The following is a 72,089-nucleotide window of genomic DNA, read 5'->3' on the forward strand; positions in this document are numbered from 1 at the left end:
ATAAATGTCACCACAGCCAGTTATTTATCAAAGCACAGTCCATTGCACACTGGAATGGTATGTTTTTACTGGGCATTTTGGCAGAATAGCCCCCCCCCCCCCCCCCCCAAAAAAAAAAAAAAAAATCAAGCAGTTTTAGAAATTATTTAAAGGAAATAACGGAGTGATCCTAAATATACCCTGCTTGAGTTATTAAATTATAATTGCAACATTAGTCCTTCACAGGCCATTATTTTATCATTAGCTTAATGTCATCAGTTAATGATGACTTTCAAGAAACACTCATGCAGTTATCATATATGATTTGTTACACTGTCACATACTCATAGACAGTGGATGCAATTAAAAAGCTGCCAAAGATATCAGCTTTGCAATAAAGTGTTATCAGTATCTACCAGTAATCCAACAGCATGTTTTCTTGATGGTGGAAAACAGTTTTAATTTTACCGACATGAGTGTTTGTTTCCTACTAACCCTAATTTTGCCCTTACAATCAAGCTAGGAAAACTTCTGTCATAAATGATTTATTGTGCTTGCAATCTTATCCCCACCTCGCCTCTCTGCATTAGGCAGATTTCAGTAGTACTAAAGATGCATATTTAGCATATGCCACTAAAAGGAGGAAATGAAATGGTTTGAAAGAGAGTAGGCACCTAAATGATGATACCCCTACAGCAAAATTACCATGCTGCATTTACTTTTCACTTTGACTTCTTGAGACTGAAATTTCTTTCAGCAGGAGCTGTATCAGATTTCAGAAAACACTACCCACCTCTGCAAAACAGTGATTTAGCATTTTTTATCAGTATTGTACAGTTTAACAAGTAATTAAGGCATTGTTTAATCTCACCACATTTTATTATAGGGAGTTTAAGACTCACTGTAGAAAAGATATTAACTAATTAAGCAGAGCAGTTGGTATGTGCTCTTTGGGACTGATTCAGTAAATGCAAGAGTTCATTTCACTGTTTAAAGAAAGGATAAATCCCAATGAACTGGTTACCATTTACTTCACTTGCTAGTAGTACATTGCAATTCTGGCACAGTGTACCTGGAAAATCTTATATAGTAGCTACCCTTCTTTTTTGTCTGCTAACATTCCATATATAACAAAATGATAGCTGTAGTAAATTCCTGCCTAGTGTTTTAGACTAAAAAGATCCTTATACATAAAAGAATTGCCAATTCGGACTGAATCTGAGTTGTTTTAGAACTTTAAATCTACTGTTTGCTTTTCATTATAGATTTCTTTTGAATATTCAACCCAGACTGAAATGACAGTGGGTACAAATTCATGACATCTGTACGTCACCCCTGAGTTTTAAACAACGCTTTGAATGTTACTTTCATCTGTTGTTCTCTTTCCTCATGCTGTCCTTCCTGCAAAAGAAATTCAATATTTTGCACTTGTGAAAGGATAGTATACTATAAATGGGTCATTCTGACTTTTAAATCATTTGCAAATGTTTCCAGAAGAACATTTACAACATGGTGGACATCCAAGGATGAAATTAGAGATTGTAACTTCATATTCTTGCGTTAGTCTGTCACTATCTTAACATGGAATCCTCAATGGCTAAAATTTACTAAAAGCAAATAATACAAGGCTGTTTTTCCAGGTTTGCCAGTGCTCCCAGCACAAAGCTGGGATGGGACAGAGCAGGGAAGCTCACAAGGTCGCAGGCCAAATTGTCAAAACAGCATTTGTCAGAAGGAATGGATTTCATTTATTTATTTATTTATTTATTTATTCCTCAAAACCTCAACCTAGAGACTTAATAAAGCACTCTGTGCTGCTTGGGGATGTACAGCTGTTGTTTTGCTGAAAGGTTATGAAGCATTTCGAGGGCACTTAGATTTATTTGCACGTTGTTGCTGATGCTTCATAAAACAAAATGCTGTTTTCAAAGGGGTGAGTTGAGAAAGCTCTTTGTTTTACTGTGCTAGAGTTTATGCAAGCCCTTTCCCATTAACCAGGGAGATGTTTCTGTTGTGAGAGCAGCCTGAGAGACATTCAGGGTAGGTAGTGAAGCACTGCACAGGCTGTCCAGAGAGATAGTGGTGCCCATCCCTGCAGATATCCAAGGTCAGGGGATGGGCTCTGAGCACATGATGGAGCTGCGTGTGTCCCTGTGTATTGCGGGGAGTTGGACCAGATGGCCTTTAAGGTGCCCTTCCAATTCAAACATCTGTATTATTCTGTACTGCTTTCTTCTTTCTTATATCCCTGTTAAGACACTGTCTTGAGTACCTCCTGACACCCTCCTTGCTACAGACACTCTCAAAAAAATATTTACAGGCTAGGCTGAGAAAGTAAAAAATTCTTTCATTCTACCCATTCTGCTGTGAGGTTGAGTGTTAAGAGTATAACCACACGTTTCAGCTTTCATGGCACCGCAGAGAAATTTGAAGAATTTAGATCGACCATCCTTAAAATTGGCAGCTCTAAGCAAAAGTGAGGCTTTCCTTCATAGTGCTCCTCACTTCCTTAATCGTCTCTTTCCATGCATGCAGAAGTCCCAAGCTATACAGCGTTATGAAGCTCTGAAAGAAGAAACTGGCTGAAAGGATAAGAAGCACTTCTGAATAAACTTTCTTCCTCAAAAACCTTAAATTCAGCAAATTACCTGGGCTAGGAGCTGGCATGCTGTTAGAAATTTATATCTGACTATGTGAAAACCACATCAAAAAAGCATTGCACAATAGCTGAATTTTTGTTTGCTACAGCGTATCTAGTCTGTTTTTAATATGCTATATATTTTGATTTAGATCAGCTTAGTTTCTTGAACAAAATTCTGTATTTTAGCAATAATATCACAGAGTGGATTTTTATGGGTGGACTGCAAGTGGAGGAACAGCTACTCATACAGAATAGTAATAAATGCAAATGCAGCACAAAACATCTCCATGAATCTTCCAGTGAGACAGTTTTCTGAGGTGGCAACGATCTGCAGTTGGAATCTTTCTATTTATTGTTCCAGAGGCTTTACAGATCTTCATCTTCAAGAGCAGGGGCTGGAAGGTGCTGGCTGCTGGCAGTTCTTAGTGCTTTCTCTAATTTATTCCTCAGTGTAATACAGCCAGGGCAATCAGAGAAGAGAACTGAGTTCCTGGATGCAAAAGGGGACATTTCAACCAGACAAATGGTTTTCAGCTCTGTGATGGAAGTTGAAATACTTAGGGCTGCATTAATAAAGTGGCAGTGCTTGCAATGGGAACATGCTTGTACATGTTCAGAGACACATTTAGGAAGGAAATTTTAATGAACTAATCTGTAATTTAGAATGAAGCTAAGGGGTTAAATGAGGTTTATTTGAAAATAAATCCAGTTTATGTCTGATCACAGGTGCGAAGAAATGACAAATACAAACATGAGTGTGCAGATTGTTTTCACAGGATATTTGTTTAAGCAAATAAGGCAGATTAAGAACAGTTGGAAAGGAAAAGGAAATTTTCCATTCCAGGCAATTGTAAAAGTTGTATTCGTATCTGACAGTAGTGGAAAATTCAGGAGTCTACCTAACAGGGGCCAGAGGGATGGATGAGGTCCTCATTAGCACAGAGAATTCTGCTGCAGGGGAGGAGAAGAAGCATGAGGAGGTGTCTTCCTGAGCAAATGTCTTCGAAGGAATTTGCTCTTTAGGAAAAACAATATATATATATGTATATATATATCTTTTTTAAAAGATATCCTGAGCTTCTAAAGCTTCTATTCCTGATAGTACTGCCCAGTGATCCCTAACCATGAATGCTATGAACATTCTTACTTAGGGACAGCCCCAACCTCAGAAGTGCCATTTGCCTGTCAGAACAAAGCACCTGCAACCACTTTTTGAAGTGACAGTGTAATGGGTGAGTTCTGGTGTAATGTACTGGAGTTGAGACTGGGGCAGCACCCTTTCCTTTCCAATCTGAGGCAATAATTTAATACATGTGGTGACTTAGTAAGTTCTTTACTTGTGCGAGACATTATCCATGTGCATGAGAAGCTGTGGTTAGTAAAAATTGCTTGTCACTTTTTATACATGCGGGAATATTAAACTTAGCACCTCTCAAATCTGAGTAATTTCTTTCCACCTGCCTGAAACTTTTTTCTTTCAAACTTTTCCTACTCGTGCAAGAATCAGCTAAATTTGAACTCAAACATGAGGCAGCCTAGCAGCTTCCATTTCAGTAGAAGAGCATCATTTTACACCACGTTCATCAAATTTTCTCAGCCAGAGATGATCAATTATAGATATTATTATCACAGAAGTTGTACCAACAAGCAAACTGCAGGGTACAATTACAGGGAGCTGCAAGTTGTTTTCTCTGTCTGACTGTTTCAGTGACATGACAGTCATTTCTTCTTACAGATTTGTTTCTCCTTTAGGGTCTGTAGAGTTAAGGCACTCGCCTTTACATCATGATTTTATATATCTTTCTTTATGTTATCATGTTTATCAATTCAGCAATTAGTAAAGTTCTCAGTAGCAGAGAAGAGGTGGAATTCAGAAATAATGCTTGGGATCAGTGAGTATTGTGTTCCAGAGCATAACTCTTTGTAGGAACAGAACAGCTTTCCAGGGAAGAAATTTCACAAAACAAATGCACTACAGAAATCCTCCACAGACCTATGAGGCTGAAATTCAGATAAAGGGCAGTGTGAGTGAAAATAAAGATGAAACAGAGCTGTTATGCTCCGCCATCGGTCTGGAGAAGAAGAGTGGACCATTTCCATTTCCACCACTGATTTAATAGCTGTAGGCTCAGTTTGATAAAGTTTCAGTTGGCTGCTTGAAACCTGTTAAAGGAAATAGGTTTGCCCTTTATCTTTCACTGAGTCCAGCACACTTGTAGATATAATCTGGAGCAGAAGACTGATTTCTAGCTCAGAATAAATGTCAGACTGGAAATGGTCTTTGTCATCCTATCCAAGTCATACAAATTCTTTGCATCATCCCTCCCAGTCCTGCTAAGCCTAGAGGAAAAAAAGCACTCTGGTATCTCTGATTTGAGGCTTGGGGACATCTGGATTCAGCTTTTGACTTTACTTGAAGCATCAGCAACAAGTCTGAGAGGCCGTTATAGTCAATAAGGTGGAGGTGGGTGGTCGTATCCTAACCTTATTCTTCAATGACTGTCATGCAGTCATCAAAGCAGTTGTAGCTAAACCAGTTATCTCAGTTCTGATCGTAAGCAGACCCCAGGTAAGTGTAGCATCCATGAGAAGTGTCATTGATGTACTAGGGCTCTCTGATGAGCAGATTACAGCTACAGTTACAGCAACCTGGTCTAGAGAGAAGTGTCACTGCCTACAGCAGGGGGTTGGAATTTAGAGGTCCTTCTAGCCCAAACCATTCTATGGTTCTAACTCATAAGAACAGGCTATAAAAAGACAGACTACAGCTTGCCATGCATTGTGGATTGGAGGGACAAAAGGGTTCTGGTTTGCTTTCTGTCAAAGGAGTAAGAAATAAGATGTTTTATTAATAGGCAAATGAAGTGTCCAGATGTTACGGAGTAAAGGCAGGAGGAATACTGCAAGCATCCCAGGCAGCTGGATGACAACTTGCATATATTGTATAGAAAAACAGGATAAGATCTGTTAGTGTCCCAGATTTGCATGAAATCCAGTTCAGCCTAAGTGGTACCACAGAAGTCATTTTGTGTTAAAAAATGATAGACCAGATTAGTCATCCTTATAGACATCTTGGGAAAATAGGTTTTGTTTTCTGAGAAGAGAGCTACGTGATGTAGGGGATTTTGCTTTCTTTCTTTTTGACACACCACCTAAATTATGAAGTAAATTATTCTCTTTACTGAGGATAGCTCAAGTGTAGAATTAAATATTTGTGTCATTTTCTCTTTATTTTTGCAAGTCAGCAGAACTGATGATACTCTTGCAATAGGAATCAAACTTCCTCAGCTCTTGTGGACAGAACAAGTAGATAATACTAGAACAAGGATTTAATGGAGACATCTTATTGTGCATATACATCTTGTTGCTGTGTAGTGTTTTGCTGCCACAGTCAGTGACAGCAACAACCTCTCTGTTTCGTGTTCAAGATGTAGCTGCCAGAGATGAGTTTATGCTTTCAGGGGCAAATTATGTGTTTAAGAGCTCAAGTTGGAGTGCCTTTAGAATTTAAGTTTTAACTTAAATTCAGTTTCTATCCATCCATTTAGAGTAATATCATCTAACTAAATTTTGCTTTCATTGTGAAAATCCCTGTAAAATGCAATAGAACTTTCAACTCATATTTTCAATCAGGACTCATTTTGCAATCATTGTGCATGGTACAGCACTGCCTAAAATGCACTGTTTTCAATTACATCTGCTGTCTAAAATGAAATGAACAAAACAAAAATGGCATTATGTAACAGTATTAGTGACTATCGTACCCAGTAACCATTGACTACAAAGTAACTATTAATGATCTATTTTGGTGTCATTTATCTTGCTTCTGTTGTATGTTCTGATAAGCAGAGCTGTCTTTTTGAGACGAAAGCCCTCTTTTCTCTTTTAAGTGCAAAGTGATGGTGATTGCTTTACAGAAGGTCTTGTGAACATCCTGAAGGCAGTGAAACGTGACATCCAACACAGCTTCATAAAACACAGCTCGGGAATTTCGCTTAAATACATTCCCTCATTGCCTGTTCAGTGTGAGCATGAAGGATTGTCATGCCCAACACAAGTACTTGGCAGTGACACTGCTTTAAATCGAAATGTGGACAAAAGCTGAAGTTACATTCTATTCATCTCAATATTTCTTTTTCAGTATGGCCAAAATAAAGCTGCTTTTAATAAAAATAATGCTTAGCTTGCAGAAGACAGTATCTGTTTTTACACGTAACACACAATTTCTTTGAATTCAAAAGCATTTAGAGCTTTGTTTTTATGTTTTTGTCTAAAACCTGAAACCTTGATCATTTTTATACATATTTTGGTCTATTTTTCATAATAGTGAGAGAACCAAACCTCTCAGAAAGCCCTGGAATGCACAGTACATTACTATACATCTTATCTGTGGTCTGAAAAATTCACCTGTGAAACCATGAGTTTTAATATAGATGCATGTGTCATCTCATTGATTAATCCCTTCTCACAAGCAGCCTGATGATTACAGAAATACTATCTTAGTTTTGTGCAATAGCAGTGTATATATGAATACCACTAAAAAGAAATGCACATTTGCTGCAATATGGACCTCCCTACCTCCCTCCCTCCCTCCCTAAAGTTCATAGAGAGAAACCTGACGGCTGCCTTACATCTACCATGAGGTCCTGATTGCACTGCATTAGAAATGAGCTGCTCTAATGCTTATCATCTTTTATGCAACTCAGTGCATGAAATCATGCTAAGCCAAAAGTCATGCTTCACCTTGATTGCATCCTTCTACAGGTAGCCTGTAATTTTCTGCTAAATACAGTGTTTCTGCAAATGTATCAGATAGAAACTTAATTGTCAGAAATTAGAAATGATTGGTATAATTTCTGACTTTTGGGAAACTGATTGGGATAATGAAAGGTGTCAATCTAAATGTTGTATTTTGAAGTTCGGTGATTAAAGGAGAAATTGGTTAAAATTAATCAAAGAGAAATGAATCCAGAAGAGAGCTTTTTCCACTAGTGCTTTGGGCAATGTTAGAATGAGACTTTCTAAAACAGTTCATGCCCTGAAGGATTTGTTGGATACATTTCAACCAGCTTTAGGAAGACTCTCTTCTGAGCTATGACAAAGATGAATGTTCAGTTTGTAAAGAAAGTCCATAGCTTGAAAATGAGACAAAGTAGATCTGCTCCAAACTCATGGACCTCAAAGCTTAGCTAAGAACAGTAGAAATGTGGGGAATCTACTACCTACTCCTTAAAAAGCAACTATTTTAAAGACTGAGTTAAAAGGAACTTTAATTAAAAAATTACATATGGAACATGGTCAATAAACTAAAAATCATGAATAACAACGGAATATTTTGCAGTATGTGTTAGAAAATATATAAACAGAATATGTATTTAAAGTTGACAAAGAAAAGATTGATGTCCAAATTTTTTAATGGTAAGATATTGAGAAATAGTAACAGATGGCCAGATCACAAAGCAGGACTTTTCCCCAAATGATTTACGCTGATTATACAGAAAAACAGTCAGCTTTGGCTGATTGTATGAGTAAAACAGAGCAGGGAGAGGACAATACAGACTTTTGCCCTAGCTTTCTAGAAGCCTTTGATTTGTCCTTACTGAACGTGACTGGAATCCTACTCTTCAGTCCTTTATCTGTTCTTTTTTGATTTCTGCTTTCTTTCCTATTTCTGGTCCTTTTTTCCCCTACTCTTTGACTATTAGAAAACACCTACCATGTAAAAGCATGCGGGCAATCATACTGAAAAGCAAATCTAGTTACCAAAGTGTTTCTTTTCTCAACCAAAAGCTTACGGGGATAGATTTTTAATACACTGAGTTATTTGTTAATTAGCAGATGGTACTGCCTTTGAGGACTCCAGGTGGTACAATCAAAACTCCCAAAGTCTTTGCAAACCTTTTGCACAGAGCTTTGAAAATATATTCCTACAGTGGCAAGTGGATCAAAATATGTAGAAACAGAAAAACTCCATTGTTTCATCAAAGAGATGGATGGGAGTTGTAAACGCATGAGCAATGGCCTTTGGAGAAGGCTACAGTAAATAGGGCAGAGGACTGCATGGAAATATGCTGGCAAAATTCACTTTCCTGCAAGTGAGGGGAAAATAAAATTCATCTTGTGAGTGCAGTCAGTTATATTCAAAAAAGCTGCAGGGCAGATTTTTTTATATTGTGCTTGTTTTCCAAAATTAAATCCACATTTTAAATCTTAACTCATGCCATCTTAGTAATTGGTTCCATTATCTATCTGTGCCCATCACTGCCACTGTAATATTGGTTCATTAGAACAGTTGTGGCAAGGGAAAATTAAAAATGTAAATGCCTCAAGTTTCACAGCAATTGCTGTTGTGGAAATTTGGGAACACTCTTGACAAGGCAAAAAGTTTTCACTGAAACAATTGATTTCCTTGCTGTCACGCTTCTTCTGTAGTGATGCTGTGGAGGTTACTTAATATGATAAATGCTTACAGGCAGGCTGGTGTTTCAGTACGTCAACAGCAGATGAATCAAACACTATTTCCAGGTATCATCCTTTTGTGCTGAGAGAGACTGGCCAAATGTGCACACAGGGCTGCTCAAAGCCCAGTCTGTGCCTTGCCTCCACTGCAATGGAAAGTGAAAAAAACAAGAGTTGGAAGAGCCTGCTGACTTCTTAGTGTCTCAGACAACTTTTGCACTTGCTTTCTTCATTGCCGCTATGAGAAAAGAAGGGATCGAATTCATCCTTGCAATAAATCCACTGATGTGAGCTCGCATTAGAAAACTTCATTCTTTTCAAAGGCAAAATTATCACAAGTGGTGAGAAGGGGTTTGTGTCACATTAAGGCTTTGTAAAAGAGCCAGAATTCTCATACTTTATTAATGAGGATTTTCTTTTGACAGATGTGCTTTGTATTCCAGTAGCTGCAAGTGGTTTTTGTGTTACAAGGACTTTTATGGGAGATAACTGGGTTACTCACAGCTAAACAGTAATTTTCAAGGAAGAGTTGATAAGATTGCCACAGTGCGTGAGTTAATGAGGAGTTTTTGTTGAGCAGCTGCCTGCTGGTTGTGAACCCTTTCAGGTGAGAGAACATGTTTTAGGGCAGCAGACTGGGATGTAAGAGCCTCACACTTTCTTCCTTGTGTCACCACTTTGTTGGCTGCTCTAGATGAGCTTATTATCTGCCTGTGATCATAGAATCATAGAATGGCCTGCATTGAGAAGGACCACAATGATCACCTGGTTTCAACCCTCCTGCTGTGTGCAGGGTCACCAACCAGCAGCCCAGGCTGCCCAGAGCCACATCCAGCCTGACACTGAATGCCTCCAGGGATGGGGCATCCACAGCCTCCTTGGGCAACCTGTTCCAGTGCCTCACCACCCTGTGTGAGGAAAAACTTCCTCCTAATATCTAACCTAAACCTCCCCTGTCACATTTTAAAACTATTCCCCCTTGATCTATCACTAGAAACCTTCATAAATAGTCAAGATCCTGCAAGCTTTAACTAGAGCGCAATCAGCACCTAGAAAATGTGTGATGAGGAATGCTAATATGCAGTACAGCACAGAAGTATTCTTTTTCATTGAAGTTATAAGATTAACTAATTCTGTGTTTGGTGGTTGTTTTTTTTTTAAAGCAAATAGTAACCACTGTTGATCCCTTCTACAGATTCTTATTTTCCTATCCTCATTTAAGCAGGACCAATTAAACACAATTAACCAAAGGCAAACTTTTTGTTGTCCAAGGTACCACTGGCTTTTGACTAGTGAGGACTCGCTTTTGTAATTTAAAAGCATAGCCAATGGGTAGCATTCACAGCTCCTAGCAAAGAAACTCCCCTTTCCCACTCACATGCCTATTGGTACTTTGTGATCTATATGCAACTTATTCAGTTGCACTGCCACAATATTCAATTGCCTATTACTGAGTCACATCATCACAGAGCTGTAAGGGTTAGAAGGGATCTTTGGAGACCACCTCGTCCAACCATCGTGCTAAAGCAGGTTTCTTAGGATAGGTATTGCTGAATCTTTTTGTATGCTGAGGATCCTGAGCCACTCACTCACCGAACAGATATTGAAAAAATTATAAATCAGATTGTTTTCCAGCTAATCAAAGCTGTAAGAACTCATTTTGCCTGGTAGCTCTTCTGAGGACTGATGAAATCAACATGAAAATTGGTAAAAAGTGTTGCTGACTAGCAATAACATACTTTTCATTGAGCTTCCTAATTGAATGAGGAATGTGCTTAATTATGTGATCCCAGTGGTAATATCTGATATAATCAGGTTTCTATTTGGTTCTCTCTTTATCCCTCCCTGCCACAACCTCGTGTAATTTCTAATCTTGCCACAATAATTGCTAAACTGCTCTCTGACATTTAATGCATAAGTAAGGATAGGAAGAAGGCTAGAACAATGTAAATATTTACAGTGCCACCATAATTAGTCTCATCCATTGAAAAAAAAAATTCATTTTGAGTCACATAATGAAGCCTTCCAAGTTCTGAAAACATGAAAAATAAAGAAAAGAAGTGAAGAAATGTGGTATCATGGCAGGGGAAGGAATCTCTGAAGGTTTTTTTTTTGTTTTTTTTTTTTTTGTTTTTTTTTTTTTTATGTTTGCTGTGTTTTGTTTTGTGTGTTTTTTTTTTTCTTCCTGTAAATGAGCAATTATCTCTCAGTAAATTGTAGCACAATGCTTGTCAGTACCATGTAAAAATTAAGCCCTTGAGATTACTTGTGTTTAAATTAATTTAGAAAGAATTACAAAACAGAAAATGATATTTCAGAGCTGGTTTAAAATTAGGAAAGAAATCGTGGCTGTTGGCCATGCAAATTATCTGCATGTATCCTATTCATTGGATTTTGTGTGCCAGTAAGCTGTTCTGCATCCTGGAAAATCAGAAGACCTATAATCTTCTGGAATTTAAGATTTCCTATTTCCACAATCTTGGTGAATAGGAAATGGATATACATCTGGGTATACTGGGTACAACTGCATGTAATTATCATATGTGTGAGAAGTCTTATTTTTGGCAGTAATATACAACTTTTCCTAACCCAGATAAATGATTGAGAAATCCTTTAAAAGGAACTAAGAGCAATCCTAAGCTTGTAAATGAAACAATCAATGTTTACTCTTTGATAAACAGAATTTCAGTGCTGACCCACCTAGAAAGCAACTGTTGTGGATATTAGGGACAGAGCTGCAGATGGAATATTTGCTATGTATAAACATTTTCTTGGAGGATAATGGACACTGATGATGACAGCAGACAATAGATAGAAGTAAAAAAAAGAAAACCACCATATAATTACAGTGTGCCCTTTACCTGTTCAAATGCAAGTCTGAAGCTTTGGGCATTAAAATCTCAGAAATGCATTAAGTAAAAATTTAGACAAATTATTTGTTTATAGGTCAGACATTTTTTCATTAAGAAAATCAAGAATGCTTTGTAAATATCACCACTCTGATTTCAAATCCCCTGTGGCTTTAATACTGTATAACTCTTGCTAAATATTTCATTTTTTGTATGTTTTTTTCTCTGAAGCACGCATGTGTGCGATGTGATTCAGACAGATGATTCCCTCTTCAAATCATGGATATTTTATTGAAATTTCTGTGAAGAATAGGGAGCTAGAGAACTGTTTGATCCTTGAAAATTGATCTCCAAGAATACATTATTTGAAAAACTTCTGTATTCTCCAGTATGTCAAAAAGTAGCCAAGGGGAAAGAAAGAATGAACATGAAAATACAAGGATGAAGATGGAACAGAATTGATAAGCAAGCAACATTTTTTTTAGCCTCACAGTTTTAGATCTATTGATCTTGTCAGTGCAAAAATGATTGTTTAATTTGTATTAAAACCGAGTATCAGGCCTTCTCATGGGAGAAATTCCATAATTGTCAAAAGAAATAGTTTGCAGAATAGGAAATAAAGTGAAGGAAATCTTTCAAGAAGAGGTGAAGACTTAATCTGTGAAAATAACATTTATGATAGACTTAAGCTTACTCTGGGTCGGTAACAGCTGAGATCTTAATTAGCCACGTTGATCAGTGCCGCCCAATTGTATTTTCAGGGTCCTTCTTCTTTTGAACTTCCCCACTGCCTCTCGTTTAATGCATCAGTTACTTCTTAGAAGCACTGTGGCTCTGATTGGCTTTGAAAAATTAAGGCACCCTACAAACCCCAGGAGAGCTGATGTGAGGAATAACCATCCTAGGACTGAAGAAAAGTGATCATCTTCCCACTGAATGTAGGAGGCACTGGCATTCTGAGATGTATGCCACTTATTTTAATAAACCAAATTCTGTTTTGATAATTTCTAGTAGATAATAATTTGTGAAAAAATATGAGTGTCTTTTCATTTGCACAGTCTGCAGACTGGTGCCTCTCAAATCCATCAAGCTTCCTTTCTTTCCCACTTCTGTACTTAATACCAAAGAGACATAATGGAACTAGTTTCTGATTCTTAAAAGTGTGTGAGAAACACTTCATTGTACTAAGCCTTGCACAGTCAGCATGCAGGAAAACATGATTCTGTCCATTGCTATTCCATCTCTCCACCCGAGGCTTACATCTGCTGTGCATTAAGGTTTTGAAGATGAGGATTTTGGTGACAACAGATACTGTGCTTTTAGTACACACATGTAAGCCTTGAAACTCGGTGGTTACATATAACAGTAGTTGGAAGCAAAAGTTTCTCATTCCTATGATTTCTCTCCCAGCATGAATGCCAACCATTAAATCTGTTACGCTAATATTTCCTGAGATAACTGGCTTCAAACCGAATATATTTCATCCTTCCTGATATCATAGGGAAAAAAAAAAAGGATTTCTCAAGTAGTTCATCTTTTCTGAGATTTTTTTCAATGTTTATTGATTGACTTCAGTTGACCTTAATGATGTGCAGAAGAACACCATGTGTCCTTGTAGAAGTCCTACATTTCAGAGATTTAAGTCCTGAATTTCATTGCAATTCCCACTTGAGCAGAGATCATACTTCTGAGGCTTGAGAGCTCTCCAGCTGATAGCACTCCTAGAAAGAACATCACGCCAACCTCTGGAGGCCCGGTTGGTTTCCTTTTTGTTTGTTTTAAACCTCCCTTTGTTTGTCTTCCGTCCTTAACAGAGTAAAGTCAGAAATGGAAAGGTAAATAAAATCAAGTATGGGAATACTGTCATAGTGGGTAGGTTTAGAAGTCTGCTTATCACATGGCTGAAGCCAAACAGTCTCTTGCATGCATGGGAATGTACTCAAATAACAGCTGTTTTTTTTGTGTGTGCGTATGACATCCACTGCATGTTGAGAAAACAGGATTACATTTTAGAGAGTCTTCTTTAAGATAGAGGATGTGAAAATTTTAGAAAATGATCAGTAAATAAAAGATTCAACTTTCTATCCACTGCTTTTACTGCAGGGAAAAAACATACACATACTGCTGATGCCACAGAGTGTAAAACAACATATACAGCTCAGACAGGATGGGGAAGGAATACATTTTAATTCACCACCAGGTGGGGAGAGGTCAGATGTCCATTCCAATATCTTTTTTTTTTTTTAAATGGACACTTCAGAGGATGATTCTCAAATATATGCATACATGGCATTTACCTGTTAATACAGTATTTCAGCCAAGTCACTTTCCACTCCACAGGCAGATGAATAGGAGATTTTATGTCTTGTGAGGATTTTTGCTTCTATGTTGCCTTGATCAGTCCCATAAATATTGCTTTTTCAGCACTATTTCAAAGATAAAAAATATACTGTACTTATGGGAAGCATTTACATAAACTCTTTAAAATTCTACATCTGAACAGTAACACACTGCGGTAGAAGTACCAAGGGTCACTTGATTCTCCATAACTTAATGCCATGTGAGAAAGCAGTCTAAAGCATGAAAATCAGCCACTGAAGGAGGAAGCCTTATTGAAGAAACACTTGTGACTGCCTTCACCTGTTAACCATACGTTCTTTTTTTCCATGGTTCCTGTACTCTTATTACTATTAACTTTCATTTCTTCTCACTTCATATGCACATGATGTTTCTGTAGAGCTGCCTTCTACTGTCACCATCAAGGGATCAACTTTAGAAGCGGATTCTACTGACATTTAATATACAATGCTTTAGCTGAAACAATAACCTAAAGCTGCTGATACCTTCTGGGAACTGGAACATACAACCACAGGCTGCGATAGCAGCAGTCTTTCACAGCAGCCAAGTATCTCCCACAAAGACTGGAGCTGCACTGAATGTGGTGGACAAACTCTTGGCAGAGGGTATGGCACAATGCTGTGGATGCATGAAGTATATATATATATATATATAGCTGTGCAAGCCCCCTGGTCTGTGCATGAGACCTGACAAAGATGAGAGCAGCCTGGTGCTTTGTATTTTTCACTGACAGCCCCAGCTCAACAAGGGACACTTAAATAAGAGAGAACATAAGAAGCTTTAAATACATGAAGTAGAAATGATAATGCTAAGGTAACAGTAACATAATTTGTAAGGCAAATACAGCTGTGCACAATAGCATATATGAATTACTTACATATCCTGATTTCAGATGGGGTTTTGAATAATGAAATATAACAGCACATGGTCTAGAATTATGGTGGTTTACTGGTGGATCCCAGAAACTCCTTGAGCTCTAACTTGAGGCCATGAAAATTAAAGAAGTCCCAGGAGATTTCATAGGATTATTTCTTAAGTAATCACTATTACATAACAGAGAAATGCAAAAGAGAGACTGTGCATATATCTTTACCTTAATCCTGCTTTTTCAAGCTTCAAGCTCACACCATAATTATTTAGAGACATGAGCCCAAAGCTCATAGGTCTTGTTATTCACTTTATCTGATGCATTTGGCCTTATTGTTTCTTATGATCACTCACATACTCATTCCCCATATCTACTTCATGAGTACAGAAACTCAGAAAAAATAACTAAAATTAGTGAGATTAATGATTGCTAAGAATTCTGCAGAGTGGATCTATAGATCATGTTGTCTTCAAACTGTGATAAAGGAACAAAGAAGTCCTCTACATCTCCAAACAGTAATTCATCAGCTTTAACATTGACAGAGACATTTTCAGATGAGAAGATTTTGAGAAATAAAAAGTTAAAGTTCAGCTGAAAATGGTGGTCAGCAATGTACTGTGATTCTACTGTTCCATTTATCTAGAAGAGAGTTGGAAAAGGCACCAGCTGCAGATTGCTCCTTGAGTTCCAGCTTGCACAAATTGAACTGTGATTAAAAAGAGAAAAAAGAAAGAGAAGAAAAGAGGAATAGCACTTTCAGTGGCAAAGTGATGCTCCAGCACTGCAAAAACATGAAGCTGGCATTATGATCATGCTAACTTTGGCCATCTAGTGGCATCTTTTCCATTATGAAAAACAACAAATAAACAATTATTAGCAATCTCTATTTTGAAGAGAGATAACCCCCCAAAAACCAGAATGCACATCAAGCACAACTCAAGAAACCTGCTTGGAGCTACATGCCTTCTTATTGATGCTGTGGCATAGAAAATATATGTAGAATCATAAAAATCAGGAAATGACTTGGGTTGGAAGGGACCTTAAAGATCTGGACTGCAGATGGGGCCTCATGAGGGCAGACCAGAGGGGGACAATCCCTCCTTCACCCTGCTGACACCTCTCTGTTGGGTACAGCCCAGGATGCAGTTGTGGCTCACATCCAGGTTTTCATCCACCAGAAACTCGATGTCCTTCTTGGCAGAGCAGCTCTCAATGAGTTCTCCCAGTCTGTCATGGATCCGGGATTGCCGCGACCCAAGTGCAACACCTTGCCTTTGGCCTTGTTGAACCTCATTGGTTCCCATGGTCCCACTTTCCAAGCCTGTCGAGGACCCCCTGGACAGCATCCGTTCTTTCTGTTGTATCAGCTGCACTGCTTGTAATGTTTGGGTGCTCTGCACTTGGTGCCTTGCAGAGCAAACAGGCACTGCCCAAAGAGGCTGTGGATGCCCCATCCCTGGAGGCATTCGAGGCCAGGCTGGATGTGGCTCTGGGCAGCCTGGTCTGCTGGTTGGTGACCCTGCACATAGCGGGGGGGCTGAAACGAAATGGTCATTGTGGTCCTTTTTACCCCAGGCCATTGTATGATTCTATGAACCCCGCCCTGGGCCCGACGGTCGGGATATGCTCTCCAAAAGGCGGGGCGGCCCGGAACTGCCGTTCTCGAGGCGCGGGGCGCGGCGGAGCCCGGCGGGGCGGACCGGCGGGCGGGGCGGTGCTGCGCTTCCTGCTCCGCGGCGGCGGCTCGGGCCGCGGTCGGTAGGTTGTCGGCAGCGGGGCTGGGATCGGTGCTGCCCGCTTCGCCATGCAGCCCTTCACAGTGAACATCAAGCTGTCGGCGCGGACGCTGACGGGCGCCCTCAGCGCGTCCAACCGGGGGGCGGCGGATTGGTGAGAGGGGCCGGGCCGGGGACGGGTGTGGGGCTACGGGGGAGGCGGTGCTTCATCCCTTCCCAGCCCCACGATGCAGAATGGTCACTGATGCAGTGCTGATCCCTCCTGGCGGTACAAAACACCCGCCTCTGTGTTGATGTTAGGGGAAACGGCTGTTTAAGAGGGTGGACAGCGATAGGACAAGGGGGAATGGTTTTAAACTGAGACAGGGCAGGTTTAGGTTGGATATTAGAGGGAATTTTTTCCTCACAGAGGGTGGTGAGGTACTGGCACAGGTTGCCCAAGGAGGCTGTGGATGCCCCATCCCTGGAGGCATTCAGTGCCAGGCTGGATATGGCTCTGGGCAGCCTGGGCTGCTGGTTGGTGACCTGCACATAGCAGGGGTTGAATCTAGATGAATCTAGTCCTTTTCAACCCAGCCCATTCTACAGTTCTATGATTCTGTGATGTGAAGTGCTGCTTGCTCTGTTTGTTGCCGGTTTGGTGATGAGATGTGCTTTCCTAGGGGCTGGCAGGGTCTGATTGCATACGGATGCCATTCCCTCGTGCTGGTGGTGGATGCCAATACTGCCCAGACCTTGCAGGTTCTGGAAAGGCACAAAGCAAATGTTGTCAAGGTGAGGTGCACGTGATTTGAGGTGTATCACTTGTCTCTGGTATACATATGGTGTACGTACCTATACAGACATGTATGTTTAATCACTTCAAATAACTGAAATTTTATTGCATATATGTTTACATAATCACGTATTCTAAGCAGTTGAAATTGTCATTGTCAAACCACACATACTCAAATTGGGACTGCGGCTGGCAGTAGACTTTTAGATTTATAAAATCATATTTGACTCTTAGTAGGGAGAGGTTGTTTCTCATTTTTTGCACATGAAAGATTAACCAGTTAACCAGAGCCTGTCGTACCTTTTGGCAGCTTGTTTGGGCAAGCATCCCCTTAGCCTCAGTTGTTTCTGGGCTAGCCTTGAATAAGACATCTATTGTAGTGTAGATAATTTTGGGCTCCTCACTGCAAGAAAGACATTGAGGCTGTGGAGTGTGTCCAGAGAATGGCATTGAAGCTGTGAAGGATCTGGAGGAGCAGCTTGGGGAACTGGAATGGTTTAGTCTGGAGAAAAGAGGAGACTCAGGGGAGAACTTATTGCTCTCTACATCTCCCTGCAGGGATGTTGTGATGAGGTGGGAGTTGGCCTCTGCTCCCAGCTAACAGCAACAGGGTGAGAGGGGATAGCCTCAAGTTATGCCAGAGGAGGTTCAGGTTGTTTAGTAGGAGCAATTTCTCCTACTCTCCTAGAGTGATGAGGCACTGGCATGGGCTGCCTAGGGAGGTTGGAGAGACCCCATCCCTCAACAACTGTGGAAATATGACACTGAGGGACACGGTTTGTTGGCATGGTTAATGGTTGGACCTTATGGTCTTTTTCCAACCTTAATGATTCTACGATTCTGATAGTGTAAAAAATACAGAAAATGCAAGCGGTATGGATATGGCAGCTTTAATGATGTCTGTGTTTTAACATTTCCACTGAGCTCAGATGAGTTATAGCAAAATATTTTTTGACTCAGGAAATGATAGCATTTTAGTGTACTTCAGTTACGTTCAGATTTGAGGAGTAACTGTTTCAATAGGAAACCAGATTAAGTAGTCCAATTAGTTTCTATGTAACTTACAAGATGCGTTTTTCACATCCACTCTTTGGTGACTTATTATCAGAAATAGGCTGTAAGAAATTGACTTATTTGTGAAGAAAAAGACTGAAGAGAAATTCTTTTCCACTTTAAGTAGAGATTATTTGAGAGCTGTGATCATTGGTAGATATCTTTATATGCGCATGAAATATTCTTCAAGTCCTGTTTCTATTTATTTTTTTAAGAGTTTATAACTGCTAATAGCTTATATAGACTGGAGGAGATATCTAAGAGATCTGCTATGTTTGTCTGACTGTTCAAATCTTTGTAGCAGAGGTTCACACCAGCAAACAGTTTACTTCCTCAAATCCCCATGCTTCAGTTTTGAAACATTTCAAAACACACCACTGTTCTTAAAAAAGAAAGAAGCAGTTGTTTCATAAACTTTGTGTAGTCTGTTTAGCTGCTGATCTTTTAAGTCTTCCTGTGTTACAGCTGCATCTGGAATAGGCAGCAATTGCATTGAAAAATATCCCACGTCGTTTGTCAGGGTGGTAATTCTGTGTTCTTGGGAGACTGATAAATTTGTACAGAGTAGTTTATACCTTTTTTATTTATTTTTTTTTCCAGCTTTGCAAAGAGTGCTTGAAGGAGTGCTTTTACAAATGAAAGTGTAATTACAGGAAAGATTTTTTGATCCATCGCAAAAAAAGTGGATTGAAATCTGCCTTGGTTTTTCTTTCTCCGTCTTAATGAACAGGGCTGATAAGGCATCCTGGTCCTCTGACAGGGGTAGCACAGGGCCCTGGGTGCAGTTATAATTCTAACTTTTGTTGCAATTAGTGATGCCCAGAGGCAACTGTATTACCTAATCACCTTTTCAATACCTGCAGAAAGAGTTGTGTTTGACCTAACCCTTTCTCCATCAGCTATGGGGACAAAATACAACAAGGTAGCTGTAAGATCAGTTTTGTAGTAGATGAATTCGTATTAGCATAGTATTAAGGTTTATTTACTCCTTTTGCATCTTTGTTCTCTGTCAGCAGCAAGTAGCAAAACAATTCTGGATTGAATATTTAGGGAAGGAGTCAGTGTTATCTCCTTGTGTTATCTCAGTGTTATCTATGCAGACTTGCAGACAGAATGTTTCATATGTCAAGATACCTAATTTACGTGTGTATTGCCATCTTCCTGCAAGCCAGTGTAGCTTGCAATCCCAAACCAGAAAGTGGTGTATGAAAATCAGTAGTGGTGGCATGCTCAATGGCACAGAGATAGCAGATGCAGTAATGGATGTTATCAAATATTGCTATGCTTTTTTGGTGAGTTAATTATTGTTTGTTCGTCAATCTGAAAAATATTAAGTTGGATTTCTCTGTTGTATGTGTTTTTCTCATTTGGCCACTTTTCATCTCTGTCTTCAGGTTAAATGGGCTAAAGAAAATTATCATCACAATATTGGCTCTCCATATTCTTTACGTTTAGCTTCTGCTGATGCTACTGGTAAAATAATTGTGTGGGATGTGGCAACAGGAACAGCCCGCTGTGAAATACAAGAACATGCAAAACCAATACAAGGTAATGCATTATGTTTGATTGAAAGTTGCTTTACAGAGTAGCATGGACAAGTCCATATCCTCCGCTCAGTTCAGCCAGTGAATTTCAATCTGAAACATCACTCTGTATTTATGTTGTACAGAACTATGCCAGTTGCGATGAAAAGAACCGTGCGCCATCTCAGATTGACAGTGGGGTGGTGTTAGTATTGGACCTGGAAACAGATGTTTTCTTCTCTATACTGTTAATAGTCTTAATGCACTTAACAAAAATAGAAGGGTATGACCGATAAAACCACAGAGAAGTATGCTTTCAGAAGACTTCTGTACATCTTGTTACTAACAAGTTGCCATTCACAGTGTATTACAGAAAAAGAATCGTTTTAAAACAGAACAGATTTTTTCTGAAAATTAATTTGGGTGTTTACTGGTCCTTCTTTCTTCTGACAGACATGCAGTGGTTGTGGAATCAGGATGCTTCTAGAGATTTACTGCTTGCAGTTCACCCACCTAACTATATTGTGCTGTGGAATGCAGACACGGGCACCAAACTTTGGAAGAAAAGTTATGCAGAAAATATTCTGTCTTTTTCTTTTGACCCGTTTGATCCATCCCACTTAGCACGTAAGTTTGTTTGTATAAAATAATAAGAAAAGACAGATGTAATTTTAGTTAATTGGAGCTAGCAAAAAACCAAAATGTCTGTATGATTGTGTCAAGAATTGTGGATACTTGTGTTATAAGATATAGTATATATCTTATATTTGAACTATATATATATAGTTCAAATTGGAGGGGAGCTGTAAGGGAGGGGAAAAAAGGCGTGCTCTAAGTAACATAGAAAGGAAGTTGGCAGGTGTGACCAGGAAAAATGTGAGATCAAAATGTCAAAGTAGATGGAGAAATTGAGATTAAAGTAATGGAATAGATGGGATTATGTTATTAATGCTAGGAAGAAGTCTCTAAACAATGACAGCGAGTCTTTGGCCTCTATGAGATTGTCTAAAATAAATCGTAATTGGGAGAGGGGAGGGCAAAAGTGCTCACGAACAGAAAATATAGAGATCTGAAAAGAATCCTTTGTGATTTCATAAAGAAGTTGGAATGCAACATGGAGAGGAAGCCAGGCATAGAGAACCCTGTTGAACTGATATAAAAGGCTGTAAAATAATAGGATGCTGAGAGAGGATTCAGTGAGATAAGAGCAGACCTCAACTAAACAGTGTCTTCAACAGAAGTTTTTGTTAGAGGAGGAATGTGAGTATCAGTTTCAGAAACAATTCAAATGATAAGGGGGATGTAGTGTGTGCTAATTCAGGTTTTAGTGGAAAGAAACTAAGATAAATAAGAGTCACTATTTTTAGCTTATCTTGATCACTCCTGATGTGTTAAGAGACAAACTGCAGTTTCTAGGATTTGTAGCTGTGATTTCCTTTTTTATATCTGTTGTACCATTCAGCATGGGAAAAGAGCTTTGCAGTATAAACATGTAGTAAAACCTTAGCTACATCTTTACAGTTTAGCTGAATCTTTATCTCGCCACACAAATAGCATGTGTTAATGGTTCTTTGAGCAATGAGAAGATCAAATGGTTATGCAGCCATTTTGGGCAACTTTACTTTCTGTTGGCACTGTGAAACTTAACAAACAATAGCTGATGACAGAATAACTGTACTGAACAAATATGGAGTGACAAACAAGAAATTTCTACCATTAATCCACGCAGTGTTGTGTTTTTTTAATACTGACTTAATTCTGAAATTAATTGCTTTTTATGCATTTTCATTCATGGTAGTGGGCTATCTTTTGCTCTTTGAGTAGAAGGTGCGTGTTGTCTAGAATTATGAGTGTTCTGTGTTAATGCATTAATTAGGCTATTATCATTTATCTCCACCAAAACTTTATTGAAGTAAAATGCCAAAACAAAATTGCAGATTGCATTTTGTAATAATTGTTTTTCCCCATACAGTGCTTACCAGTGAAGGGATAGTGTTCATCTCTGACTTCTCTCCTTCCAAAGCTCCTGCCAGCTCAGGGAAGAAGGTTTACATCTCCAGTCCCCATTCCAGTCCTTCTCATAGGCTGGCTGCTACTACAGGGGCCAAGAAGGCCCTTGATAAAGTAAAAATCTTAATCAGTAATGAAAAACCAAGGTAGGTTTCTTTATGGATACATTTTTTTTAATGCCTGTGTGTTCAGTAAGTAGTATTAGATTACTGTTAGACTGAATATAATTTAATTAACTAAATCTAATCAAATATGAGAAAAATGCGTGTATTGTGGGGTATGTAGGCCAGTCGTAATTTCTATTGTTTGTCTTCATGGCATTGAAAGTAAGATGCATCTGTGAGGAAGGTCCTTGGCTTCTTTTAATTCATGCTTATTCAGCTTTGTTTTTTTAATTGAGATTCAGTTGATGCCCTCTTTCAAAAAATGGTCCCTCGTTTTAGTAACATCTTTCTTTTTAATATAATATTTTTATATAATATCTGCACTGTGTGATTTGTTTTTTTTAGTCACATCTATTTATAATATAGACAAATATCCTTTTATTTGCAAAAATCACTTATTGCCATATAAAGCAAATACAGCCTTTAAAGAAAGCTGGATGTTGTTCTCCCTTGACATCCCTGAGCTCTGAATGAAAGTTCTGACTGTCATTGATTTTATATCAGATAAGGAGAAGAGGAGTGGGAAAGTGACTGCAAACACAAGGTGGCTTATAGTCCTGGAGACAGAAGCTGATAGTGGGGATTTAGTGTACGGCAGATGTGATCAAAACAAACAAAAAACCCTTAAAAAGGGCATTAAATCAGTTAAGAACATGTCCAAACTGAACACAGTGTAAGAATAATTTTCTTCAGCATGACTTGCATACATGCAATTCATTGAATTTTATACACCTAACTTGAAGAAAGTTGCTTTCATTTTCTGGGCCATTTAAAGTTTATTTTTCATGTTTTGCAGTGCTGAATCTGTGACACTCAATGACTGCCTTCAGTTATCCTACTTGCCTTCCAAAAGGAACTACATGTTGTTACTCTATCCCAGAGAAATTCTGATTCTTGACTTGGAAGTGAATCAGACAGTGGGTGTGATTGCAATTGAAAGAACAGGTGTGCCTTTCCTACAGGTAACGAAAATTGGATTGGTTTGTAATGGATCATTGAAATGAATTATAAGTTCACGACCTACTGATTGTTGCATTTTGATTAATGCTAGGGGATGAAAAGAAATATATTCATCAGGAGAAGTATCCTCTGTACCAACCGCTGTTTAACTTAGTGTTCTGGTGTCTGTAGCAAACCTGCTTCCTTTTGTTGCTGCAGAAGCTGCCAGCATGGAAACAATGCTGTGAAGAATAGGCATTTCATTCCCTTCTGGTTAAGCTGCTCATACAGAATTTAATACTAGTTCCTTGGGTGTTTGCCTTTGCTTGCCTTTGCTTAACTGGATGTCTGCATCTAGTCTGAGATCTTATCGAAGCATCTTTATTCTCATGAACATCTTCAGTGATTTTCATGATCATCTTTAATCATGAACACCTCTGTTACCAAAACATAATGTTTTAAAACAAAGTGATAACTAGAGACTGCATATGAGTTTAAAGAAGGAATGCAGCAGACAATTCAAACAGCTCACTGAAGTTCTCAAAGCCATCTGTTGGTACATGAATATGCCATATGTAGTTTTACTATTTGATTTAAAAATTTCTCTTTAGTAATAATGGTTTTAATAAATCAAACTTAAAATCTTATCAGTCTTAAACACTGTTGTGCTCTTGCCTGATTATTTTTTTTTCCTCTAACCTTTTCCTAGCACAGATTGTTGACTTTTCCTTCATTACAAGTAGCGTAGCTACAGAAATTCATTGAAATGATGATTTAATGGTAATTTTTTGGTGACTTACATATTGATTCTGAGTTTTAGGTTTAGTTAAAGAGTTTTTTGCGAAGGTAAAATTTTCTTAACCTTATATAATATGTTTTCTTTATGTAGGTAATTCCTTGTTTTCAGCGTGATGGCTTATTTTGCCTACATGAAAATGGTTGTATAACTTTGAGAGTTCGCAGATCTAACTGCTCTGCAACTGGAATTCCAAATGAAGAGCCAGGTAAGTTATGTGTCAAAAATGGCATGAAATCAACTTCAAGGCATTTTATTCAGTACTTTAGCATCAGTGTCAGCCATCATGGCTTGTGCAGAGTGGTGAATTACAACTTTCCTAGTGTTTTTTGTCTTCAGTAAATTCAGGCTGTGTTCTACCAAATTTATTTATTTTATTTATTTTTAATTTTTTTACTTTGTGGATGTTTATATGTTTTCTGATCTAATTGCTTGTTGTGGCATGTTGATGTTACAGATCCAGACCCAGTTCAGGAGCTGGTTTATGATTTAAGAAGTCAATGTGATGCAATTAGGGTAACAAAAACAGTTCGGCCATTCAGTATGGTGTGCTGCCCAGTGAATGAGAATTCTGCAGCTCTCATTGTCAGTGATGGCAGGGTAATGATCTGGGAGTTAAAATCCAGTATTGCCAGCAAAAATCTGCGTAACAGGTAATGACTTCGTTTTTCTGATCGAAGTTTCCATCTGATATATTTACAAGTGATATTTAATTATATTCTGAAAGTAATGGTGGTGTGCTTCTGTGTGTGACGTGCTATACATGTGTATGAATGCAAGGATGAGGGAGACATTTGGAATGAGGAAACAAAAGATAGGAATGAATATTCACATTATTTCAGGGGAACTTTTTCTTGTAATCTGGCTTTCTGCAAACTGTATCATTTTCTTCAGGATTGGAGCCCTTAGTTTCAATCATTTGCAATTTGTCAGTTTGACACAAAGCAGTGTGAATGCACAGTAGGTGGCTTGAGTATGCCTGTGTGAACTATTAATGATTTTACATATGAAGCCTTTACAATTTCAGGTTTTAAGCAGCCTCTCATACATATCAGGGTTATTCTGTTGCACTAAACCTTTAATATATTATCAGATAAAATAGATAACTTGTTGTTATTTAATCACAGAATCACAGAATCACCCGGGTTGGAAGGGACCTCAAGGATCATGTAGTTCCAACCCCCCTGCCTAGCAGGGCCACCAAACATCCACATTTAGATCAGGTTGCCCAGGACCCCGTCCAACCTGGCCTTGAACACGTCCAAGGACGGGGCATCCACAACCTCCCTGGGCAGCCCGTTCCAGGGCCTAACCACTCTCCTTATAAAGAACTTCCCCCTAACATCCAACCTAAATCTTCCCTCCTTCAACTTGGATCCATTTCCCCTAGTCCTGCTATTGTCAGCCCTTTTGAAGAGTTTACTCCCCTCCTGGGTGTAGGTTCCCTTCAGGTATTGATAGGCTGCAATGAGGTCACCCCGCAGCCTTCTCTTCTCCAGGCTGAACAAGCCCAACTCCCTCAGCCTGTCCTCATAGGGGAGGTGCTCCAGCCCCCTGATCATCTTAGTCACCCTCCTCTGGACCCTTTCCAAAATCTTTTGAATCACCCTATTTAAAAAAATATTTAATATACTTTTAAATGTCAGAAATACTTTTCTTAACATATTTAACATTTTCTTTTGTTGCACATCAGTGTTGCAACATTTTTATCTTCTCATTCCCAAAAATATTATTAGATGGATTCACTGTGGTGTATAACTAGTATAGCTGTATAGGATCTATGCGTTGCTGGGATGTATTTGTTGGATTCCTAGGCTCATTTCTAAAGCATTGATTTTTGTTGTGGCTGTATAATCCAACAGAATGTTATGTTACAAGCAGCTTTGAGCCTGGAGGAATCTGGCTCAGTGATTGCAATGAACAGTAGTGCATATTTCTAGTTGGTGCAGGGTCTTTAATGGCTACTTAAGGAGTATTCCTCCATTAGCTCATGGTTTTGTTGCAGCTTTGAGTATACAAAGGCAGTTGTGTTTCTTTTGTTTACATGAAAGGCATTGCTTCAGCTACAGGTTTTTTTATCTGGAATTGATGTAAGAAGGTTTGGGAATCTGTTTTTTAATATCAAACGTGCTTAGCAATGTTTCTTAGCTGTATTTCTTAGCATAACTCTAATACATTGAAAAGCCTCCACTGAGTGATGAGGTGCACTTCAGAGCAAAGGATACATGAATTTGAGATGTGTGTATTTCTGTTTGCATCATCTGCTGGTAAGAGTTGGGTATAGTCTTGTCAACATACTCTGCAAGCAGTAAGTGAGAGAGCAGCCTGTGGAGAAAGCAAAACTAAGAACCTGAGTCAATAAGTGGTCAGTTTGCATCAGGAGTTTGTTTTCATTTCTTTTGCAGCAGTTCAAGTGCATCACCTTTGTATTCCCCAGTCTCATTCTGTGGAATTCCTGTAGGAGCATTCCAAAATAAACTTCCTGACCTGTCATTAGACAACATGATAGGTAAGAGTATTTTCTACTAATATTACTGAGTTCTAGGATTTTTGAATCATTGTACATTTTGGTTTAAGATTGCATATGTTAGAATTATTTTGTGTGTAAATTAAGTACTAATTCTAAAAGAAAAGAAATATAATACCCATCTGTTAGAAAATATTAATAATTTTTAGGTTATTCTGTTGAAGACCAACATTCAAAGTTCATTTACTCTAAGAAAAGAATGGAATTTAAAATGGAATTTACCCCAAACCCCTTTTGTTTTTAGATGTAATCTTAACTGTATGAAGACAGTGTTGTTTGATAAAATCCATCTTTGTGAAATCTAGATGGCAACATCAGTACTGAGAAGTGTTCCACAAAGAACTTCCAAAAAATGGTTACCTTTGTGTTTTTAAAACTGATTTATTAGTGGAAAAGTGACTGGTGCTCCTCAAGGTGCAGATTTGGATTTGCTTTTGGAAAGAGGATATTTAGAGCATGATTTTTCTCTGATCTGAATTTTCTTTAGTTGTTGGTCTCATAGCTGTTGTTAATTTGTACTTGATGACACTTGGACTTGCATAGTTGATTGCAGCAGATGGGTTTTTGTACCCATCTTCAGAGGGCCCAGCTGTTCTTGGGCCCATCTTCCTTCATGTCCTGTTTGTTTTTTTTTTTCTTTTTTATTTTTTTTTTTTTTTTTTTCCAGTGTTAGGGAAGAAAGTTAGGATTGTAGTATTGGTGAAATGAGCTGAGGTACATTGCTCCAAAAAGTTTTATCATACCAAGTTCAACAAGAAGAAATGCCTCTTCAGAGAAGTTTTGGTAGTTTGTAAAATTACTTGTAGTTTTTCTTTTATAAACTCCTGTGATACTTTCTGTAATCCCAGATTAAAATTGAATACTGACAAGATCTTTAATTTTTAGCAGGGCAGGGTACAGTTGCTGGAGAAGAGCAATTGAAAAGTTCTTTTCTGCAAGAAGTCCATCTCAAATTCCTGCTGACTGGACTTCTTTCAGGCCTTCCTTTGCCTCCATTTGCTATCCGCATGTGCCCACCTCTTACAACAAAAAACATTAAGCAGTATGAGCCACTCCTTGCTGTTGGTAAGTATCTTGACTGGTTTATTGATTACTCTGCAAATTATGCATTCTGGATTAAATACAAATACAGTCATGTGTTACCAGAAGGTCATTATTTCAGGGGTGAGAAAGTGGACTTATTTTAGTGATTTGGTAAAATCTGTGCAGGGATTGTCCCCTAGGATTATTGGTGATTAAGATTTAATACTCTTCCTTAAGACATTTACTCATCTTTGAGTCATCAAAACAAACAAACAAAAAAACCTTCCTGTTTTCCTGCATCTGGATGCCTTATGATAATACAAGAAGAATCAACAGGCTTTCCGTAGGCTCTACAGATAGGTTCAGGAAAATGAAGCTCATTCATTTATTCAAACTGATTTTGCTGGCTGCAGGATCTTGGAAGGTATGAAATCTGAGGTTTGAGAGCTAGAAATCAAAATACCTTTTCTAAAATTGGTACTGTGGTTAAAGTGGCAGAAAGGAGAAATAGCTCTACATCCTGCATTTTCACTAAAATATGGAATAGAAAAATAAAACAAGTCTGAATATTCTATGATTTATTTTATTAAATCATTTTTTATAGGTACAAGTAATGGCTCTGTCCTGGTGTTTCACCTTACAAGTGGACTATTACACAAAGAGTTGAGCATCCATTCCTGCGAAGTCAAGTAAGAGTTTAATTCCTAGCATAATCCTTCAGGGAGCCAAAAATTAAAACATCTAATGCATTCAAAGCAAAGTGTGGTGTCTTATTTCATTAATGACACCCAAGTAATTGCCTGTTGAGCAGTCTGACTGGATGGTATCTTCATGTAAGCAGTAACAGTGTTGAGATTAGAGTGAAAAATCCATTGAACTATAAATATTTGAATTTTTTCTGTTCCTTCTGATCTAGTGTGTGTGTGTCAGCTACTTTCCATTTCTTTAGCACATTCTGGTACAAAGAAATCTTTTTAGCACAAGAAACTATTTCAGTGTCTTATTTATAGTCCTGACTAGCACACCGTGTACTTTGAAATAATTCTGTTTTGTACATCAGAATTTATTTCCTTTGCTCACTTGTGAAATTGCTGTTAACATAGTTCTAGACCTAACTGAAGTCCAAACAATTTTATCATTAAAAATCACACAAAGACTTTGAAGACTACATACAGGACTCAGGATTTAGCTATCCTAAGGAACAGAGTCAGTTTGAAACCTGTTGCACGTGGTGTTTGTGTGTACACAATGGAATAACTATTCATGTAACTAATGGCAAAAATATTCAAGATGGTGCTGACCAGGTATGTATTTTCAGACAGGATTAACCATGGGAAATAAAATATTTTAGAAGCAATATTAATTAAGTTTATGTCATTGTGGCTTGAAGCCTTCTTGAGACTAAGGTCTTCATTTTACTGTTCAGTCTACAAAAAGAGAAGAGGAACAGAGCTGTCTGAGAATTCATCTGAGAGAGCTCATTATGTAAAACTGCTTTGAATCCACCACAAAAATCACATAAGCAAATTTGCATTTGTGGTGTGATTAGCAGACACTTCAAAAATAGAATTCCTCTTTCTGTTTTAATCCATTTGAGTTGGGTTTTTTTTGTTTGTATAATGCCATGAAGAATACTTAGAATATAAATCTAATTTTATATTCTGTTATGCAGCCTGGAGAGATGCTGATTTTTTTTTCACAATAGTTTCTAGAATTCAAAATTAAAACCACTACTAATGCTTCACAGATTAATAAAAAATAAGAATAAAAATTGGAGAGGCAGCTTTGAGAACATATTTCTTTTTCTTCCAGTTCATGTCAGTGTCAGGAGTGACTGGGAGTGCTGTTAGGAGGTGCTTTTCATGTTGCAAAATTTCTGCAGTGTTTAACAAGTGTTCAGAATGCATTGCCTTCCTTAGCAGTTGTCCTCACCCTGGTGGTATTTTTAGAACACAAAGTGATTGTGAATTTTGTTCAAAGCTCAGTCATTAAATCCTTTAAATATTTATTTCAGTTTCTCAATCCAGCCCTTAATGGCAAGAGTGACTTTCTACATAATCTTCAGAAGTTCCCGGGAGCGCTTTAAGCCATATAGAAAAAAGCACTGTGGTTATGTTAAATTAATATTCCTGGAGCATAACAGTTTTTCTTTCAGTGGGAATTCTTACTTTACTTCTGAAATGCAGATAATTTGCATAATGCCTCTGTGTCAGTTTTAACTGAAAACACACCTTCAGGGAGCACCATTTTAGTGTGTAGTTAATAATGCCCTGTAATTATAACTCAGTGCCTTGTAGTGTACAAAGAAAATGTAATGGAACTAAGGGTCTTTATATTGGCAGCCATCCTTTACGTGTCAGTTCTGCTAAAATAATAGCCAGTAGGTTTTCTAGATACTAGCAATTTTTGCACCTTTTGGAGATTAGTGCTCTTTTCTTCCAAGCTGGATTATTTGGTCACACCTGGGTTATTTTTTTTGAATGTATTTATTTCTGTTCATGGCTGTTCCTTTACCATTTCACTGGGACTGTGTGGATTATTAGTTTTCCTTTGAGTTTAATTTGCTTTCTATTAGGAGTACAAGGCAGGAGGAAGCAGTAATGCTTCAGAGTCCACAGAGATGAAAACTCAATCAGGCTAAGCTCGGAGCATTAGTGGGTAAAAAACAGCAGAGATCATAGCATGTGTGGAAAAAGAAGCTGTGAGCAGGAGGTCAGTCTTCCATTAAGACACTGAGAAATGTAATATTTTTTACTGATAAATGGAATGTGAAGACAAATGCAATAACTAAATCTTACAACTGTTTTTTTTTTTTCCCTAAGTTGAGCAATCTAAATTATTCTTGTACATTATTGAGGTAGAATCACAGAATCATTTGAATTGGAAGTGACCCTTCAAGGCAGTCTGGTCTAACTCTGCAGCAATGGAAGGGAACTCCTACAGCTCCATGAGGTGCTCAGAGCCCTGTCCAGCCTGACCTTGTGTGACTTCAGGGATGGGGCATCTCTGCACAACCTGTTCCAGTGCCTCACCACCCTTACTGTAAAAAAACTTTTTCTTTATATCCAGACTAAGGTTAGGTAGGTGAAGATAGTACATTTTCAGTGCAGAGGAAAATATATTCAATGTGTACATAAAAATGCCCCACTGGCTATAAATAGGATGGCCTGCAGGCAGAACTCAAGGGTTGCTGAGTTACATTCAAGTTTTGACAGTTGAGTTTACACTCATTCTCTTTTGGGAGACTGTTCTGCAAACATTCATCACCTTCTAGAAAAAAAAAATCCTGCCCAGGGTAAGATAAATAAAATGTTTTCCACTTCTGCCATACAGGTGTTGGCGTGCTAGACTTCTTTCTGTGTGTTTTGTATTGTCTGATGAGTGTTAAGTGGCATAGCAATGAAATCTGCCAATCCAGAGCTGAATTCCAAAGTCATCATTATGTGAGGTTGTGAAAAGCAAAGAGTATAAATGGGTTCAAGTGGACTGTAAAAAGTTTGTACATCTCCTGGTTTTGTTTCCATTCTTACCTCTTTCTTTCTTTTTTATAGTTAATTGAACTAACAGCTGCCTTGTTGTAAGATCACAGCAATTCTTTCGCAGCTAGAAATGTCATTTGTTTCATTATCCATTTTAGTCTACTCTGTAATTTGTCTGCAATGAAACCATTCATCAGAACAACTGAGTTTTACACCCAAAGTAACTGAAATAAGTTGCATGTCTAGAATCTCTGAATTTTACATTTTGAAAGAGTAGATGCTATTTGAGAAACAGATTGCAGCTGAACGTAACCTGTAGTTCTAGGAAATAAAGTGGTCTCTTATGGAGAAATCCTGCAAATGGAATTACTGCAATAGGGAAGGCATCAGTTGTTTCCTTCATTAAAAGGTAAACCACTGTCTTCCTTAATTTGGTGAATAAGTAGTTCCTTCAAATTTCTCAATTTACGTGTAGGACAGTAACAGAAATTTGTATTGTTTCAGGTGCAAGCTGTTAGCTAGGCTGAGGTTTGTGTTTGATGATGGGTGCCCTCGGATTCTGTTATCTTTATTGGCACTGACACATGGCCAGCTGGCAGCAAACAAAAGGACTTGTGGTGTTATATCTGTGCAGATGAGTGAGGGGAAGAATATGCCTCAGGTCTTTGAGAGAGAATGATGAATAACTGTTGTCAATAACAATGCATTATGAGCATTCTGTGCTTTTTCCAAAAAAGCACAGTGGAATAAAAGATAACAGATTGCCAAGGTGTCAGAATTAATTTTTCTTCCACTGCAGAATATCCCCTGTATTCAGGACTGTTTGGAGGCTTGAAATGAGAGACATTGCAATCATAGACTTCTGTTCAGTCTTTCTTGTAGTGTTTTGCTTAATAATTCTGTATTTCTAATGATGATTGAAGTTTCTGGTTAAACTTTTGTTAGTCTTGGTGGGAAAAAGGTTGGATTCTGAATTTTTAAGCTTTTCTTGAGGACTTGGAAGTAATGCTTCCTTTTTTCTTTTTTTTTTGTTGTTGTTGTAGTAGTAGTTTGAATTAGGAAGAAAAGAAAGATAAATATGGCTATAGTTTATGTATAAAATGTTGTGGGAATGATTTTTTGCTTTTCCTGCTCTAAATTGTGTTTAGGAAACTTCTACTCAATGCAATGTAAATTGGATTTATTGATAATAAATTATAAATATGTGTTACATATTTCACACGTATTCCCTACAACAGACCTGGATGTTAGAAATGATGTAATGGAAGAGTCAGCTCTCCTGGAGATAGTTTTTAAGTAATCAGTGTTTGTAGGATTTGAGGAAAACTTAAACCCTTTAATCCCTGTTAAAATTAATTTAGGGACAGGTATTTTAGAACAGACTCAGTTTTCTTTCAGATTAGCACTTGATTTAATTCACAGATAGAGCACTCAGATATTCCTACTAGCAGTGTGTGTAGACAGTGGGGAAGGATTGGACGGGACCCAAAGGTGCTTATATTCTTACACACATTGTAACTTCACAACTTGAAGGCATTTTGGTTTGTGGCTGCCTTTGCATGATCTAAAGGAGCAGAAAAAATAATACAGACTGTTAGTTTGTTTCTGATAGCTTGTGAAATATGTTCAGGGCCTCCCTTGTTTTATCACTTCTGTTTCTCCATTCTCTAGACAGCAAGATACCTGTCTTCTCACCCTGCTGTCCGTGAATATTTTCTCCCTTCTTCTGTGCTTAAAAATCTGAGTTACTTAATGGGCAACCTGTTACAGTGGGAAGAACCAGTGAGGTTGTGGATGCCCCATCCCTGGAGGCATTTGAGGCCAGGCTGGATGTGGCTCTGGGCAGCCTGGTCTGCTGGTTGGCAACCCTGCACATAGCAGGGGGTTGGAACTAGATGGTCATTGTGGTCTTTTCAACCCAGGCCACTCTATGAGTCTGTGATTTGGTAATCTACTCCAGTGCTGAGTACATGAGGGATTTTTCCATAAAAATTATCTGTGCTCCTGACTGAAATTTTTGTTTAACCCAACAAGAACCTTATTACCAACATTGTCCTAAAGAAAGGCATTGGTTTTAACTTAAACTAGTAATCTTTATTTGTGTATTTATATCATAGTTGTAAATGCTTGACTTCTTTCTATGCTCAAATACAGTATTTCCATAAAATGTAGAAAATTACCTCTGTGGTATTTTCAAACTTGAAGAATATGAGAATAAATAGTGTCTTTTCTATCCATTTGAGTATCGCAGTTAATATGCTCTGTATTGTTTCTTTTGGTCATAGGGGAATAGAATGGATCAGCTTGTCTGGTTTTATTTCCTTTGCCACATCAACACCTAACAACTTAGGGCTGGTAAGAAACGAGCTGCAGCTAGTGGACCTGCCAACAGGTTGGTGTTTCCTGAGACATCTGTAGAAGAGGCTGTCAGATTTGCTGAGGAGTCACAAATAAAAATTGTTAATACTTTATTTTGTCATGACAACAGAAGGGAAAAAAAAATAAAGAGGACTGTAATTGATTCTGTTCTTCCTTGTGAAAGCCACGTGGTGTGTTCCAACTGCTCTACAGCCAGATTCGAAACAATACATTTGTAGAGATTCCTGTGGCTCAGACATGCATGTGTGTCAGCAGTATCTTAGGAGCATTCAGACAACATTTCTATTAGTGGCATAGCGTGTTGACAAAAGGCACGTATTTCCAAATGTGTTTTTTTAGAGCCTGAACCCATTGTTACAGGTTGTTCTTCTGAGTTTAGTAGTCTGTTGTTTTTTGTCTTCGTATTTCTGCATGGTATAACGCTGGAGTTTACAGATAAAATACATAAATGTGTATGAATGTAAAATTGGTATTGTAGTAATTATATATGTATAACCCTAACCCTATATATCTAGTAATTAAATAATAAAATAGGATTATTCTATAAAGGATTGGAAGGGTTAAAAATAAGTATCTTTTTAAAAGATATAATTGCTAGCAAACCTGACGTTGTGTTTTTCAAACCATTTGAAGAATACCAAGAACATTTGTGATTATTATTTGCAGAATACCAGGAGGTAAAATCTGAAATGTTAGAGAGCACTTTAATAATAATTTTAAATTATTTTTGAGTGGGAAACCCTAGAGCCATTTAATTTCTAATTGAAGAGCCTGAATCTTGCAGTGCATGGCTAATTCTCAATTGCTTTATGTAGCATAAAGTAATTTTTTTTTAAACTTATGTAAAAGACTCAATTTTTGCATTTCCATAGCTGCTAAAAGAAGCTGTCCTTCTAACTGGCAATATTGTGTATTTTTTTCTCAATAATGTTTTTTGTTTGTTTAAATCAAAACAGAAGAGGTGCATCAGTTTCAGTTGTTGTGCTCCAGAAGCAAGTCAGGGATTGTGATACACAGTAGTGTTTACATTCAGATTTTGAGATACAGTATAACAATGACTGGAGTGCTGTCAGTTATGCAGGTCACTTGGGGATGTTCTAGATAAGTGTGGTTAAGTGTTTTTCCTTCCAATCCACCATGGAAATTTTTATGTTCGTATCATGATTGTGTTCCAGGCAGGAGCATTCCATTTCGTGGGGAGAGAGGCAATGATGAGCCAGCTATTGAAATGATAAAGGTGTCTCATTTGAAGTAAGTAATTATGACCTTTTTGAAGTTAATGAATTTTACTGTATTGTGTGAAGGTCCTCATTGCTCAATAGAAATAACAAGAATATCAGGAAAAAAAGAAAACCCACCAGTCCAGAAAGGATAAGTGAATATGTAACAGCATTAATGAAAGCATAATGTAAAGTATTAGAGCAAAAGTTGGAAATGTTTTTTGTGGTAGACATTCTCACACGCTTTGGAATCCAATCACAAAAGATTGCTTTGCTTTCCTGTGTAAATGGAATTAAAATAGTGTTGAATTTAAGAGTTTTTTCTTTAAAATCGAGGGAAAAAAAGTAATCTTCTCTGGCTTGCATAGTAATATTTTGGAAAGTGTTTATGTGGTCAAGTGTTCAGCCATATAATGGTCTTGCTGATATATTAATACTTAAGAACAGCACTGGCTTAAATGAAGAGACTACAAAAAGTTGAGTGAGAACAAGAAAGTGTAGTTTGTTTGAATAGAGCTTAATGAAGTTGAGAGGAGTACATAAAGCTATGGAACCTGTCTGTATTTTCATGCAACATGTGAAAAGTGGAAGATTGAAGGTGTTTTCCTAAATTAGCTGCACAGATGAAAGATCTGAAGACATGACTGACAAGTGGTTTAGTGTAAGAGGATTTTATGGTCATTTATCACTGGATTAGGAAGGTGCCATGTGTCTGGAGCAGAAAATAAATCTATCCAGACTGCAGACTTGTAGCATCTTTCTTACAGATTGTGCAGTCATTGACTTGGGATGAATGTGGCTAAATTAGAGGGGCTGCTGCTTTCTCTGGATTCATTCCTTTGTCTCCTGTACGGTAACTGAACAGTGCCACCAACCTGACAGAAATGTCTGATTATTTTAGCCTTGAAGGAGACCTTCATTTCAAACTGAGTCTTAAGCACCTGAGTAACGCAAGGAAATCACAAGCTTTGGATTGGGATTTGAGCCACATGAATTCACTCATCTCTGTCTTAGTTTTTGAGTTTTAGTTGTGGGGTGGTTTTTTTTTCTTTTCAAATCAGCACTTTCTGGAATATGGATGTAGAAAATGTATGAAGTAAAATGCTAAATTTAAAGTGGAAAGATTTCTTTTGATATAGTAAATTGTTGTGTGTTTCAGGCAGTATCTAGCTGTGGTATTTAAAGACAAGCCACTGGAAATATGGGATGTCAGAACTTGCACTCTGCTCAGAGAAATGTCTAAAAACTTTCCTGCAGTGACTGCTCTGGTAAGGAATAGAATCTTCCTTGCTATTTGTTAAATGTAATTTGTTGAGAAAGTATGAAAACCTATGAACATTTCTGCATCAGAATATTATTTTATCTATAGTAGATATGTAAGTGCTTTCTCTTTTTTTTTTTTTTTTTTTCCCCCCCATCTGTTACCAAATAGAGGAAGGAGAAAGGAGATACTGCTAAATACTTGTCTGTCTTTTGGATGATGAAGGAATGTGTCAGAGAAGGCAATCTTCATTGAAACCATTATAATTAGCAGACAGGTTCCTCTGTGAGTTCTGGAAGCAAACATTAAAAAAGCTTTTTTACAGTAGGGATAGTGAAGCACTGGAACAGGCTGCCCAGGGAGGTGGTGGATGGCCCATCCCTGGAGATGTCCAAGGTTGGGCTGGATGGGGTTGTGAGCAGCCTGATCTAGTTGGAGATGTTGCATTTATTGCAGTGGAGTTGGACCTAGTGATCCTTGAAGGTCCCTTCCAACTCAAACAATTCTGTAATTCTATGATTAATATTTTTCATTTTTCTTCAACAAATTTTTGCAGGAGTGGTCACCTTCTCATAACCTGAAAAGCCTGAGAAAGAAGCAGCTTGCAGCCCGCGAGGCCATGGCCCGGCAGACAGTTGCATCAGATACTGAAGTGAGCAGCGTCGAATCTTCTGTTATCAGGTATTTCTGACTCAGATTTAGTGCTGTGATTTATCAGTTGTTCATTTCCCCATATGCTGTTGTTCTAAAAAACAGCGTATTTTCAAGCTGATTGTTGAGTACATACCAGGCAAAACAACTTTCTGTGCCACTCTTGAACTTTCAGGCATTGATCTCTGATTTACTGCAGAACGAGGAAAACTGTACCAAATGGAACTAGTGTCTGTTGCAGACCATTAAAGTTGTTCTTTTGACCCCCAGACTTTTTCAGGAGTGTATAAATGAGTTAAGTGTTGCAATTCTGCTTTCAAGAAACAAACACTTCTGCCTCATTGTGTTCTTTTTCAAGCTTGTTACAGGAAGCCGAAAGCAAATCTGAGCTGAGCCAGAACATTTCTGCCAGGGAGCACTTTGTATTTACAGATGCTGATGGGCAGGTCTATCATCTCACAGTAGAAGGAAACTCAGTGAAAGATAGTGCAAGAATTCCTCCTGATGTAAGTTTCAATCTCTTGTGTAACGTTTAGATATGATCCCAAAACTGTGGAAAAGTTTATGAATATGTTACAGATCCATTACTTCTGATCTACATAAAATGAAGGTGAGAGCTATCAAGTTGGAGAAACTTCATTTCCTTTTATTCCTTCTTTTAATTCCCACAGATAAGAATTGTTTCATTTCTGTTCTTTGTCTTAGCTAGTATTGTGTTTAATAATTGAGGAATGTCACATTGGCATTTCGTTGTGACAAGAGATAGAGAGCTGATTTCTGTTGCTTTAAATCCAAAATTTCCCATGGGGATCACTGACATTGAATAGAATTCTTTCCAATTTTTAACTGAGAAGCATTTGTAATTTCATACGATTTTTTAAAATTAAATATTAAAGTTTCCATGTTTATTCCTATTTGGCTCTACTTACCATAAGATTTTGTCCTGCTTCTGAAATATTTCCAGGGAAGTATGGGTAGCATTTCATGTATTGCCTGGAAAGGGGATACCCTGGTTCTTGGAGATGTTGATGGAAACTTAAACTTCTGGGATTTGAAAGCCAGAGTATCCAGGTATGAATGCAAATGGTGTCTGGTAAGCTTGTGATAATGAGTGTTAGAATGGAATGGTTTTAGTCCCTCATGTTTGATCTTCGCTGCAGGAGGTGTTTGAGGGGAAAAACAGAAGTATTTTGAAATACAATTTCAGAAAATGCAGCACAATTCTCTACATCTTATTTTTTGTGTTTTCAGGTGAATTAACATTTTATCAAATATTTCAGTTTAGCTAGATATCATTCTTATGTTAAATCTGCAATGGCTTCTCAAAATTTTAAGTAATTTTAAATGCCTGAAACAAACAACTACCTTTTTACTTTCACAATATCTTGGATAGCCAGATGTACCTATTCTGTTGATATGGATTGTTGTTCTTCTCAGTTCTTTCTCTGTACCATATCATGATGTGTGGTATTCACAGAAGGGATGTAACTGACCACAATGTTAGCTATAGCATGATTGATAATAATTCTTGTGCTATGCTGTTCTTAGGGGGATTCCTACACACCGAAGCTGGGTGAAAAAGATACGTTTTGCCCCAGGGAAAGGAAATCAAAAACTTATTGCTATGTACAATGATGGAGCAGAAGTTTGGGATTCAAAAGAGGTAAACATTGGTTGTGTTTTGTTACATGTTTCTTTGCAAAATACACGTATTGCTTCTGAATATGAGGAAAAGTCAAAGATGAAGTTTTACCTATTCATGATGTCTTGCTGACAGTTTTGCATTACAGGAGGCAACATATTGGTATTTGTTGGTATTACAGGAGGGTTGCAAATTTCTGACATAAAAACGTAGTTCAGTTGTTAAAACATATCCTAGGTTGTTTTTTATTTTTTTGTGAATAGCTAATCATCACATTCCCATAATACTGTGTTAATAGTATGTTTAAGTATATTCATAGGCAAGTTCAGTATTTATCGAGGAAGTTCGTGAAAGAATGAGTTAATCTGACATAAAGGCATCAAAGCAGAAGCAAAGGATTGGAGTTGACAAAGGATTTCCCCAATTTGCCATGGAAATTTTATTATGAGAAAGATAACAAAAAGAGAGTTATACAGTTGTGTTCAAAAAGAATTTTTTCGTGGTTATTGATTGGGGAAAAAACATTGGTTTGAGGCAACTAAGTGCCTTGCTTAAAGGTTTGAGCATTGCCAGCTCTCCGAGATTGAAATGATTTACAACTAACTTCACATTTTATTGCAAATCTCATGGCATGCCTCAGAGCATGTGACAGAGTCTCACACTGTATGATGGAGATCCTACTAAAAGTGAAAAATACCTCAACTTTTCAAGGTACAGATGGTGAGCAGTTTAAGAAGCGGAAGAAACGTGAATTACCGAATCCTGGATGTAGACTGGTGCACTTCAGACAAAGTGATCCTGGCATCAGATGATGGGTGCATTAGAGTTCTGGAGATGTCTATGAAACCATCGTGTTTTAGGATGGATGAACAAGACTTATTAGGTATGTTGATTTCTATTATGCTATTCACTGCTGGATATTTCATTTTGAAAGAGAATGCTAAAAATGTTCAACAACTTTAGTAGAAAATAAAATTGTCATATGTGAATGATTAGGTATCCCTGCACTGTTTTTCACAGTTGCGACTATAATGAATCAAACTGCAGATAAATGGTAAACACAGAAAATTCTGAGATAGAGAATACTGTTTTTAAATTAGGAATCAGTTGAGTGCAGTGAGTTGCTATCCAAAATGAGTAATGCTTTGTGTAGATTGTTGCTGTACTTGATAAATATTTTTGTTTGAATCTGTGTCAATTTTCATCTAAAAAAGCAAATTGAATCTGGTAAATAATCAGTTCAATCACACATTTGTTGGTAAAGGTACGTAAGGAATCTACCTACTAGATTCCTCCATGTGCACGATTCTGTTATTGATCTGGGAAACTCCAAATGAAAATTAAAACTGAGTCCTTGTCATGATTCAGTACATTACCGTTCCTTTCTGGTATGCTGCTTACAGCCCAATAACTAAGGAACCTTGCTGGACTGACAGTTCTGTCAGCTGACATCCTTTGCTTTTCTTATGACAGACCACACTGGCAGTTGTAACACAGAGTTGTATTTGTGCTTTGAGTACATTTGCACAGAATCTTCACGTGAATAATACATACTACTTTCTTTTGCTTCATATTAAGTTTCTTCACCTGGAGGCTTAAAAGTATCAATGTTGTTTTGTAAGCTGGCAATCATTTAGGTTACTTTGATTAAAATAAAGTCTTTATATTTTAGCTATCAAACAAGCAATTTGGTCTAACGGCACGTTGTTTCTCAATCTCGAAGGAGATTGAATCACAAGAGTCAGTTTCACCAAGAAACATTACTAATAGCAAACTGATGAACATAAAACTATTAATGGATAAATAAATCTTTGATATTGTTACCAGAGTCCCACTCTTTCCAAGGCAGCTATGCAGAAAGATTATATTTTCTGATGCTCACAGTGCCCTATAAAAAAAAATAAAGAGTGAATATGGTCTGTGTCTGTGATCTTGAGCCCAGAACAAAAGGCTGGGGGTTATGAGGAGGCTTTTCATAATGTCTTGGATGACTTAAGAAGCTCTCTCTCTCTCTCTCTTTAGAGAAAGACAGGATTGATTGTGAGGGCTTTCATTAACCACCTTCACCTTCTCAATTTTTACTGTTTTGCTTGTAGCCCAGGCCCATCTGCACAGGTTCCTTAGAGCTTTCATATCAGGAAATAATTAAAATGCCTCATTATTGAACTTCTAAGGAATATGAGGAGTTCTTTCCTTTTTTTCTGCTGTTATAAATAACTGCTTTTGTTGTGATTTTTCTTTTTGTCAGTCCTGCCTTGACTCATTAATCTCCTTAAGTCAATAGATTCTGATTATGATACTCATAAAAAAAATAACGATGTGGGAAATTATGGTGTGGAGTATTTGGGGAAAAACATCATTTATCACAACCATTTTTTAAAATCAAATGAATGTTCTGTAATGTTGAACTATAAAAATTAATGTTCAAAACCAAGCACACCAACATTAGGACATGCCAGGACTAAGGTTGTTTTCCTCTATGCTGTTACAATCTCTTAATTATAAAAATACATTTACAGGACTCCTACACCATTCAGTACATGCAGAGCACTGGAATTTCTGAATATTTATTTGATAATGTAACTGGTTGATACCTGTTTTACCTATAAGTCACTGGGTATCAGGTACTGCATATCATCCAACCCTTATCCTGAATACAGAGTCTCTGACCTCTATAATTGTATAACACAGGTAGTGCTATAATTTTCATCTTTTTTCTTTGCAAATATAAGCAGGTATTTAACTTCACAGCATCCCTTTGGGGTAGTGGGTATTAACCTACGTGGTATGTTGCAGAAGCTCTGATTGCAATTTGAAAGTAAAATACACATTACCGTGCATTTGGTGTAGCTGTGCTTACTTTCAAGCATGCCCTTGTGGCAGCAGGAAGTATTATATATGGCTCTGCTCGATGTTAGTGTGTCGTGTTCCAGAAGTCTGTAACTAAATTCGATATGGGATGTCCTGAAATTCTCATTTGAGCATGGTTGATAACCCTGTGCCTTCTACAAAATGCTGTTGCTTAAATGCTACAATAAGCTTTTATCTCCAGTAACACGTGCTGTGTGTAAATATATGACTGTATGACTTACAATTCTCTTCTGGTGCTTACAAACAAGGTGGTACATTTAATGGTTTACCTAACAGAGTGTTATTGCACTTTGCCATTAAACAGTGAATCTTTTCTGTTTGTTTCAGAACCTGCATGGTGTCCCTATCTACTTGTTCCAAGGGCTTCTTTAGCTTTAAAAGCATTCTTGTTGCATCAGCCGTGGAATGAAAAATATTCTCTGGATGTTATGCACATGTAAGGAGGGGTCTTTTTGAATTCTACCTGTATATCTCTTATCAATATTCTTGTGTGAATAACTCTTAGCAAGCCTTCCTCAGTCTTTGGGACAGTCAGAAAGATAATAATGTCACTTGGAAAGTAATAAATAGGAAAGGCTTAAGGTCAAATATTGTGTTTCCTTGACTTTCATTAGCCCTTAGCTACTTAAAAAGGATTTCTACTTTAAGGTACTGCCAGTGATTTGTTATTTACAGGTTATATTACTTCAGAAATCATCAGTGTGTTCTGTTTTTACAAGAAGTTAACTTAAGAACAATCAGAGTTGGTCCCTAAAGTGTAAGTGAAGGTGTCCTAAGTGATGTCTGAAAGATGTATAGTTACTTTTAGTGAGCTATATTTCACACCATAGGGGGAGCACCTTTCTTTATCCTTTATTGCATTTGTTTACTGTTGGTGATCACTGACCCATAAAACAAAATTGTAAATGCAATATAAGTACATGCTCAAAAGATACTGCAGTACACAACCAGGAGTATATAAGAATTGTGCTCAAAGGTAATAAACACATAAGCTTATATTATTCTCTGACTTGATATGAATAAATATGAAGCATATGCAGCAAAGAACTTCTTGACAATAAAGGAGCAGTAGGTCATGGGATAAAAAAATAAAAGAAGAAAGGGGAATCAAATTCTTACAAAATTTTCATTAAAGGATACATGGATATTCATAATTCAGATGTTGCAATGAGGATGAGATTACTACTAGAGGGAATAGCAGTTGTAGATGCTTAGGGAACATGTATTTTGTAGAATGAGTAGAGCACAGGGGTAAGGATTGAAGATAAGACTGCAAACAGGGAAGAAAAAACAGGAACAAAAGGTTTGATGTGTAAGAAAGAGTTGCACTACAAGAGTATAACTGCTAAGCTTTCAGTTTTGAAATCATAGAATGGTTTGGGTTGGAAGGTCCCCAAGGATGATCAAGTTCCAACCCCCTGTCACAGGCAGGGCCACCAACCTGCAGATCTGGTACTAGATCAGGCTACCCAGGGCTTCATCCAGCCTGGTCTTGAATGCTTCCAGGGATGAGGCATCCACAGCCTCTCTGGGCTTGGTGTTGGCATTTTCATTAATTTCAAGTGTGAAAAAACTGGGAGGGAAAAGAAAGATCAGTTGTTCTGACTCTGAGATTGAGTGAGTGCAGACAATCTTTGATGACTGTCATGAAATTAGTGACTAGACAAAAACCTTGCAGAAAGGCTTTCTTTAGAAGTATACTAGGTTGGTTTCATATGTCTCTATATACTCTTGGTTGTTTGTTTTTTTTTACTAAGAGTAATACACTTCCTTTACAGATAATGTGTCATCTTGGTAATCAACTTTTTTTTTTCAATGCAGTGATTATCCAGAGGATGAAAACATCAAAAATCTGATTCAAGAGCAGCTAAATTCACTGTCAAAGTAAGAGTTTTCTCTTTAATGTTTTATTAAGGTAGTGAGTTCAGAGAAAGGGGGAAAAAGAAATATATTCTCTCATGAAAGAATAAACCCTAACACAATACAATTCTTACTGTATAGGCAATTGTCTCAAAGTAGTTGGTTAAATATTGACCCAACAGTCAAAATGTGTTGTTCTGACCACATAAAGTCTGATGGAAGTCAGTACTGAATGTTTAACATTGTAGTAGTGACTGCCAGCAAAAGATATAAAGGTACCGAGTAGAATTAGTGTGTAATTTGTAACTGGCTCATGACATGCTGAAGTTTATTAATTTATACTGCTTCTCCAAGGTTTGTTGAGATATTTAGGCTCTCAAAAGGAAAAGAAAAACTCTTGTAAAAAATACTCTACTGGAGATAGACCTGCAGCATGTAATATTCATGCTCTCTGCTCTGCTTACAAAGAAAACAGGTTTTTGGCATTCTGCTTGAACTATGACAATTAGATTGGAAGCTTTTCCATTTTCCCTTTTCTTTCATTTAATAGGATGAAAAAAAAAAAAACTTAGAGTATTTTTGGGCACTTTGAAAAATACATAAAAGCTCTCACTTCGTACACTGTGTAATTATGTACTTATTTGTAATTGAATTAATTTTGTAATTTGTAGAATCAGTGCAGATTGAATTACAGCATTGTATACACCCTTGTGGTTGCTTCCTTTATTGCAAGAATAAGGTGTTCTGACACTCACTGTTGGTATTAAACAGGTAGAGTAAGTTGCTCATTGTGATTATTACATGTCATTAAATGGGTTTTGCAATTACTTTGATAGAAACATTTTTTTTTTTTTACTTCAGAAAAGAAAATGATATGTTTTTAGTTCTGTTTTGTTTTAATTTGTTAGATAATATGTGCTAACAAAAATCTTGCACAGCATTTTATGGATTTCTCCTTTTGCAGTGACATCAAGAAACTTCTGCTTGATCCAGAGTTTACTCTTTTGCAGAGATGTCTCCTAATTGCCAGGTAGCAGATATTCAGAGAACTGTATGAAATGTGTCAGAATAAAATCCTTATCCATTTAATGCATATGAATATGTCAGAATTTAAGGTGCCAGCTAATTCTGTGTTAGCACACTGAAGCTGCTGAAGTACTTTGCTGTGCATCTGTTACAGCGTTTTCAGGACTGAAAGTGAAAATGTTACAAAGCTGAGAGAGTTTTGTTTGCTTACTGCTTATACAGATCCTTTGTTCTTCGTGATGCTTTCATAGATGTATTTCTGCTCTAATGTGTTGAACATAACACTTGTACAGCATTCCAAGGCCATAATTGAGAACTTTACAACATAGAATAGATAGTGTAAGCAGGGGAGGGCCTATTTTCATTTTATTTCTTTTTTTTTTTTTGTGGTGTAGCTCTGTATCAGTCTGTATCCAGAGACGTGTTTTCAAACATTTCTTTTAGTTTGCAAACAGTGTTGTTGTTTAAGTGTAAAATAATAGTTTAAAAAAATCCATCACTTACAAGCTGAAAATTCAGTGAGTTAATTTGGTGTTGTGAAAGTCTTTTGGCCAATCTCTTATCTATCTGTCTGAATCTTTTCTTGTAGTCTGTCCCATTGATAATGCAAGATTGTCCCACAATAATGCAACTTCCTTGTAAAAGGACAAGTTAAATGTACAATATTTCTATCTTAAAAAATGCTGTCTTGTTTCTCATGCTGAATTCTGTTTTCTCAGACTGTATGGAGATGAGTCTGAACTGCATTTCTGGACCATTGCTGCCCACTATTTGCACAGTTTATCCCAGGAAAAACCTGCAAAACCAACAGATGCAGTTATCCTTCAAGAACAGCTGGTTAATCCATTGGATATATGCTATGACATACTATGTGAAAGTCATTACTTTCAGGTATTCCAAGGAATTACAAATTATGCAGGGAAAAGCCCTAAGACGTATATTTCACTTCTATTGTAAGCACACAACTCTGAATTAAGTCATTCCCTGTTATTTAAATAGGAGCTTTTTAGAATTCCCCAAGTATTTCCTTGGGTTTTTTTTTTGTTGTTGTTTTTTTTTAATTGCTTGCTTCTCTCTCTTCTCTTAGTCTTATATTCTTAATAATTCTTTTTCATGCAGAAATTTCAGCTCGAAAGGGTAAATCTCCAGGAGGTGAAGAGATCAACGTACGATCATACCAGGAAATGTGCTGACCAGCTTCTTCTCTTGGGCCAGGTTTGTGGGTAATATTTGAATGTTGTGTCCTTCTGCTCTGTTTTATATTTTTGCCCTATTCAGTTAATGTCTGTTTTATCTCATGTTGTTTCATCCCACGAAATACTTTTTGCTGTCTTAATGTGTTATTATGCTGTAGCCTCCATGTGACTGCTTGGTGTATTATAATGCACATATCATTTTCATGGGAACCTTATAAAAACCTTTCCTTGTATTCCTGGGACTAGAAAAGAAAAATTACATTTTGAATCATCCAAAAGTCTAACAAACACAGTGTCTTTGGTCTAACTGTGTCTGCACATAGTACTCTCATAATAGGTAATAATAGGCATGTCTGAGCTTTCACTGCAGTGTCTCTGATCTGATGGGTCTGTACTGAGCAGTAAAACACTGTAGAGAGCTGCTTACTGAGCCCCTGATATGAATAATTTGAATCTAAATGACTTCTGTACCACTGTGTGTTTGGGCACGGCAGCAAATATATGTAAAAATGGCAGAAACATTACCTCATTACAGTGAAGTGGCAGTGGTGGTCCACCTGTGGGGGTTCATTCCATTCAGAAGCAGGTTGTAGTTGGTGTATGAGCCTCCATAGTTCAGCTCTTGAGCAGCTAGTCTAGAGTCGATGGCTGTCTTGAGATGCCTAACATTTAAACGGATGAATTCTTCCTTTGTTTCAAAATACCAGCTATTAAATCAACTGTTCAGACCCTGGTTTTTATATCTCTACATTATATTTCTCCTCTGCTTTTTTTAAGTGCTTCTCTTCCTTCTATAACTTTGCTAAGATTCAAGGAAAGGAATGTTCTCAATTAAACTTTTCTTTTGCCCCTAGTAGAACTTGTAGACTGTGGTTAAACATTATATTCATGATGAATGCTATCCTAAGGTTGCTGTACTGAAATAAAGCTATAACCATTACTACCCTGCTACATATCTCTACAGTCTGCTTTTGAATAACTTTCACTGTTGTTTGTTTCATGTGTTAAAAAGAGTAAAAAAAAATATATATATATAAGGACTTCTGTTTGAGAGTGAATGACTTGAAGTCAAAGCTGTATGTTCTTCTCTTGTCAGACTGACAGAGCAGTACAGCTACTGTTAGAAACAAGTTCAGAGAATGCACATTACTACTGTGATTCACTCAAAGCTTGCTTGGTAACAACTGTCACATCATCAGGTCCATCTCAAAGCACCATCAAGCTGGTAGCAACCAACATGATAGCTAATGGAAAGCTCTCAGGTAAAATGGGACTTGAATTTTGTTTGCTTATAAATTAAGCAATTCTGTGTGTTATTAATGCTTGTAATGCCTCAGGGAGTGGAATGAGTCCTTTTCTGTAGCATATGTAAAATGGAGGAATGCTAGGAAGAGATGTATTTAATAGAGCTATTTTTTTCTGGTGGTGAATGATCTGCTCACAGTTGTATAGTAACACTTTTTTTCCCTTATTATATATTCTAATTTCTTATTTTCCAGAGGGTGTTCAGTTGCTGTGTCTGATAGATAAGGCTGCTGATGCTTGTCGCTACTTGCAAACTTATGGTGAATGGAATCGTGCAGCATGGCTTGCAAAGGTTTGCAGTTTCTCTGCTTTTGCTGTCCTAACATGAATGACCTACATAGGTATGAAGCACAGTGATAGTATTAAGATCTCCAAAGTTAAAAACCTGAAGGATCAATTTGAAAATAATATTTGTTCTTTCCATGTTTTAAGCTTTAAGAAGCCAATGTTTTCAGCTAGCACTCACAGGTCCTTCAGCCTTTCGACTGCTGAGGTCTGCCCTACTCATCCAAATGACAAGGTTGGACCCAAAAAATGGTTGGAATACTAAGTTTTCTAACTTCAATTTATGAAATTGTATATAGTCACAACTACAGAGAATTCATTGTGAAGTGTAGAAACCCATTCCTGGAAGTGGATAAATAATTAGACAGTGATTTAGTGCAGAGCTCCATGTAGCATTTGTGCTGATTTTAACATGAGCACCAGCCACATTAGCACCAACTTTGGTTTCAGTATGTACACATTATAAAATCGTGTACCTGTAAAAGTACTTAGACTTAGCACTACTATATTAAATTGTGTAGGAAACAAGTCACTCAGGATTATCTTTGAGTAGTCTGTTTCTCCTGCAGAAAGTATGGAAAAAGATTTTCTTGGATTTTCTAAATGGATCATTCTCTCTCTCAAGAAAAAATAAAGATGCATTGTCCTTCAGTCTTCAGAAAAAATAAACATTCCCAACATCACAATACCTGAGGTTTTAGTAAAGTCTTATTTAAAGAAAAAAAAAAAAAAGAAGAAAAGAGTGAAGTACATTTAAATATTGAGTGACCTGAGTGGACTTCTGATATATCTGTGTAATTCTTTTTTTCTTTGTTGTATTTGCTCAAAGGATTAGGACACTTTTTGAAATAAAATTGTTAATTTGAGATGCTTTTCCTTCTGCCCAAAGGACTGGAAGAAGTGGAAGAAAGCTCTGTTTAGCTAGAATTCATAATCATTTTTCTATCTCCTGAAGGTTCGCTTGAACTCGGAGGAGTGTGCTGATGTGTTAAAGCGTTGGGTGGATCACCTTTGCTCTCCACAAATCAACCAGAAGTCCAAAGCCATTCTTGTCCTCTTGTCACTTGGTTGCTTTACAAAAGTTGCAGAGATGTTGCACAGGTAAAACTGAAACAGCATCATCTGTGTTTTATGAACACAGCAGCTTAGAAATCCAGGGGGAAGGAGAGGGCCTACAATTTGCTTTTAGACATTTGTTTCTATTTCAGCATGTGTTTTGTGGTGTGTGTGTGTGATGTGGGAGCGTGAACATATGCCTTGGTGGCAGCTCAGTGGTGGCACTGTTTTAACCCCGGTGATGTTCAGAAGCCCGGTGCAGCTGTCAGTGCAGAAGAGATCTGCCACTCCAGAGCTACATGCAAACTTCTAGAAAGTCTGTGTGCAACTGTTTTGACGCAATATTGAATACTTTTCTGTTTTGCTGTCCTAACAAATAATTCCTTTTTTTTCCTCCCATTTTGCAGTATGAGATACTTTGATAGAGCGGCTTTATTTGTTGAAGCTTGTCTGAAGTACGGGGCATTTGAAGTCAATGATGATACAAATATCCTTTTTCTGAAATCCTGTTTTTTCATCTGTGTTACTTATTTACAGTTTTTTGTGAGTCAGTGTTAGGTTAACCAGCCTGCACAGGAATAGAAGATTCTGCTTTTGTTTTCCAAGGATGTGTGCTTGAAGGAGATGTGAGGAAAGAACTGTAAAGGAATCATTTGCATAGATACATAAAACCTCCTTCTCCTGATGTTCTGTGAGGTCAGTGGCACTGTGAAACAAATAAACAGTTAAAAATAGAAGTACAGATGATAAAATGTTCTTTACAGAACTCAGAAGTTGTTACTTCAGACTGCATAGTAAGGTCAGTGGTTTGACGACCCTCTACTGACAACCATACTGCTGACTGAAATGCTGTGTGAAGTTTTCAATTTTGGGAAGGTGAAAACAAGTGAAGTTAAAAGTCAGGATTCAGGGTAATCTGAAGAGGTATCTAAAGTCTTCTGCAGTACAGTCTGCCCTTCTGGTCTGATCTTCTTGAACTCTGAACATTTGCTCTTACACTTTTATTTAGGTGTGTGCAGTAAATGATAATGCACGTGTAAATAATACTTGACTGTCATCACTGATGACTCCTTGTAAATTAAAAAAAGCCACTGTCCCATTATGGGAAGTAATGTCAGACACATCAAACTGGTGACCACATGATCTACCTTCTTTTTTCCACAAATTTTGATGTTATATTACTGTATATGCTTCTGCTTATATGGAATTTGTCTGTTTTATCTTAAAGCACTTCATGTGTTGCCTGGTAAATGGTAATATGCATTCAGTAGTAGAATTTAAAGCAGCATTTTTTTCCATTTTTTGGTTTAGAACATATAGCAGCAACGTTCAGCATTTTCAGCTTGGGAGAGCTAAGGAGTGAGTTTAGAAAATGGGTTCTTATATTTTCATTTTGCTTTTGTGTCTTCCTTAATGCTTCCTTTACATAAACTGATCCATGCTGTCTACGCAGATTATGCTAGGGGCTTGAAGCTCCTGGGCTTTAGGCAAGGAGCTATTTTTTTTGCCTCAAAAGCAGGAGAAGCTGGTAAAGATTTATTGGTTGAGCTCAAACAGCCTAAAGGGGAAGTGATGGAAGTGACAGAAGAGTAGCAATTCCATATTTACTGCTAAGAGGAGTTTTTCTATCAAACTGGATTGTCCATCAGATTGATATTGCACTGTGTGAAAATGCGCTTTCTCTTGAATTGCTGTAATAGCTCATGTGTGATTTGAGCAAATAATGTTAAATGTGTGAGGAGGCAAATTTAAGAACTGTTTTGTTTATTCTTAAATTGTCTTCATTTTCAAGAGAGAAGGAAAAAAAGGCTATGATAAAATTATACATGACTATTTTCAGCTTTTTCAACTACAGCGGAAATCAAACTGAACAAAATGCTGAAAGCGTTCTGTACCTGTGTGAGAGCCTGCTCCATTTACTTCCAAAAATCAAATCTTTATAGTTCTTCACTACTGTTGTATTTATATGTATAAATGATTCAATCTGTACTATAAAAATATGAATTTATGTAAAGAATAAACACAGATCACAGAACACACACAGATCATTCCTGGAAAGTTGTTTTCTCAAATCCAATTTTTCTCTTTAAAATTACTGTTATTTTACATGAGTTCCCTTTGTTGTCTTTTTCACACCAGGATGGAATGGAATCTGATTTATTTATGAAAGATTCCAAACATTCCAGAAACCTATGACATGTCTTCTTTTTCCATTAAGATATTGTTATATTTGGTGTCATTCATAATTGAGCACTGCCTGCACTCCTTAGGGACTAAATTCTGCCTTGTCTTGACTCTTTAATGGGATCAAAGGATGGGAAAATTATCCTACCTCAAAAAGCAGTAAGGTGGGCTCCTCAGAATGTTCAGAAGGATGCTAATGCTCTCTCCACAGTTACTATTCTGTAAGGTATTTCAATGTGTTGTGAATCAAGAGGTGGAAAGAACGTTGGATGAAGCAAAAGGTGTTGGTTTTTTTTCATTACTTTATATGATATCACATCTTGTGGTCCATATAATTAGGGATGCTACTGAAAGCATCTCTCTTCATTTTTTTGCCAGTATTTCAGCAGGATCAAAACAGCTTCCCGCAGTATTTTAGTGTTGATGCATTTGTTTTCATTATTGTTCCTCACGTTAGAAATGTCTTTTCTATTTATTACTGTTTGACTGAGAGATTTTGCAGCTGAAGAGTGGATGCTAATGCTAGACTGCATTTGCAAATGAAAGACTGTGGCATGTGAAAATAAGAGTTGGCTGAAAAGGCTAATTATTTAAAGGAAGTTGTTGGAGCTGCTGAAGTTCAGTATGCAGTAGTGAGAAGAATCATATCATGTAAGAAGTTCCCATCTGAATGTAATTCATGACTTTACTACTTAAAGTAATCGTGTCTTTGACTCTTCTTAAGCTTGAAGATTTGTAAATGCATATTCCATATTCCTTCTTAGAGCAGCACTACCTTCATTACCTCTCTTCAACTCCGGAAACCTTTTAATTAAAATCTAGCATAGCATTTCTGAGAACACACTGAAGGTTTGAATTTTCAATACTGATGGTTTTTGTACAAGTTGAAAATGTTTTGTTGCTCTAAAAGTGAATGTTTTGTATTGATAATGTATCTTATGTAGGTTGTCCCATATCTTATACACATCATTAAAGATGTTCAGTGGCTTATGAATTATATTTACATACTTGCTTGGGAAAACAAGCATACAATGAAATTTGCCTTAAGTATTAGATGGTGAGCAACAAAGTTAAGCAAAGTTTAATGTCATTATCAGTGGGCTAAATTCAGGCTGCCATTGACTACCACAGCACTCCTGAGCTCCTTTGCTTGATTTCAATAGCAGCAGTGCAGGACAGAGACACCAGAGACTTAATGTAAGCATACTCAGACTTTGGCAAATTACACAGAATGGTTTGTCACTGGGTCTCTGGCAAAGGCCTTTTGCTACTGAATGTTTCTATATACTTTCAAGTGTGAAGGTGCAGAATACCACGTGCTTATTCCCTAATGAAACTTTTATGATGAAAATACAGTGTAGAAGTGATTTAAAAGTTTTCTTTAGATAGAAATGCAATCACAGTAATAAAAGAAAAATCTTTCTAAATCTGTGTGTCTTTATTTAATGCAAAAATGCAAAAATGTTATCTGTTGCACTTGGATTGAATGCTGATTGTGTAATTGTTATTTTGCCTTCTGGACTGGAATGATGCTCATGGCTGCTTTTAGAAGGGGAAGTGATCACCCTTCATATGTATTAGGCACAATTTCCCTACTGGTCCCAATGACAGTCACAGATTCTTTAGGACTAAGTGGGTTTGATCGGCTGCCCAAATCTGTATTCTATGATATGTCTAAGTACATAATTGCTGGTGGTGGATAAAGTAACAACACTGCTGAATATGGAAAGTGCTGGAATGCAGAATAGTTTGCTGAATGTGGTATGTGAACTGTTTGAATCTGCAGCGTGGGCAGTAGTGAAAAGAGGGACCTAACATTTCTCTGCTGGGTCTGAAAATCAGGTGAGAAAGGTAATTAAGCTTGCCTTGGTTGTGCTTAAGTTTTAGCCTACCCAATTTGTCACATGGTCTGAGTGGTCAGAGATGTGGGTTGATGGTTGGACTTGTTGTTGTTGACTTGTTGAGAGATCCTTCCAACCTTAGTGATTCTGTGAAACTTAAAAGCACGCTTTGTGGCTCTGTTAATCCCAGCAGTATCATTTAGTGGGGAACTCGATTTCACATAATACCATGACAGTTGTATTGCTTCCATTGGTCCATTTATGACTTTCTGATACTGTGTGAAAATAAGACTACTCTTCATGTGTATTTGCTTTTACCCTGTGCTATTTTAACAGACACGCAGCTTTTAATAGAGTATCTAATTGACCTTTACAGGGGACTATTCTTGACTTTCCAGAAAGGTAAGGTCTGAAATTGATTTGGTTTTTGAAGCAGGATGGAAGATTTGAACACAGTGAAGTTGTTTTCTTGGATCATGTGCACAACTCCTTGTTCTTTGCAAGCTCATTCTTCCTAATGGGTGGGCACATGTTGGCAAAGCAGCAAGTGAGGCTTTGCTGTCTGCCTGCAAAGAACTGTACTTTGTTGTGACTGCTTCCTGTGAGTGTCAGAGTTGCAGTTCAAAATTGGACAGAATGGGTGGGATCTTTGTATTTCATTAAAGAGGACCCCAAATACAAGATTTACCCTTTCTAAATGCCTTGCTTCTGCGACGAGCATTCATTATAGGCAGTGAATGGAGAGGTCTGACAAAAGTACACACTGACAACTCAAATGGGAGACGCTGATTTCCATCCTGCAAAATTTAGCAGTGCTGAATAACGAAGAGAGACTACTTTTGTTGATAGAACCAGTTTCAAAACTACCAGAATGCTCCCAGCCTCCCCCAATAGAGAACTCTGACCTTTTCAGTGTGTTCTGTTATTTTGCTGTCTCCTCAGCCCGTGTGAGCAAACGAAGTTGTAATGAGTTGGGAAGAGACAACCAGCAGGTGACCGTGCAGCTGAAGCGTCCTGAAGTTCCTGTTGCCCCAAGAATGTAAGTGTTAGTTCCACAGTCTGAGGACTTACTAGCGAAATATTAGCACTGGTTTTTGCTGCTTTCTATGTTATACAAATTGTCAGTAGGAGCTGAAGAAAAATACTGTGGAAAAATGCTTCCTTTTCCCTACATTTAGGAAAGGAAGGCATGCACAGCCATTTTTTCAAACTGGAAAAAAAAAAAAAAAAAAAAAAAATGGAGTGTTTTCCTTCTCCTTTCCCTTTAGAAAAATAGTTCTCAAATACTTATCAAGCCAAAGAGACTTTTCTTTATGACAATTTCTTCCAGCTCTGTTCTGCGGTTTACCTCAACATCTGCTTTCTTTTTCCACTTTCCCAACTTATGCCTGGTTTTGATTAGAACCAAGCTGAGATGCATGGCAAGAAAAAAGCAGCCTTCCAACACCAGGAGAGCAGGAAGGCGATTTGTCAGCGATCGCCCGGTCCGGAATGCGATATTTTCTGGTAGCAGCTTTTGCTCCTAGTAGGACTGGGCTAACATACAGCTTTTACATGATTATTGTATGCCACAACCATCTCATCAAAAAGCCAAGAGACGTTCTTTGAACCCAACCAAAATCATCTGTTTATTCTTTTGGACTGCTTTGCAGGCAAATTCCTCACCACAGAATTAGGGGCAAAGGGCATTCTTCTCTTTGTGATTCCTCCACGTTTTCATTTTCAATGAAGTTTTATAAATGTTTGTTTTTCTTCAAAATTCCACTGTTTTGTGGCAGCGTGCCTCTAACCTGTCAGCACAAGAGGTAGTGCAAGTAGGCAGTGTAGATAAGCTAGCTTACTTTTATATTGTCTCACTGGATGTCTCCCTCACAGATACAGACTGGTGGCTGGATATATATATATATATATATATATATTTTTTTTTTTTTACCATTGCTATATTTGTTTTCTATTATTATTATCATATTTACTCTCCCCTCTCTCCATTCAGAAGCTCTCACCATCACCCCTTCCCAGCTTAATTTTTGCTCATCCTCCAACTCCTGTCCCCTCCTCAGGGTAGAACTAAATCCCCTCCGGAAGCTGCAAGATTGCGGTATTTCATTGAAACCCTCCCAGAATTTCTCAAACCATCAGTTTCCAGTTCTTGCAGGAGAGGGCAGCAGAGCTCAGGGAATGGGGACAGTCACTCACAGCGATAAAATGAGTTCCAAGGGGTGTGCTGCGTTTTACCCCTAATTCTGTCCTCGAAGTGGGGCAGCCCTAAGGAACCAGCCAGGCAGGACAAGCTGATTTCAGTGTGATTTACGACTGGCTGCAGGCTGCTAGGGAGAAAAGGAGGATATTGAGGACAGCCAGGTTTCTTATAATGCGATAAGAAGTTGGAGATTGGGATAAGCTTAAGCACCAGGCTAACCCTCTCTTGAAATCTGCTTTGGCTTGATAAGTAAATGCTTGAAAATGCATGATAACTACAATGTTAAGCATTACCTTGCCTCTAATGCAGACAGGTAGATCTGTTACATTCAGGTAGCTGGCTGTAGCCCAGTCTAGTTTGGTCTGTTTCTGTGTTGAACAACTGTTTCTTAATCATCCATTATTTACAATAAAGGGGAGATTTTGCTTCCAAGAAAATACTGAGCACAGAAATCACAGCAAGCGTGTGCTCTGTTCAGGTGTTGAAAGCAGTGTTTCTGCACTGACCTGGAGAATCAGAGGATGCTAATGCCAATAACCCATGGCATAATGCTGGCAGCGCTCCTGTGAAGCACCGTGGATCACAGAAGCTGATTCTGTGTGTGTGGGAGGAAGAAAAGAGCACAGAAAATTTACAACAGGAAAAGTTCTTTCTGGCAGTTTTGAGATTTACATACCTCAGCACTGCTGGAATGGGCATTTCTGGTGCATAGCAAATAGCTGGCTGTGAGTTTCAGTATGATTTGAGCGTTTTTAAGTAAGCAAGAAGCATTGGGAGCACAGCTGTTTTGAACAACAGATATCCTTAATCAATCTATTATGAATATTGTTGTTGTTTTTATAGTTTCCTAACTCTTGTACCCTGCTGTGTGTCTCCTGGCTACATGGTGTCATCCTTTTTGGAGAGAACCCAGCCAGAGCTGCCTCTCATCCAACCCACAGCAAGGTAGTGACACTTCCAGCCCTACCTGAAACAGATCTGAATGCAGAGCAGTTCAGCAGGAATCCACCCCTGCGTGCTCAAATCAAGAGAGAATCAGATATATCCACCAGCTCAGCGAAGGACATGGTTTCTTTGGACCACGTGTGTATCCCCTTGGAGCTTTCAGTGGTTGGTGTCTATGGTGAAGTTTGCACTTAATACAAAGCATCTCATTTGCTAGATAGAATTATTTAGCTAACATGGTAGAAAGCTGTGAGAAAGCCCATGATGAGTCCCACGTTGAAATTACTCTCACAACTACTGGAACAGGTTGCCTAGTTTCACTTCATCTTTCTGTGGTGGTGCTCACTTGTTTGCCCACGACCTTGAGGAGGCAGTGAGATGCTCTGAGCAATGAGTATTGCTGAATCTCTCACTTGCACATCTAGTCTGAAGCCAGCTCAGACTGACAGAAGTTGCACCCCAGGAGAATAATAAATTGCTTGCATAAACAAAGATGATGTAAATGGATGATGTCAGGGGAGCTCTTTCCTAAAGCTGTCCTGGGTTCACTGATGCAGTCTTTTCATAGCTTTCATCTTACAAAAAGGTCTAAGGAATGAACTTCCTTCTCTCAGCTTCTGTTGTGATCCTGCAACAAAGCTGGGCGCAGGGCTGGGCTGCATCAGTTGGGACTTACCCATATAACCTAGCATAATATGCAGAATACTGATCGTAATATCACAAAGAAGGGAAAAAAAAGCAAAAAAAAAAAAAAAAAAAAAAAAAAAAGATATTTTATAGATTGCATGTATTTTTGGCCCTACTACAGCAGGAATATTTTTATAGGAACCGAACATAATATTTGGAGGGGTGCCTCTTTGTATGTTAACTACATATCTGTCTTTCAAAATAAATCATTGAGTTGATCAGAAAATAAGAGGGTCATAATTGTTTTATTTCAAAATTTCAGCAATTGCATTTGTTTGTAGGGATGTTTGACTAACCATGCAACCATTGTGAAGTATATTTATATTGAGAGAGGTAGTTCCTGTATAGTATAGCTCTCTGTCATACAGAATTTTCAGTAAAAGTTATGTTAAAGCCATTTCATCTGAAAGTCCGTAGCAGTAATAATCAATAATCTTTGGAGAACCTCGTAAGTGTACTTTTTTTGTCAGTCTAAAGCTTCTCAATCAGTACATTGAGAGTGAACAGGAGTTGGATTTGGTGGTTCTGGTGGATCCCTTTCAGTCTGGAAATTCTATCGTTTCAGATATTGGCCAACAACCACAAAACCAAACTATTTGTGAGGCAGGACTACGGCAGGGACTGAGCATTGCATTGCTCCAAGAATTGCCCTCATCTTTGGTGAGGTGCCCAAACAGGCAGGACTGGAGCAAAGAATAGTGACAGTTTTGATGTTATGCAGCTCAGAACCTATTGTAGCTTGAAAGAACAGAGGAATCCCAACAGTAGAAGACCTTCCCTTTTTTTTTTTTTCCTTCTTTTTCTTTCTTTTTTTTTTTTTTTTTTTACTGTAGCACTTCATGCACCATGAATTAGAAACAATTTAATTTTCGTTTTAATCAGTTGCATTGCTGGCTGTTGACTCATCTGTTCTTCAAGATAATGTTTGATGCTACTCATGGCACTTTACCCACGTGATGTGCGTTGCCATTTGTTTCTTATTTATAAGAGTACCTGGTTTGCTCCTGGCAGATATTCCCCAGTCTTTTCTTGAAGAGTCTTCTCAATGATGACATGTTTTTACAGAGGAATGACTTGCACTGAAGGCTTGGTTCCCCCCAGAACTTTTCCTTCTTTTCAGGTCTCAGCAGGGTTAGATCTCAGCCACCTTTTCCCTTAAGTTCTGTGTGCAATTCAAACTTTTTCTAGTCGGTGTCTCCGTGGCAGAGGGTTTTATGGCAGTAATTATCTCAGAATGAATACCTGGTTGGGTTGAAACGCCTCAATTAAGGGCCTTTTGTTTTTGTGGTTTTTATAAAATTTCTGCGTGTGAATCATAGGCTGCTCTTTGATTTTGTTTTCCAAACTTCTCATTATTTAAAAAGTGGGGCTTTGATCTGAATAAGATTGTTACAGGTTCTCTGTGGGATTCCAGTTCAGGATTCAGTAATAAAGTTGAGGGAAGAGTTAATTGCTTGGGCTCAATCCCATACCATTGTTCCGTCCCCTGACTCAATAACCAAAATCTTTAAGCTGAGATAGCTGATGGGAACAGTTGCTTTCATACGAGGTGAATAATCTCCAAGAGAGCTTTTCACATCCACTGTGGTGCATCTTCAGGATGTAACTGAGTGTAGCTTTACTGCAGCCAATTGAAACAGCTGAGGATTTGCCCAAAGATTTCTTGCGTACCATTCCCTTACTAAATTCATTCATGGTAAGTTATTCAAAGGGAATGAAGTGAAAGGAGTTGTGGTGGAAGGGAAGGGAAAGGAAAAAGGAAAGGGAAGGGAATTCACATTTGCTGTGAATCTTTGTAGAAAAATGTTGGATTCTTTCCTGCATCTTTGGCAGTTTCTGATTCAGCTCTGGCAGTAATTATTCAATGTGAAGATGATTCTGTCTGAGATAGAAAAAAAAAAAAAAAAAGTATATAATTCCCAGGGAGTCTTGACAGTCTATGCAATTAAACTGATCTCTGACATCTCTGGACAGTGGGATACGATGAAATGAAGTTCGTATTTGAGATTAATACATTCTTAAGGACACACAAAAAGAAAAAGAGCTAAAAAAAGTCATCTTTTAGAAAGATACCCAATGCAGATTCAGATCCTTATTTAAAATCACAGCTTCTGCTAAAAATAAATAATTAATAAAAATAAGAAAGCTGTGTTCCCAGCTTGAATCAGCCTGGCTTCAGCTCCTCACCATTCATCAGAGAGCAGCCAAGGGCATCTCTGTGTGTCAGATCCAACAGAGGGATGCTGGGCATTGTCCAGGTCCCACCCGAGTGGGGCTGGACAGCTGTGGGCTGGAGGAGCTGTGCCACTCACCCTGCTCCCCTGTCCCCACTGGCTCATGGCCCTGTTCCATAGGCACAGTGGGGTGTGGAAGCCTCCCCCCTGAAGCACTGCATTTGAGTTTTACCAAAGCATTGCGGGTTTCTCCCCACTTAGATGTGCCTTCAGGAAGGTGTCGTTTTACCCTTGTCGGTCTCAGAGCTGAGTTGAGATTTTCATTCTGATCGTATTTCAGCTCCTGAAAATCATTTCTGAACTTCCCACAGCAGTGATTCTTTCTGTAAAGACTCTCATCAAACAGTCTTGTGTGAGATCAGCTGTGTTATCTACCCAAAGCAGAAAAGTCTAGAATAGGCTACATTTAGAACATACCACATGCTGCTAATTGATAGAAAGTAATCACTCCAGCCTGTCCTTAGCAGCAATTCTGATGATCTTTCTAGACATAACAAATAATGTGACCTGTTATCTTTCTAATGGTTATCAGTGGTGAAATGTAAGCTCAATTCATGATTCAATACAAGTTAATACCTTTTATGTTATGTACTGGAAATAAGTAACTTCTGATCACTCCATGAGCCTGTACTTCTGTTAAGAGATGTTTGCTGGATCTCATGGTCCAGGGAAAGTCTTCTCTTCTGTAACCCTCAGCTGGAGTAGGCAGGTCAGCAGGTGAAAGTTGAAAAATATATTTCATTTTGATAAGAAAATGCAGGGTTTTTTGGACTGATTTTTTTTTTTTTTTTTCATAGCAATGCATCTGATTCCAAAAGCAGATCTTATGATGAGACTGTCTTGTTTAGGATTGCAACGCAGTCAAGTGAAGACACCAAAGCCAAATGGGCAGCCCAGCAGTCCCATGTTCCTGTGAGCACCTGACCACCATGTGAGTACATGGCCTGAAGTTTTTGCTTCCCAGTTACTTTTTTTTTTTTTTTTTTTTTTTTTTTTTTGCAGGGGGAGGGGAGGAATTCACAGATAACATTTGGTTTTCTGAATGTAATGACTCTTCAGAAGTCCTGTTTTCTTGTCATTCCTAACTGAAGTTCCCCTTTCTGGCCTCTGTCTCTCTCTCCCCTCATTTCCTTCAGCAGTTGGGATGGAGTCTCAGGCTTAAACCTTATTACACCTTGAGTTGCTGACTCAGTAAATCAGAAAAGACTTTGGCAACATCTGCTTGTGATCCTGTAACCAGATCAACAGACTTTGAGCCAGCACAGGGATATGAAGTGAAGGTCAGGAGCACAAGGCATTAGCCAATACTATCCTCATCATCTCCAGACGTTTTCTCTGAAGTGGTTTATCCATACTCCAAACTGGATCAAGCCAAAAAGGGAGTGCTAGCTTTAAGGCATACATGGTATATACTTAATAAAAGGAAGCTTTCAAGAGAGGAATGTATGAGATAATGCAATTCAAGAGCAAGAGTAACTCGTGCTTCAACAAGTAATATGCATTTCAGTGTCTGTAGCTGATAGCCTGCCTCTACTTGTCCATGCTAATTATCTCTGTAGGAGAATGTTCAGCTCTTTGTGATCAAGAAAAACTTCTTAGCTGCCAGCTAATACATTTACAAATATATGTGACTTAGTGAATCAGCATGTAGACATGTCTATTGAGGTTGGTGAACAGTCTCCAGTTGGATAACATAAGCGTGACAAAGAAGAAAAAGCTAGACTAAGAACAAGACACATACCAAATCTCAGAGCCAAACCAACATGATGTGTGATAATATCTTTGTCATTTGGCGTCCTGAAGTAAAAAAAAAAATAAATGCCAGAGCAAATTTTGTAACCTACACCAGACAAGGCTTTTTTAAAGAAAGACACACACATGCTAAGAACAGCGTAGGTTGATTGTCCAAAGGCAACAGAGTAAGGCTGGCTTCTCATGGCCTCCCACAATACAATTTTCTGTCTGCATTAAATGTGCTTACTGTCTGTATCAAATACATCGTCTAGTGCAGCTGAAAAGACATTGCTTTTTGAGTCTCAGTTGACATCCAAGCATTATGCCGTGCGCAGCCGTAAACTCCTCCACACAGATTATACATCTCAACTGCTAAAAGCTTTTGCTAAGAGGGAAAAAGCATGTTCCTGAGCTAGTGGAAAGAACGAAGGTGAAAAACATTTCCTGCTTCTATAAAATATGCATTTGAAAATACAATATTTCATTACAATGGTCATTTGGAAACTGCAGCTGGGTTTTGTGCAGTCTGGTGTTGAAAACTCGCAGGATGGAGACAGCACAGCCTCTGGGGCAGCCTGCTCCTCTGACCTTATGAGGAAAAGCTTTGGTACTGGCATGTTATGGCACTTGACTCTGCTTATTTGTAATGATGAGATAAATGTAAGAACAGTGGCCTTTGACACTCCTCCGTTTCTGTGAGAAGATGTGGCCCTTCACCATCTGTCTTTGGAGGCAGTACTTTGTCACTGGATGGCTCCCTGTTTTGGGAGAGGATTTATCCAACCTCTTCTGATGGACCTATTCCATCTAATAATAAGCATTTCTGGAAGGTAAAGTGAGTAGTTGGCAGGACGCTTGATGAAGACAGCAGACAGGAATTCTTGCTTTGCAGTATTTCACAGGGGGTCTTACGTGGAGGGTGCTTTACAGCTGCCTGTTTGATGTGTCCATTGAGTAGGCTGGGATGAAAGAGTAGCTGAGTTTTAGTGCAAGATAGTGCTTCTGCAGTCTAGCCTGTGTCTAAACTCCAGGAGCTTTCCTAAGGGCTTTGGTTGCCTTCGCCATTGCAGATTGGGGTTTTAGAGGCTATAAACACGCACTTCCCATGGGTTACCTGCTATGAGTTTCAGTCTTGGCCATGGATATCACAGTCTGATCTGCACTGGGGATAGCAGTGGAGAATTCTGAAGTTTTTTTTCCACCTGACGTGCTTCAGTGGAGTAACAAAGAACTGAAACTGTGCTCAATGTGTGTTTTAACTTCAAACGTTGAAAATAGCTGAATAGCAGCAAAAGCACGCTCTGCAGTAGCAGTATGCAGAGCCTTAAGTGGTTGGCAGGCAGTCATCTGATGTTTCACTAGGGCTCCTCACACACTCCAATTTCAGCACTTGTTTAACTGTTTGGCTGACCAAAGCCAAGAACTCTGAATACCAAATAATCACGTCTCGTGTTGGTACCTGTATAAGTATGTGTATATTATTGACGTTGGATGCCTGGAAGTAATTTGAGCTCTGTTGATAAACCCCTGGGGGTTTTTTTCTCCTCTTCTTTTCTTTCTTTCTTCTTTTAGAATTTATCTTAACAGATTATATACAAATATCAGTATCTATTTACTGGTGGTAATATGAGAGGTAGAAATTCAGTTTCTTTGCTTGTTGATGCTGACCTCTTCTATGGCCTTAGGAGTGACATGTATGTATGTATGCAAAACATGGCAGCAATATTAACACCCACAAGTCATTAAGCTTTATGGCTGTTGATTAAGAAATTCTTTGAAGAGGTATTTTTTAATACTAAGGATCACAATGTGATGGCATAGTTTGAAGACTTTGATTGTTGCTTACTTTGACATTAAAATAATGATTTCATTTTTTGACTCGAAGAAAAACTATCGAAAAAAATCCAAATGTTTGCCAAAACGTAATGTCTGTGTTTATGAGTTTATGATGGATCTTATCTGTAAAGATTAACCAGATGGGAAACAACGGAGACTGTTTGAAAAACTCTTTGCCATAGAAAATGTGATTGCAAATGTAAAATTTTAATTTTAAAGCATGTAAGGAAAGAACAGTGGATTCTGAAAATGTGTACTCAGGAACGGCCTTTACCTCTGCAGTCCTCTAACTATGGATGGGACTGTTCACACGAATGGAGGCTGCAGGACTGGATCCACAGTAAATACTTGATTTAGTGGGATAATATTCTGAGCACTTTGAAATGTGATTCAGGATACTCAGAAACATAATTCACTGCAAGTGTTTGCTGTTCCCAGGTTATTTGTCTTTCTCTATTGGTTGTATCTGATACACAGCATACAATAATGCCGTGTGGAACACAAGTATTTCCCATTCATTTTGAGCATGTTCAGGTTAAATAACATAGTTTAGAATACCATTAAAAACAAACAAAAAAGAAAACAAAAATCAAACCTTTTAAGTTTTTTTTCATCATAAAGAAAACACTGAAATCTCAGGATAAAAAAGTAAAATAAAATATGGAAGGTTAGCCTGAATTATGACATGGATTCTGATATGTTCACATTTCTGTTGCAAAAAAAAAAGTTATTTGGAAGACTCCTGACCCAAAAAAAAAAAAAAAAAAAAAAAAAAAATTACATAACTAAAATGACATTTAGGCAGAATTTACAGAGCTATGCCAGAAACATTGATATGGAGATCTTGTTTTTGTGTCTTGTATCTTTTCCAGGTTCTGAAACATTTGTTTGGTGCCTGGTCACCCCCATGGAGCTCTTGCCTCCTTCTGGACTATCACTGCACCTGCTGTAGGTTGGACAACTTCATTCACAATCTGCTGTTGCATTTTCCATAGTAGACTGATGGTGGGTGGGTGACAGGCTCTCCCTTGCCTCCTTAGCTCCCACTTCTCCCAAGATTGTGCTGCTTGATCCAGGCCCTTGACTATTCTGTGCAGAGACAGCTTCAGCAACAGAGGTAGGTGATGAGCCGTGAAGCCATGAATACAGAGTCAAAGGCAAAGGGGAATCAGCCAGGTGTGTGCTCACAAGACTTTGGTGCTACTCCTTTGGATCCCATACTGTTGTTTCTGTCATTTGGAGTCAGTTCTCTTGGCCTCTTCCAAAAGATGCAACACGTTTGTTAACAAGGGGAGAGATGCTTTACAAAGATCTACGCAATTCGTCACTCACTGAGGACCTAGTTTCTGCTGATACATCTGCTAAATGGTGCACTTGGTATCAGGAATAGTCCTGCTGAAACATCTCATCAGTGAGCATACGTATTTATGGTTTGCAATAACATATTTGCATGAACTAGTTGCTGCTTGGCTTCCTAAAAAAATGTTTAAGAAATTGCTTCTGTACCGTTCCGTGTTATGATACTCAACTCTTCACTTCTTCAAAACACATTTAAATTTCCATCTAAAGGATATTGGCTCTACAGAGAGCTGTTTGAGAGTTGGCATGGCACTGTTAATGCCCAGCCAGCACTTCTGTATGTGTGCATGTGATTAATGTACTTGGGATCAGATGGTGCTGCTTCTGATTGAACCTGAGCTTTGTGTATTTCATATCTCAAAGCAAAGAACCTGGTGTGAGGGGCAGGGGGAGGGGCGCAGCATCAGGCCTTTTATCATAGAATCATAGAATGGCCTGGGTTGAAAAGGGCCACAGTGATCACCCAGTTTTAACTCCCCCTGCTATGTGCAGGGTCACCAACCAGCAGACCAGGCTGCCCAGAGCCACATCCAGCCTGGCCTCGAATGCCTCCAGGGATGGGGCATCCACAGTCTCCTTGGGCAACCTGTTCTAGTGTGTCACCAGCTCCTTCCTACAGCTACCTCCAAAGATTCATTTTATTTTGGCTGTAATGGTGAAAACAAATTCACCACTCATGTAGGTTAAAGAACTTATCAGACATAGTACAAAGTGCATTTTACATTCAAGCTGTGAACCCTTGGAAATAGGGGCTTATAAAGACATTGCAGACAGAGTGTTTAGCATTGCAGTGGAGTTGATGCAAGCATGGTTGGCTAAAATAATCTTGCTTTTAAGGTAAAGATTTGGATCTGTTTTTACACAACAATGTCTTGGAAATAGAGGGAAAGCATTTCTCAGGATGACTCATAAAAGTGCTTTAGAAATGCCATTAAGATTTAAGGCATAATACAGATCCTATAAATCTACTCTGCATTCTTTCACTGGGAATGAGTGACTTTTATGAAAACTAGGGATTATAAATCAAAAGCCTAAATAAGGGTGTTTTTTTTTTTTTTTTTAACATGTAAATATAGATTATACATTAGCTGAGCCCTGCCTTGACGGCCTTGTGTTTCCACCAGGGGCAAACAAAGTGAGCATTATTCTCCTGAGCACCAGTTTTACCTTGTAAAAGCTAGTTAGCAAAAACGTAGGGAAGCATTGCTGCTGGGAGAAAATGATCAGTGGTTTGGGAAGGGGAACATTCTGCTGTCTCACTCAGTCCTGCTTTTTCATCTCCCTGTTCATTCATCTGCTTGTACAACTGTGTGTTTCCATGGCAGTATCCATGCCAAACTGCCCTTCAAAACGATGAAACGTCCTTAGGAGATGCTGATAGCTTTCCATCGTGCTAGTGCAAATATACATGACCATTTGGCCTCATCCTAATTTGTTTTTCGCATCGTATCCTGTCCCCACCCCATAATTCTTGGGTGAAATCTGGTGCAGCAGTGCCCTCCGGCCCCCAGCCCCCTATCTGCAGCCCAGGCTCATGGCAGCAGTGGTTTGCTCAGCCTTATCTGCCCTATGCTTCTATATTTAAACAAGGAGGGCTCTTGTTGGCTGAACTTATATAAAACATCGCTTGCCTGGATGGCTGACTTGTAAAGAAAGGGCATCTATCACTTTTATGCGGCATTTCAAAGAAGAAGGCATTTAATAACACCGTAAGACAAAGAAGGGAGTCTGTCTCAGTACACAACTGGCCGGCTAATGATTAACTTCTCAGTACTTAATTGGTTTGTGACAGAAACAAACCAGCACTGAGGTATTGCTCAGTGTTGTGGTAAGGAGCTTGTTGCACTAAAGGGATAACAACCAGAAACATGTGCAGTTGGTGTACAATAGTGCATAGCTATGATACTTGCAAGTGCTTATGTATTTAAATGCAAGAGAGAACACTGGGCCTCATGTGTGTGTTGGTTTCCCTATAGTACTCATCCTTTTGCTCTTAGTTTCTACTTCTTAGAGAACCAAGAAGTTTGCTTATCTGTCTTCCTTCTAACTACTCCAAAAGCTGTAGATAAACCTTTCTTCTTCCATCTATGGATGGTTTGGGTAACTCTTAGCCGGTACAACAAGGGGCAATAAAATCCTCTGCAATGTTTTTACGTAATCCAAAAGCATTTCACAAATACAACTTTTTTTTTAGTGAGTTTCACATCTCCCTTGCTAGGCCATAGCACTCCATACAGAGCTCTAGCACAATAGCAGCCTGTTGCATGGAGTTCGGTGTTGTGTGCCGCAACGCTATCCCTAAAGATGGTCTGAGGAACCAACAGAAAGGCAGGAAAATGGAGAGCAGAGAAAAATTTATCTTTCTTTTAGCTGGGATTGCAGCTTTCATAGTTGTTACAAAACTTGTGGGTATTTTTACTCTCATCCATGAGTCATAATTTTGCTGAAAAAACACAGGTACCTTATATATCCAGTTTGTTTTTAGTGACATATATTGCAAATGAGAAAGAACAGGATGTGTTGACAGTCCATTGAAAGACCCAATGTTGAATCCTCTTGGGGATTATTGTTATATGCCCTTCCAATTGAAACTGTTTAAAAGTGAGACAGTTGGAAAAAAAAAAAAAGTATATCTTTCTATGTCAACTGTAGGAAACTGCTCAGAGTACCTTTGAACCTGCTGTGGTTTATAAAAGCAGCAACACTCAGCATGCATCTTAGCAAGTAGTCATGATCCTGAAAATGGTTCAGCAAAGTGTTGTCCCCGTTGCAATTACAACTGCTGTATGGCTCTGGCCTGCTTACATTTTGGCCTAAATTTCTTAAAAGGTGTTTGAACTTTTGTGAACCCAAAAAGCCGGTGCTGAGGACATGGGGCTGTGATTATTAAACACTTTTTCAATGTCTCTAACAGCTTTCACCCAAAGACCTTAGGACACTTGAATGCACTCATGATTAACTGCACTCTCTGCACTTTGTCCCAGAAGAAAACACCTGGGAAAGACATGTCAGCTCTGAATATACTTTCCCAACACGAGGACACAGTGGAGCGGGACCTGGACCAAAATCTACTTTAAAATACTTCAGATGCTGACGCGGTTCTGCTTTCCAGCTCTGCGTTTTGAGTGGCCCTGTTCTTCACCGCGATTTAAATCGTTAAAACCACTTCCAAACTCCAGACAAAACACAGATACAGTACAGCTCACCACCAAATGTTTGTGATGATTATACAGCAAGATGAAGTATAGGTGTATGATTTGAAGACACGGTTTCCCATGTTTTCTTTTCCCGCTGCCTGACTTTAGAAGAGGAGAAGAAGGACAGAAACTTTCCAACTGCAACACAACATACTGTGTAGAAAAATGTACTGAAGACTGAGCTCTGCCCCAGTGTTAAGATTACAGCAATCAGGCAGATGTCCCCATAATCCGAAGTCAATCATTGCCACTGACCCAAGTATAGAGCTGGCACTGGGCACAGCGCTCGTGTTTGCTCTGAGGATGTTCTGCAGCACTAAAGGACGTGGTTTAGTAGTGGCACTTGGTAGGTGAGGTTGACAGTCGGACTTTGATGATCTTGAAGGTCTTTTCTAACCAAAATGCTTCCATGGGTTTATGAATCTATAAAGAACTATGCCAGCCTCTTGAAAAAGAGCTGCATCAGTCACTCTACACCACAGGTGTGTTTGGATAGGGATGGCTTTCTTTTTAAAAGAAAAAAAAGCAATGTTAGTGCTGCAACTGGTTTTGCTGTCTATGTGACTGGATTTGGTTTGTTTGAACATCTCTGAAAGCAACTGTCAACACTGATGCTTGAAAGTCTACTTCGTTCTCAGTATTTAGTACACATCTAAGCATAAAACCACAGAGTTGCACAGAGTTGCAGAAAGCCAAAGCTTTCTGCCAGCTCTCTTACGTGACTGGGATTTTATAGTGATATCTCACCTAGGTGTGACTGACGATTCATAAAGACCCAGAAGTTAGAGGTGGAAAAGATTGCTAGGTCACCAGCTCCATTTCCCTGCCAGGGTGGGATATGTGGCAGGTGTTTCTGCTCTGAGACTCACAGAAGTGCTGTGCCAGTGATGGTTGTCTTTCATTATTGTCCCTGGGAGCCCAGGACTATCCTGTCGTTCTGAGCACTGCCTTCCTACAGCAGTGAGAGTCCCATTGCTCAGCTCTTCCCAGACTTGGGACATCACTGTTTGAAACATGATCTCCTGTGATCTCTTGTCCAGAAGACTGGAGGACAATAAAGCACATGGGTTAATTTGCTTTCTACACATGGCTGGTGAGAGCTGGACAGCAAGCTGCACCCACTCTACATGATATCTTAGTCTCTCTGTGCCTATTTGTAAATCAGGGAGAACTTTCCTTTTGCTATAGGGAAGTACATTCACAGTCAAGTGTTCTCTTCCCCTTCTTAGTAGCTGAGTGTTAAACAAAGTCACTGAAGTCTTTTATTATAATGATTTCTGCAAAGGATGTTTCAAGCTATTCATTACTAGCTAGATTTTACATATTGTTTGTACTTATCGAAGTAGGTACATTGTATTTTATATATATATATATATATATATATATATATATATTGCTTCTTATAATTGCAAGTAAAAATTAAATTCTTTTACTATTTTATGAGACTCCTAATACATCCGACACAAAGAAACTAGAATTAAAGCGAATAGTATTTCCATTTTTTACCACAATATGAAATCCTGTTTGCTCTCTGACTGCACATCAAATGTTGACATTAACTAGCAGATATGCCACTTCCATGCCAGGGTTTCATTCTTGGAACGTGAGATCAGGCTGATTCTGTGAAAATAAATACGAAAGAAAACACGCTCAGTGAAGTGCTCAGCTCATAAAGGCGCAGCGCTAGGAAATCTGGGCAGCCACCTCCACCCCCTCTGAGTTCGCTCAGCTTGCAGCTCGCACTTCCCAAGATTGCATTACAGTTGTATTTTTTGCAGGTAGCCAGTATGACTCCATTTTTTAGTTATACGATTTCAGTCTCCAGTTCCCCCCAACCCAGTGCCGTGTTCTGTGTGCTCTTTTCTAGATACTGCAAGTATCAGATCTGTGATTATTTTTCAGCCTCTTCTGTTTCATAATAACCTGGCACTTCTTCAGTTTGTTACAAACCTTGAGACTTGTGTTTCTGTAAAGTGCTTTTTTCCTTCTCTTTGTCAGCTTCCTTAAGTTTCAGACATGACCGTACGATGAGACCCAGCATGCTGTGAGCCTACACTTTCTGCACAGTGGCACACAGTCCCCTTGCCTCTTGTTTGGAAGATTTGTCTATAGGACTTAGAATCATAGAGTCCTCAGAGTTGGAAGGGACTAGAAAAGGTCATTTAGTCCAACTCCCCTGCAATGAACAGAGACAAGCACAGCTAGATCGGGTAACCCAGGACCTGATCCAGCCTTGCCTTGCAAGTCTCCAGGGACGGGGCATCAACCACATCTCTGGGCAACCTGTTCCAGTGCCTCACTATCCTCACTGTAAAAGAAGTTATAAGAAGCTACTGCACTACTAGAAAACTCACAGCATTTCTTTTGGGCTGACAGTCTTGGCTATGTAGCGCACTTGGCTCTACTCAAGGAAGGCCATCACCAAATTCAGTCTTTGGCTGTAGGTGAGGAGAGCAGCAGCCAAGTTCATTCAGCCTTTGTTACCATCTTTGAACACGTCCAGTGAGATGAAGTGGACCCATTTTCTACTGTCCCTTTCTCTTCTGTCCAGACTCTGCCCAAAGAGATATAAATAATATTAATATTGTCTGTGTTATGCATATATGTATCTGCTCCATCCTTTCTCTGAGGATATAACAAACTCAGGCATACTCTTCTGTGTAGGGTGATACTCTGAGCACTGTGTGAACCTGCTCCTTTCAGGATCAAGGCTAAGAAAGACCAGATGAAAACAGGTAAATGTCTAAAGGAAGAAAAAGGAGAGGGAAATTTTCTCCCCTAGGATTGCATTTAGAGCTGAATAGGGAGTCCTGGGTTGAAAGGTAAGAAACAGAAATCATTTTTGTTTCTGGTGGAATTCTTGTTGGAGAAAAGTGTTGAAACAAGAGAGCTTTGGGGTTAAGAAAGCTTCTATGATCAAGTACGTGGTAGCTGAGAATTTGCTTTAAATAATTTCAGTATAACTAGTGAGCAGGGAAATTAATTTCCTTTCCCAGTGATGTGATGGAAAGGCAAAATGTTGGGTGTTACACCTCAGACAAAAGGAAAGGTAAACACTTTGCATTAAGTTCCTTGTGCATTTCCTAGTTTTACAGACAGCTTTCAAATTTATAGTGCAGATGCAGTGGTTGGAAGTACACGCTCACCTTGCCTGACCTCCCACACAACACCAGCCTTTGAATCTGACCCTGTAATTTCTGCATCAAGCACCTCTCTCTCTTTGAGCTATAACATTGCTCTTAGATATCCATCTAGTCCTAACTGGGAGACTGCTAATAAAAGAATTCCATCACATCCATAGGTAGCTGTGTTTAAATCACTAAGATAAGCCTGTATATCTAAGGCCTTTCCCAAGGACAAGAGAGCAACAAGAATTTGCAGTAGAGGCCAGCACTCGTAGGAGGGTGAATATCTGCAGGTCCAAACATTCTGTTCACAAAGCTCCAAAATCAGGAAAGCACAAAGCATTGCTTGAAGTGCCACACAACATAAACGAAATGTTATGGAGAGGACTTGCTCAGAAATGTGTTCTTCACAAAGTTAAAAGACTTTGATGGAGTACATTGGTCTTCACGGCTGACAAGTGGGAGACTAGACATAATTAATTGAGAGCAAATTAAACACAATTAAAAACAATTTGGGGAAGTATGTGTCTGTAACAGCACCTGTGAAAACATATTTCTTTTCATACTATATCTCTTCACAACCCATCTTTTCTCTGTCCCAACTATTGTAACAATACTTCGCTTACTTTTTTTGTCACTGGAGGACGTTCAAGGGTTTGTTTTTTGTATAGCTGTAGAGAATGGAGGGAAGCATGTTTCTATCTTTCTGCTTCCTATGTGGTTCCTCTGTCCCAGATCATACTGTGGACCACCAAGTGTTCACTTAATGCATCCTGACCTGCAGACAAGTGGTACATTCCTTCTTCAGCATCCTTGATACCTCCTCCCTGGAAGGAAAGACACAAGGTGGTTGCCACCATTCCCTTAACACTGCTTTTCAAAAAACATAGCCACAGTTTCTCAGACCCGAGTATGAACTCTCAGGTAGGTCAGTTTCAATAGCAGTTGACAACATGCTTTTTGTATTACTGAAGCAGCATTGTTCTTATCAAAGTCTGAACAAATTGGCCAACTCAAGCCATGCAATGGCTGTGTATCCTTTTCATATAGATCTTTTGATATGTTTTAACATGTTGAGGAATTTTCTCGTCTTTCTGTGTTTTCTTTTCTCATCTCTAAACCTGCATTGTAAGCCCCTGAATCCTTACACTTTTTTGCTTAATTCCTTTTTTGTCTCCCACTCTCCTAAATACAGACCTTCTGTTCTTAGCACACATCAATCAAAGCATAAACCCCAGAGACAAACACCTTGCCCATGCAGCTGCTGGGTGGCAGGAGCCTCACATAGCAGAAGCAAGGCACTGCCCAGCCCCCAGCTGGTGCCCATCAGCCCAATTGCTCCATCTTCATTGCATCACACTGGAAAGGCTTTCTGAAACACATGTGCTCATTCTGTGAAATAAGCCCTGGCTGACTCACTCAGAAATAACAATAGGATTTCCTCTGAAGGGAATGTGTGTAGAAATGCCCTTTCAGTGACTCTACCACCTTCGGGTACCTGCTTTCACTTCATATTCCAACAGTGTTAATTTGTATATTTCCCACACTTTGTCTTCTGTTTGTTGTTCCATCAGTGAGATCTGTGAAGTTTAAACCATCTGACTTTGCAGTCAATTCAGTTCCATAATCTCTTACTGGATTTATTTTCCACCCCAGTTAACTTTCCCACTTATAGTTCTTTAGTTCCTTTGTCTCGTGCTGTTTTCCCAATTTCAGCTATCCAGGAGAGATTTGCAGTGTTTGAGAGGACTGAGGTAACCCCTGGGTTATATTGTTCCAAGTGTTTCTGTGTTCATCCAGACCACTCCAGCACTACATTTGCTTCCATGCTACAGAAAGAGCTGTTCCATGTTTTTAGTGCATCTCAGGACAGAATGGCCACTATTGTTCCTAAATGACTACATGGGCATCTGAAAGCCATTCTGGTTAATTTAACTACAAAGGTATAATGAATCCAAAAAAAAATGTAGGAACCTTACTTAGATTCAGGAAAATCTCTTTCAAGGCTAATGAAATTCCCCTGCCTCTCAGAAAACAACCCAAACAAGTGCTCTGGTGTGGGTTCCCCCCCCCCATAGAAGCCTCTTAAAAGGAGAGCGAGTGGGTCACCACCAGGTCAAGAGCCTGTGGTTATGAACATTACCTTTCATTCACTGGAATCAGCCATCACACAGCCCTGCATGATGTCGGGCACAGCCTTGTGTCACCAGTCCTTCAAGATGAGGTAAGGCGTTTATGGGTGGCAGCATTGAGTGTGTGGCCCAAAGTTGTATGCAGTGCAATAATTCACCTCTTCCATCCAAAACTTGGTTAAAAATTATGCAGAACAACTTTAAGGGAGTAGAACATGCTGTGTTTTTCATCCAGCATTCGTTTCAAGTTGTGGGCAGTTTATCTAGCAGTTATTTAAATGCAGTTAACCTGTACATTGTGAATAAAATGACATTTTAAAAAGCTACTAAATGCCTTCTATGAGGAAAGTACAACAAGTACAACCATTAAAATACTTAGGCCTGAGATATTTGAAAAAAAAAAAAAAAAAAAAAAAACGAAACACCTTCAGAAGTGTGTTTCATGAAGACCAAGGTAGTCATGAGGAAAAGATTAATGCTATTCATCAATCTATCATAATACATCTATTCCAATTATTTTAGTCTTTATTAAGAAATAATATTTGAGGATACACAAAATACCAAAGTTTACCCTTCTGGGGCACAGTGCCATTAATGCATCTAGTTTCATGAATATGGACACAGAGGTTATAAGCACCTGATAACATGGTAGCTGCCTACATCAACTCTTATTAAGCTTCTATT

The 72,089-nt window shown here is 38.4% G+C and overlaps 1 protein-coding gene across 1 annotated transcript; it reads left to right on the forward strand.

The window, feature by feature from the left end:
* Positions 1-16,958: 16,958 nt before the first annotated feature.
* Positions 16,959-49,524, forward strand: WDR11 (WD repeat domain 11; the record flags this gene model as incomplete). Its single annotated transcript, XM_079535946.1, has 29 exons — positions 16,959-17,044; positions 17,553-17,664; positions 20,113-20,266; positions 20,695-20,868; positions 22,214-22,397; positions 23,212-23,377; positions 24,244-24,358; positions 24,608-24,803; positions 26,556-26,659; positions 27,563-27,742; positions 28,305-28,389; positions 33,465-33,575; positions 34,738-34,809; positions 35,938-36,046; positions 36,596-36,720; positions 37,049-37,196; positions 37,655-37,761; positions 38,239-38,353; positions 39,044-39,215; positions 41,531-41,639; positions 43,025-43,087; positions 44,028-44,093; positions 44,809-44,980; positions 45,209-45,304; positions 46,382-46,547; positions 46,785-46,882; positions 47,831-47,976; positions 48,339-48,418; positions 49,358-49,524. 29 exons carry the CDS (start codon positions 16,959-16,961, stop codon positions 49,522-49,524), a joined length of 3,678 nt encoding a protein of 1,225 aa, XP_079392072.1.
* Positions 49,525-72,089: the final 22,565 nt, after the last annotated feature.

This window comes from Tetrao urogallus (assembly GCF_951394365.1).
Source record: "Tetrao urogallus genome assembly, chromosome: 5".
NCBI classification, from domain to species: Eukaryota; Metazoa; Chordata; class Aves; order Galliformes; family Phasianidae; genus Tetrao; species Tetrao urogallus.